At 38.3% G+C, this 60,948-nt stretch overlaps 4 protein-coding genes and 1 pseudogene across 5 annotated transcripts; 2 read left to right on the top strand and 3 right to left on the bottom strand.

The window, feature by feature from the left end:
• The first annotated feature begins 2,601 nt into the window (after positions 1-2,601).
• LOC126782686 (probable flavin-containing monooxygenase 1) lies at positions 2,602-16,763 on the top strand (annotated as a pseudogene).
• A 1,461-nt stretch (positions 16,764-18,224) lies between these two features.
• LOC126782675 (protein DETOXIFICATION 45, chloroplastic) lies at positions 18,225-24,318 on the bottom strand. Of its 2 annotated transcripts, none has more exons than XM_050507973.1 (15): positions 24,211-24,318; positions 23,270-23,652; positions 22,528-22,670; positions 22,269-22,412; positions 22,008-22,174; positions 21,593-21,728; positions 21,012-21,108; positions 20,824-20,924; positions 19,996-20,159; positions 19,608-19,679; positions 19,382-19,498; positions 19,183-19,278; positions 18,958-19,079; positions 18,690-18,747; positions 18,225-18,481 (listed from the first exon to the last, which is right to left on the bottom strand). In XM_050507973.1, exons 2-15 carry the CDS (start codon positions 23,635-23,637, stop codon positions 18,470-18,472), a joined length of 1,797 nt encoding a protein of 598 aa, XP_050363930.1. In that variant the 5' UTR covers positions 23,638-23,652; positions 24,211-24,318; the 3' UTR covers positions 18,225-18,469. The 2 variants fall into 2 exon arrangements, with proteins under 2 accessions (XP_050363930.1, XP_050363929.1); XM_050507972.1 differs by having other exon boundaries at positions 18,225-18,476; positions 22,008-22,171.
• A 1,310-nt stretch (positions 24,319-25,628) lies between these two features.
• On the bottom strand, positions 25,629-28,793 carry LOC126782697 (lysM domain-containing GPI-anchored protein 2). Its single transcript, XM_050507997.1, has 4 exons — positions 27,667-28,793; positions 26,801-26,921; positions 26,519-26,709; positions 25,629-25,967 (listed from the first exon to the last, which is right to left on the bottom strand). The coding sequence occupies exons 1-4, from the start codon at positions 28,322-28,324 to the stop codon at positions 25,870-25,872; spliced, it is 1,068 nt and encodes a 355-aa protein (XP_050363954.1). The 5' UTR covers positions 28,325-28,793; the 3' UTR covers positions 25,629-25,869.
• Positions 28,794-36,574: 7,781 nt separating this feature from the next.
• Positions 36,575-40,214, bottom strand: LOC126782694 (glycerol-3-phosphate acyltransferase 9). Its single transcript, XM_050507993.1, has 12 exons — positions 39,956-40,214; positions 39,808-39,865; positions 39,542-39,660; positions 39,239-39,338; positions 38,738-38,833; positions 38,561-38,657; positions 37,947-38,034; positions 37,756-37,852; positions 37,528-37,613; positions 37,067-37,186; positions 36,864-36,962; positions 36,575-36,742 (listed from the first exon to the last, which is right to left on the bottom strand). The coding sequence occupies exons 1-12, from the start codon at positions 40,075-40,077 to the stop codon at positions 36,694-36,696; spliced, it is 1,131 nt and encodes a 376-aa protein (XP_050363950.1). The 5' UTR covers positions 40,078-40,214; the 3' UTR covers positions 36,575-36,693.
• Positions 40,215-44,522: 4,308 nt separating this feature from the next.
• LOC126784039 (uncharacterized) lies at positions 44,523-45,218 on the top strand. Its single transcript, XM_050509544.1, has 3 exons — positions 44,523-44,866; positions 44,968-45,035; positions 45,082-45,218. Exons 1-3 carry the CDS (start codon positions 44,523-44,525, stop codon positions 45,216-45,218), a joined length of 549 nt encoding a protein of 182 aa, XP_050365501.1.
• The last annotated feature ends 15,730 nt before the right edge of the window (positions 45,219-60,948 follow it).

The following is a 60,948-nucleotide window of genomic DNA, read 5'->3' as shown; positions in this document are numbered from 1 at the left end:
CGTAGATCACAAGGTGGAGATCGTAACCATACCTTCAATTTGCTCCAAGTCGGCCGGAAACCGCCGAAATCGCCGCCGCAAGATCCCGGATCGGGGATTAAAGATCGGAGGTTACCCGGCTTGATTCGGGCTTCACCGCCGGTGTAATCATGCCTAGGAGGAGGAGCGAGGACTCGTCGTCGCAGCCTTGAGCTCCAACATCGCCGGCGATGTCAAGTTCGCCGGTGCCACAACTGCTCTCCCTCGGTGGCGGCTGACACACGTCGCAGGGTGGGTTGCTGTTACGACATATCGACATGGCTGTGCGGTCCCAACGACACCGGCGGTGTAGTGCACGGTGGCCGGAGGAGGGAGATCACCGGTAAAGAAGTCGGCGAAGGAAATAAGGGTCGGGGATGAGAGAGAGAGAAAGATGCGGGGAAATGTTCCTGTTTTGGAAAGTTTCCAAAATGTCGTTTTATAGCCTTCTAAAATCGGAACAACTTCCGTTGATAATAACTTTCACATACAACATCCGATTAAGGTGTACTACGTTTCCACGAACTCTTATCGATGAGCTCTACAACTTTCATGAATGAAGTTTTCATAGATGAGCAACGAAATAAAAGTCGACTCTCAAGCCACTGAAAACGTAATATTTTCCCACTTAAATTTCCGAAATCAGTTTTGTTTCGCAAGAAATCGACGAGAATGCGTAAAAAATGTGATTTTACTAAAATTACCAAGCTTGAATATTTACAAGAATTATACGATTTTAAACCCGAAAATTCGGGGTATTACAAAAACAAAAACCATACATCAAATGAATGTTTTTTAAAAAAACTCACTTTAAGGCTCACCTAAGATTTTAAAAAAGATTCTATTTACACATCTGTTTTTTACTAAGTATACCTCTTTTAATTTTTGAATAATTTTATTTCCCCTTTCGTCCTCTAATAAAAAAGCCATTAGAGGGGAAGAATCCTCTTTTCCATTTCTGACATTTTCATGTGGAATAACTCATCAGAGAGTAAGAACCTTTTAACAATGCTGATAATTCAATCTTTCTACCTTCGGCGTTCGAGTAAAAACCATGGTCTCGTATATTAATATTTTATCATGTTTTAATTCGATTGATACATTGGCACGACCATAGACTTCTTGCGTCTTCACTCTAGAATCACTTAATAATAGAGGTTTTGAATCATCATACTAGGTGTTAGAGAGATAATTTTTGGGATTCGGATGAGTTGATTACAACTACAGAGGGTGAGAAGGTGTATTGAGAGAGAGAGGGAAAAATAGGAAATCAGCTTTTACAAAAACTAGTGGACGTATAAACAGTAAAGTGGGAGGTCAAATAGAACCGGCCGGCTTAAAGCTTTAAGACTATTTATATAATGTTTCTGTTTTTTTGTCTTTAACATATATAGCCACGTTTCTGACACATTTTTGTGGCATACTGATACATGTGTGTCTCATCTCAAAAACTATTTTTTATTGTTGTTTTGGTGAATAATTTCATAAATATATAAAAACATTGTTTAATGAATATATATTTCATTATTTGAAAAACAAAATTATATTTTTTTGTTGGAATAATATACTACAACATTAAACTCGAATTAAACTTGTATTTTTTTAGTGTAAAAACTCATTAAATAGACAACAACACTACCGATATAAAACGTGACTTATTCCTGCCCACCGATGATGACTATTATCCGGAAATGCCCATCTATACACCAAGTGATCATGATTGTTAGTATTTTTTAACTATTTAATTATAATTTATGTAAATTAAATTAGTTAAATTTCATGTAATTTTCAATTTTATGGTTTAGGGTTTTCTAATTTGAATTTTTCATAATAAAATTATTAAATTTATCATTTATAAAGATAGTTGTCATTAAATGATAATATAAATAGAAATTAAAATGTACATAACACAATTAAAAATATATTAAAGAGATACATTGTATCACATTTGGGTTAAAGAGATACATAACACAAATAATATCGATTTAGTGTGTTACAATATAGGTGAGGGTTTACAAATGAGCTACAAATAGCCATTTGAGTTGTAGATGGATCAGAGAGGTCATCCGAACAAAGCACCGACTGGATCAGGTTAGTAGACCTGAGTTGTAAGATTTTGAAAGAGACCTTGTCGAATTGAACGTTACACTGTTCGAGTAAAATACAACACAATGTACGTGAAGTAGCATAAGTATATTAGCTTTGACTTACTGCTGTAATGAACCTGGACTAGCGAAAGACATACCGGAGGATCCATAACCGAAGACAGTCGAGGGCGGCCGGCCATGGTGCAATTCTTCCTCACTTATTTTTTAAATACTCGAAGTATATCAAAACGCTCTAATTAAGACTCCAAAAGAATCAAAAATTGCAAGGCCGGCCAAACAGATACAAAGAAAGAAAACCAAAACAAAGCAATCATTTTCTCCCTATTTATTTGTAGATTCTTATCCATACATGAAACATATAGCAACCTTGTCATTTCAGAAAAAAAAAATATATGGGTGTGTGTGTATAAAGCATTAGCACATGCAAGTATAGGCATACAGAGATTGATAATAGCAAAAACTTAGATAAGGGTTGATGGATAAGCAGGTAGCCATTGTGGGAGCTGGGATCAGTGGCCTTCTTGCGTGCAAATACACCCTCTCAAGGGCTTTCAGCCCATTGTTTTTGAATCAGCTAGCACCGTTGGAGGCGTATGGACCAAGACTGTGGAAACTACTAAGCTCCAATCTCCTAAAGCATCCTACCAATTCTCAGATTATCCCTGGCCTTCTTCAGTGACAGAGGACCATCCTAACCAGAATCAGGTACTAGAATATGTCCAATCGTATGCTCGTCATTTCGACTTGCTCAAGCACATCAAACTCAACAAGAAAGTGTGTGTGCAAATACAAGATAGAACAAGAACGCGTAATAGCAGCGGAATATATAGAAGAATTTAATTTTCTATTGAACAATCAATATTACAACGATTACTACTTAATCAATAATAATATTATTCTCAAAAGTAAAATACTTCTTAGTTGATAGTCACAATCAAGTATGAAATAACCTCACTAAGATCGTTGTAATCACACGTATTTCGACTTCACTAAGCTTGTCGATGTTGCCACTAAGGTCTTCAATGGAGTCACTAAGATCTTTGAGTACGATGTTCATTGCTCATGATTGGATCACTGCACACTTACCAAACCGTGAAGAATACAAGAGGAGTAATAAGAACGTAGGAGTAAACCCTATCTTGTGATGTAGATATAGAGATAAAAAAAGAAGCAACTTCCGTTTTCTCTATATATAGGAAAATACTCTATATGTTGCATATAATCAATTATCATGAAACCAAACCCTAGAATCATGTTAGCAAATAGTCACAGCAGGCAAAACTAGTACACGGCCACTAAAAAGATGAAACTAGAGATTATAATTCCTGCAAAGATGAATAAGAATTGAATATGACAATCGTAATTACCACAAACTCATACATGCGGCCAATCAACATTCACTCAAAAAGTACTTCCATGACAAGAGAATCGCACACCGTACATGATTTTCAAATAAACCTTTGTATACAGAACAAAGACAAGCTAGAACTAAATACCTATTACCACACCCAAATGTAACAAGAACTTATGCATAGTGAAAATATGAAGCTACAGAACATCAAGAAGCAGACCACTCTAAGGATATAAATTATTTTAAAACCTTATGCACAGTAATCTCACAACTCTACTTGGGGCATGACATAGACCACAATGTCACAGTAACAGAAAACAAGTCCGGACATAACATTCAACCATGACAAGAGTTACGACAATCACTGTATTATCCAGTTGATTATGACAATACACTTTGTCAACCTAAGCAAACATGTGTTCTCGAGCAATATACAAGGTTATTAGCCAAATGTAATAAGTGAGGTGCAATGATATATACTTCATAACAGGAATGAATAAGAGGAGTGATTAAATTTGCAAGCCAACTTAAACGACACTCCTCCTATCTCTCCATATAATCTCCTTATAACACCATAATTTGTATTTTTCTTATTTTGATAACATGAACTCAGTACATTGCTGAGACAATTTTTCAACCACCATGGAGACCAAGCCACTCCATTCCAACATGTTTCGAGTAGTTAGTCAATTCCTGGAGAGGAGAACTAGTCTGGCAAAAAAACATCAGATCCTCTGGGGAGACCAAACCAGTCCATTCCTCTAGGCGTCCAGTAGCTAGTCAACTCGTGGAGATGTAGAACTAGCCTAGCCTAGGACTGCATGCACAATATAATTTTTTTCTTTTTGTGTTGCATACAGTCAATATCTATAACACTTATTCAACTACACTGGCTCCTGATTAAGTCACTCAACTCAGATTTTTCCACCACTACGAAGTATGTGTATGTGAGAACCAAACATAATGTCTAATAACAATGAATGACATCAGAGAACACATGATATTTGGTCCAAAGCAACATGCCAAAAGAACCAAAGAACAAACAAGTAAAATGCAATAACTCATCCATAGTAAGATAAGATGAATGACAAAGTATAGTTACCGTAACATGAGTTCCCAACAAACTTTTTATTTTTCAATACTGAGAGCAAATGCCGATGGCCTTACGCAAGGTCATAAAACGATTTGTATCCAGTGGTTTGGTAAACAAGTCTGCCCATTGATAATCTGTAGAAACAAATTCTAATGCCAGAATATTCTTGTCAACAAGTTCACGAATGAAGTGATAATGAATATCAATATGTTTAGTCCTAGTATGTTGAACAAGTTTCTGGGAAATATTAATAACACTTGTATTATCACAAAATATAACAAGCTTTTCTTGCAGAATACCATAATCTTTAAGCATATTTTTCATCCAAAGCATTTGAATACAACAATTACCTACAACAACATATTCAGCTTCTGTTGTAAACAATGATGTGCAATTTTGTTTCTTACTATGTCATGCAACTAAATTCGTACCAATGAAGAAACAATCACCACTAGTACATTTTCAACCCTTGCAGATTACCTCCCCAATTTACATCAGAATAACCTGCAATTTCAGCGTTAGTTTCTTTAACTTTCTCTTTAATAAAACTTACTAGAGATTTGTTAATTTCCACATTTTCGGTGTCAGAGCTTTTTGTGTTTTCTCCTTTGTGTGACGCAATTTTCTTTGTCATTCCTCTAGTCCGAACGCATTCTCCAATGACATCTCTAGTTGAATGATCTTTCTAAACCTGTTTTTTTAATCCGTATGAAATTTTGTTGCAGGTTGTAAACTTTTATTAACTTCTCTTGATTCTCCATGTGACTGCACATTTGTATTTTTAGTTCTTAGTTACCCATCATCAGATAATTCAAACAAATCCACATAATGATCAACAATTAGATTTATAGAGTCAATTACAGTTCTAGTTTCTTTATCGTCAGATTTATATTCTATATCAATACAACACAAATTACAGTAACCTTCTATGTGACTCTGGTTTTCCTTTTTCCTCCAAACTGTCTTACCTAGATATTTCTGAGTCTTTTTCACATCCTGCTTAGTTTTTTTATAAGATTTAGATAAACCAACAAAGTGAGAAATATCAAGAAAAAACGGACTATGTTGTTCCAACTTACTTCGAATATCTTTAATATATTTCTCATATGTGTCATTCAACTTGACCACTTTGAATTGAAAGAGGTCTAAATATTCTCATATTTTTCATGTTCTCCAACATATGTTTCACTTGCTTTAGAACTTGTTTGTTCACAAACAAACTTAGTGAAAGTATTAGGATTTTTATTTGAGCTAGACTTACCAGTGTATCCAAGTCCGGTTCTATCATTGTAGCTCTTCCCTGAACTCAGAATGTCAGATAACGATTTTGAACTATCTTGAAATTTTCCAACCTTGTTATATGTTCCATCAAGCAACACTTGTAACTTACCGAGTTTTGAATTTAACAAATCAATAAGATTATCTTTTTCGATTACCTCATCCTGGAGCATTTGATTTTTTGCTAGAAGTCGTTTTCTTTCAAGCACATGATCACCATTTTCATTTTTCCTTCTCATGTTCAGTTTCTCCACTTCCCATTCCAATTTTTCACCTTCCAACTTCTCCATTTGTTGCTTTAATAGAACATTCTTTTCTAAAATTTTCTCAGCAACCTTTATAACTTTTGCTTGATATTCAAAAATCTCATTATCCTCATAGCTGTTATCTTCATCTTCTTCTTAATCCTCTTTATCCTCAGTTTCTGAACCTGCATAATCAATGTCCTCTTTTTGGGGAACTATCATCATCATCACTCTAAGAGGACTTGTAAGCCTTATTATTTGAATCAAATTTCTTATTTTCACAGTCAGTAGCAATGTGGCCAATGCCACCACAAGTATAACACTTCTTATTACTATTACTACTACTTCCATACTCATACTTCTTTTGTGAGGAATTATCATTACGTTTCTCAAAACGCCTATTATTTCCATTAAAATTCCTCATAGAATTCTGATTATTTTGTTAATTCTAAAATCAACAGTTCATTATTTACAGCCCCCTCAGAGCTTGATTTAGGATTTTTTGTAACACTTAAAGCAATATTTTAGAATTCTTACATTTCAGTCTTTCATCCTCTTCAAGCTTCATCTGCCAAGCCTTCAGATTTCCAATCAACAAGTCCACAGAGTATTCATTGAGATTATATTGCTCTTGGATTATTGTCTTTTTCATTCTGTATGACTTTGGAAGAGACCATAATATTTTTCTGACAATATCATATTCATGTAAGGTCTCCAAGGCTTTCACACAAACTAGAGAGATCAGTAAAATGACTATAAAATCATCAATAGTTTCATCATCTCTCATTTTCAAAGCATTGATTTCAGAATAATATTGTTGTAATCTTTGTTCTTTTACAGTATTATTACCTTCATTTAAAACACATAATTTATCTCAAACCTGTTTGGCCGTGACACAGTTCTGAACTCTTTTCTTTTCTTCTCTGCTCATTGAAGCATATAGAGCATTAAGGGTCTTGTGATTTCCTTCATTAGCATTAATCTCCTTTTCAGTCCACCCATCTTCATCTTTTAATTCACCAGTGGATGTCCCCTCAGTAGCTTTTGAATCAACATCTTTCATTGGAGGTTTCCATCGACGTTCAATTCTTCTCCATGCATGAAAATCAATACCATATATAAATGATCTCATTTGAAGCTTCCATTGAGCGAAAATACTGTAGAGCATGAGCGGTTGATTCAATCCTTGACGTTTCATCTTTAATCCCACAGATCTCACTAAGTACGTCTAGTGACCTGCTCTAGTACCAAATGAAAATACAAGATAGAACAAGAACGAGTAATAGCAGCGGAACATGTGGAAGAATTTCACTTTTTTTTAACAATCAATATTACAACGATTACTACTTAATCAATAATAATATTATTCTCAAAAGTAAAATACTTCTTACTTGATAGTCACAACCAAGTATGAAACAACTTTACTAAGATCGTTGCTTCAAATGTCGATACAACCTCACTAAGATCGTTGTAATCACATGTACTTTGACTTCACTAAGCTTGTCGATGTTTCCACTAAGGTCTTTAATGGAGTCACTAAGATCTCCTAGCACAAAGCTCTTCTTTGATGTGAATTTCTTCTCTCTTGTTTTCACCTTTTCTTCTTCTCCTATCTGTGTATGTGTGTGCGGAAAATAACCTACTGCCACTCTACCTCGTCAACACACAACAACACCCCTTTATACCTCACGGAAATTACATATTAACCCTAGCACTAATAGGAAACCCACTTAACCTCATTCCTAATACAACTTTATCTATATAAGGAAAAGCCCATATAAAGATATTTTAATATAAATGACTTATAACAATTTCTAATCACAGTTTAACTAAATATATATTCTCACATATATATTAATTAAACTACCCTTGCATAAACAAATTAAACCTCCCTCCAAGGTAAGAGATCATGACGTGGAGCTAACATCATCAATGCTCCTTTGCCGATCTGATTCCATCTTTTAATCCAATGACTTGGATCTTCATCAACATCATGGAGACCAATATACCTTCAATCTCTCTCTTAGTTTGTTCTTCACTCCTTTGGACCTTCATCAACATCATGGAGACCAAAATCATGTACCTTCAGTGTGGTATAGAGTATGAAGGGCCATCTGAGGATGAGCTAAAATCTTGGAGTTGGTGGGGTGACACTGGAGAACCCTTCAGCTCGGAAGGAAAATGGAAAGTTATAGTAGAAGACATGCAAAGCCTTTCCACTTAGGTATATGTGATTGTAGATTTTGATTTTCGTTTATGTTATGTGGTCGGACTGTTCGTAATATTGTGACACAGTGCCGGCCCTGGGGTAAGCCCAAGAGGCATGGGCCTAGAGCCTCAAATTTTTGAGGGCCCAATTTTTTTTTATAGTATATATAACGAAAAGAAAAACAAAAAGGATCTGGTTTGGTTTTCGGCTTTTTGCGTTTCATCTCCTCTCACCTTTTTGGCTTTTCATAGTTGTGTGCCCACTGCCCAGGCTCCATCAGTTGTCTTCATTGATGAGTTGGATACTGTTGGAAGGGAGCATGGTTTGATCAAGGGTTCTGGTGGACAAGATTCCAAGATCATGATGTTACTCTTAACTAGGTTGGTTATAAACGAATGATTGAACTTTTTACTCATTTTTTTATTTTATTTATATTTTGTAGCTAATAGCTTAAAATTGTTGAATGGTATCTTGATGCTCCAGCTCCTTGTTTGCTCGGATGGATTTGAAGGAATGGGGAAAGTCATCACTATTGCTTCCACAAATAGACCAGACATTTTAGATCCAGCCCTAGTCAGACCTGGACGTTTTGATCAGAAGATATTTATTTTCTTACAAGGTAAATACTTTCTCAATTATTTCTTGTTTTCAATACTTTAATTTCATAAGATTGGACATTACTTTAATTGAAATTGTGAATACAGTAAATCCTAACATAGTACTGTGTTTTCTAAAAGTTTGGAAATGTAAGAATGAATTGAATGCTTATTATGGTTTGTAATTTTACATAATTATTAGATATCTATTCTCTCTAATGATTTACTATTAATTTGCTATTTTTCGTTTAACAATGATGAATATCGTCTTATTAACTATTGATCATAACTCATAAGTTATAATTGGATGAGTAATATTAATCAATTGGAAAGTTATAATGTTAGATCAGTTAGTTTGTTTGGTTTGCATAAGTGTCATATATATTGAGTTATTTGAGTAGTCTTATTAAGTTATTATCTTTTTGTATTTTTGAATCAGATTGCTATATAATGGCTCCAAATAGAATTAAAAGTCAACTATCAGGGTCTCAAAAAAAAAGAGGAGGCAACAAAGAGCTGCATTAGATCAACGTGAAGCCGGATCTTTCAAGAGGTTTCTTGAGAGAAAAACTAAACAAGTACACACTGATACTAATGTGAATATATATGACAATGAGAATGAGCAGGAGAACAATGAGATTGAGCATGAGAACAATCAGAATGAGAATGTTGATGGTAGTGGTAACATGGACAAGCCAAATCTTTTAGAGAATGAGGAACAAATAGTTATAGCTGAAGATGATCAACAAGATGCATGTGATGATATTAATATGCAAGAGGAAGAAATAAATTATACTGAACATGTTCAACAAGATGCAAGAGGTAATAGTGATATGGAAGATGCAGGTGAAAATATTGATATGCAAGAGGAAGATGATCAACATGGTTCAAGTGCAACATTTGATTTCTCATTCGATATTGATGATCTAGGAAATTGGGAGAAGATGGAACAAAATTCCAAAGATTTTATAGTTGAAAGAGGTCTTAAAAGAGAAAGTAATTTCACCTATCCAGATGATTACAAGGGGAGACGTTTTAGTTCTAATCATTATTATCGTGTCTTACCTAATGGTGAAAAGAAGAACAGGAGGTGGTTGGTGTACTCGATTTCTTTGGACAAGGTATTTTGTTTTTGTTGCAAATTGTTCAGGAAAGATCATCACAAGACTTTGTTGGGCCAACTTGGTAATGAAGGACTGAATGATTGGAAAAATGTTAGGGCAAGACTTGCAAGCCATGAAAGAAATAAGCATCACCTCAGTTGCTTTACTAGCTGGATTGAATTGGAAATAAGATTGAAAAAGAATGCAACAATTGATCAGGGGTTGGAAGAACAAATCAAGAAGGATAGAGAGCATTGGAGACAAGTACTACTGAGGATCCTAGCAGTTGTGAAAAGTCTTGCCAAAAATAATTTGTCATTTCGTGGGAATAATGAGAAACTGTGTGAAGAGAACAATGAAGTTTTTTTACAAGTGATTGAGATGATCTCTGAGTTTGATCCATTGATGCATGAACATGTTAGACGTGTTTTGAAGAAAGAAACTCATTACCATTACTTGAGTCACAAGATCCAAAACGAAATGATTCAGCTCCTAGCAAATGAGGTGAAAGTTTCTATTCTTGCAACTATTAAAGAAGCAAAGTATTTTTCTGTTATACTTGATTGCACTTCAGATGCTAGTCATGAGGAGCAAATGTCTCTTATTGGCCGATGTGTAGATGTTACAGCAAGTCCTATTGTGGTGAGAGAATTCTTTTTGGGATTTTTGAAGGTGAATGATACAACATGACTTGGACTATTTAATGAGCTTACAAATGTACTTGACAGTCATACACTTAATATTGGTGATATACGAGGACAAGGATATGACAACGGATCTAACATGAGAGGAAAGCACAAGGGTGTTCAGAGTAGACTTCTAGAGGTAAATTCTAGAGCATTTTTTACACCTTGTGGTTGTCATAGCTTGAACCTTGCAATATGTGATATGGTTAACTGTAATCCTAAAGCTGATTATTTTTTCGGAGTGGTACAACGGATATATTCATTCCTCTCATCTTCGACAAAGCGATGGCATGTTTTTAGGGATTATGTGGATGGGCTCAGTCTTAAACCATTGTCTGAAACACGATGGGAGAGTCTTGTTGATAGTGTGAAAGCATTTAGATATCAAGCTCCTAAAATAAGAGATGCTTTAAAGTGCTTGGAAAAAGATGGTGATGATTCTAAAACAAGGTCTACTGCTCAATGCATGGCAACATATGAAATGAATTTTGAATTCTTGTTGGGGATGGTTATTTGGTATGATTTGTTGCATGCTATCAATATTGTGAGTAAATTTCTCCAAACTGAAGACATGCATATTGATGTTGCTATTGAAGAATTGGAGAAACTTATGTCATTTATCCAAAAGTACAGAGAAACTGGATTTGATGAGGCCTTAGTTATAACTAAAGAAATTGCAAGTGAGATGGAAATTGAAGTTGCATTTCGTGAAAAAAGAAATACTCGAAAAAAGGCATTTTGATGAAAGTAATAGTGAAGATGAGGTGACACCATCAGCGTTAGAATCATTCAAGGTCAGTTACTTTCTTTGTACAATTGATCAAGCATTTTCTTCACTTCAAAGTAGGTTTGAGCAATTTAAGAAATATGAAGAAGATTTTAGATTTTTATTCAAGTTGGAGAAATTGAAATATGTAGATAATAATAGTTTGAGTGACTATTATATGAATCTTGAAAAATTGTTAAAAGATGGTGATGTCTCTGATGTTAATGGAAGTGACTTATTCAATGAATTGAACTACTTAAGAAGAGCTATACCAAAAGAAGCAAAGAGGGCAGTTGATGTATTGAACTATTTGAAGCAAATGGATGAGTGTTACCCAAATGCTTGGGTTGCTTACAGAATTCTACTAACCATACCTGTTACTGTTGCCTCTACTGAGAGAAGTTTTTCAAATTTAAAGTTGATCAAATCCTATCTTCGGTCAACTATGTCACAGGAAAGATTGAACGGTCTAGCTTTGTTGTCAATTAAAAAAGATTTGGCTCACAAGCTTGATTATTCAAGCTTAATTGAAACTTTTGCAGCAAAAAATGCAAGAAGAGTCATTTTTCAATAATCAGGTACTGTTTTTTTTGTAATTGTAAGATTTTTATTTGAACTAAGATATTATCTTGTTAAGTCATAGTGATAATGGTTCTTTTTTTTCATTTTTTCTTTGTCATATGTTAGTTGAAGAAGATTGTTTTTTTATTTAAGGGGCCCAAAATTTTATGTCGCCTATAGCACTTAAAATGTCAGGGCCGGCCCTGTTGTGACACTAATTAAGTATGATAAACAGACTTATGTAGTAGACTTTGTAATCCTCTGCGTCGAACGATTCAGCGGTGTTCCAAACATTCCTGAATTCCCTCCAAATAAGGGACCTGAAGCATTTCAGGGTGATGTTATACACTCCATGGAATATGCCGACATGGATAACGAAAGCGCTGCTAAATTTGTGACCGGAAAGCAAGTAACAGTTGTTGGCTCTCGGAAATTCGCATTGGACATTGCAATGGAGTGTTCAAACGTAAATGGTATTAATAATGTGATAATTTACTCATAGCTTCTATTTGACTTTTCTTCTTGACTCTCAATTAATTGGTTAAATATGCAGGAATGGAAAATCCATGCACAGTGTTGTACAGGAAAGAACACCGGACTCTTCCAGACCTCCATCCTTGGGGTGTGCCTCTTGCAGTACTTCAATCGCTTCTCGGAGCTATTGGTTCATAAGCCTGGTGAAGGCTTCATGATCGGTCTCCTTGGAAAACTGCTTTCACCTCTGGTAAATGCGTTGAAGTTTGCATACTATTCAGTGATTTTTATCTGTGAAGAATAATGATGTATATTAGTTAATCAATCTGCATGACTGCATGTATTTTCAACAGAGATGGGCTTTTTCGAAACTTGTGGAAACATATGCAAATAAGAAGCTAGGATTATACAAGTACGGGATCGTACCTAAGCGTAGATTGCTTCAAGATATTAGTTCTTGTGTGATAGCAATAGTGCCTGAAAAATTTTATGACCGAGTCCAAGAGGGAAGCTTCATACTCAAGAAATCTCCAGGTCAATTCGGAAATTGCAAAGAAGGTATTTTGGTGGAAGGGGCAGTATCGCCTCTGAACACCGAGTTGGCCATATTGGCTACAGGATTTAGAGGTGCGAAGAAACTCAAAGACATCTTTGTTTCTCCCACCTTTCAAGACTACATGATGGTATCTCAAGAGGCCATACTACCTCTTTACAGGTTAACTAGCTACTTTCGAAACTTGTCGTGTCGTATAGATTATACAGTATACATAGACCAGCTACTCTCTCTGATAAATGTTTCTTGTTTATAGGTGGGTAGTGCGGCAGTGTCGGTGCGCCGCGCCGTTGCGGCCCACCGTCGCCGGAAGCAAATCCGTACCTTACGTAAGGTACATACCTCCGCACCTGATCAACATATATAATATATACACAAAGCCGTTCAGAGATGTACGCAAGGGACGTCTCTGTTTTTTGGATGATTCAAGCCGGTGATGGCGTTTTGGTTGCCAAAGAAACAGCATATTCATCTTGGAGATTAGGTATAGGGTTCTGGACAGGATAATGAAGGCCAAGGAGATCAAAATTCAAGGTTCTGGGCAGCAAGATTGCCTGAGAGTTCAAGTTTCGCAAGAGGAGATGAGAAACTAGTAGTGAGCGGCTCCACTGTCAAGAAGAAGGTCCAAGCAGAGGCATGGACACCGTCTAACGAGAGAAGCTTCATTGCCGACGTGTGATTATCAAAAAAGCTAAGAACATCCGCACGTTTGGAGAGTTGCAGATGTTTGTTCTTGATCGAGCCTCTATATATATATATATATATTGATTTTCTCAAGTCCGGAGGTTCGGACCATTCAGATTCGGTCATTCCGGCCACCGGTAATGCGAAACGATGGCGTGGATGGTGCCAGCCATGCTCCCTCTCCCCTCCCGGCAATCCCGTATGTGTCTGTCGGAACTCTATCGACGACCCACAACGGCCGGAATAGCGAAATCGTCGGAATCTACCCAGAAATGTATATATATATATATATATATATATTTAGGACATGCATCAATGGACGAATTCCACAAGAAACTCTTCTTCTAAGTCTACTTTTGATAATTCTCAAAACTAAAAAATGCCCGTTCTGTACTTGCCGTAGAGACAAGAAGAGTAAATACCTAGATTGCTCTAATCAAGTGGTAGTATTCTACTAATCTTGTTGGTATATGCAGACTTGCTCTCGCATTAGATGCAGACTTGCTCTTGCATTAGATGCAGCAGATGACACCCAAGAAACGACACCAACTCCAAGAATTGACAACCTTGCTTTAAACTGAGAACGACGCTCTTAGGCACAAACGACACAGTTCTGGCAGGAACTGCAGATCTGTGTGCAGTCTTGCCCTGTGTCACGGGCCGACTTATTACGCAGCGGAATATGACTCGTGCGGCGCCAAGGTTACTCTTAACCAAGACCAGCCTAACTCTTCATGCATTCATGATGCCAACTTTCTTTTCTTACTTGTGCGCCTCCCGTGTCATTTCAATCTTTCCAACACACATTCCTTTGCTTGTGAGGTTCCACCAACAAAAGCTACTCACACATGAGTCTCACACTTGTGACTTATCGATCACTTCCTTGTGTCAGGGTACTCCCATGCCACTCGCCCAACCGATAGGCTTCCATGTCATCCACATATCGATCGATTCCTTGTGTCATGGTACTCCCATGACACTCGCCCAACCGATAGGCTTCAATGTCAGCCCCTTACTGATCGCTTTCCTCGTGTCATGGTACTCCCATGACACTCGCCCAACCGATAGGCTTCCATGCCAACCCCTTACTAGCAAGTGTGTACCTTGCACCTTGTAAAAAACGGCATGACAGTAGGCTGAGACTTTGATGGTCCTCGCTTCCTTCTATCTGACCGTCCCTTGGAAGCATACGCACGTTACTTGCCTCCTGAGCATCCATCATCGTGCTCACTCGGCATATAGGCATCCTTTGTCAACCCCTCCCCCATGGGGATAATCCTGTGGGCAACTCTGCCCTTGGGTGTTAACTTCTTGGGCGAGGCTCACCTCCACGGCTCACCTCCCACATATCATCCGGCATCATATCCATCTTGCCAGCATACTCTGATTAGGCCACTTGCCCGCATCTGCCCACTATATGCTTCCTTCCTTCTAGCATGGTGTCGCCCTTCCGTGCTTGCTCGCAACTCTTTCCTTTGGGCAAGGTCGAACCCATAACCTATGCCCACATCGCTTTACTCTGTGGCCATTGCGCACCACAGGGTTCTGACACATCTTCCTTAAGCCCATGTATTCGCCCATGCCGCTGGCATAAGGATCGCCCACGTACGAACCTCGCCACCTGCATGGACCCGCAATATTGGCCTACCGGCCAATACTGTCCATGAGACTTCCTGACTCATGGAAACGCATGCCACCACTCTTTGGTGACATCCGCCCAGTTCCTAGGTTTCCCAAAGTCCCCCAGGAGTGACTCGCTTAGTGCCCCATAAGGCCGGCACCGAGGGTGGTGGAGAGTCAGACACCAGGTACCCCCCCCTTATAGAGCATATTGGAGAAAACTAGACTTTGCAGGATGAAACATCAAATATCCGAGGAGGGTCAACTTCCATAATTAATTCATACAAGATCATAAAAATATGCCGTCAAGTGCATTGAACTCTTTTCGACGTCCCGAACATTTTCCGTGTTCAGACGTTTCACAAATTCCGAGCCTAAGTGCCTCGAACCTAGAAGTTCGTTTTAATTACGAAACTGCCACCTGGACATGTCACTGAACACCCAATCAGCCCGCAATCAGCTTGCATGCTTGCCGCTTGACACCCTCTCTTCGGCATAGCCCCTTGGAAGTGTCACGATGGCACAACCATTTGTGCAGCTCGTGACACCCTCCCCCACTTACAATGTCAATGCCCTTCATTGACATACACGTCTGCACTAACCTTGAGTGCAGTGCGTGACACCCTGCAAGCTCTGCAGTCTGCACATCTGCATATACCCCTGCACTTCAGTAACTAGGAACCTGGAGTTAGCCAAGTACGGGATGGTGCCCAAGCACAGTTTCCTTAGGGAAATCAACTCTTGCCTTATAGCTACAGTTCCTTAAAATTTCTTAAAGACGGAAGCATCATACTGAAAACTCTCCGGCTGTTTCAAATTTTGTCAAGGTGGTATATATTTTAGTTGGAAAGGAAGTGACCCCTCTGAAGACAAATTGGCAACATGGTTTAGAGGTGAAAAGAAGCTCAAAGACATCTTTGTGTCTGCCACCTTTCAGGACTACATAGTTGGATCTCAAGATGCATGCCATCTTACCCCTCTACAGGTTAACTAGCTCCCTTCAAAAGTTGCTCCATAAAATCTTTATGAAGTAGTGCTCTCTTATCCGATACCAAATGCTGTTAGAAGAGAAGATTTTCACATATATAATCCAGTAATGTCTGCTTATGTTAATCAGGGTATGCATGCATGGAAAGAATTCCACAACTACATTCGGAAGCGCTGAGTATCTCAAATTTTTACACCTCTGAGATGAGATGCAGATGGCTACATTGCAGGCACGTCTAAGGTACCAATCATCAACGAGATGGAGAAAAATGAGAAGCAATGGGACGAATACGCAAAGCAGTATGCCGGAGAGTACCACCGGAGATCTTGCATTGGAGCCCTTCATCTATGGTACAACGACCAACCGTGCAAGGACATGAGATTGAACCACAAAAGAAAGAAGGGAATGTTTGGTGCTATTTGAGCCATAGAGTCCATTGGACTATGCTTCCTCTCCAAACATGCAAAATGACAAAATGCGACATAAGAACGAAGTTTTCCCTTGTAATGTTTAGATATAAAGAAATTGAAGCTTCTTATAAGAAAATAAAAAAATAAACTTAATGTATGAGTCACCAAGCTCACGAACTTGAAGGAATCAAGGGATGGCTATTTCGCAATGCTAAAAGTTAAAGGGTGTTTTTGTGTCACCCCAGTTTCCTAGGAACTGAGATACAAGTATAGCTTAACCTTCATCCTCTATACATAATTGCAGACATACATGTGCAGAGGCTGAAGGCGAAACCTAAAGTCGGAATGGAGAAGCAGGTGGCCCATCTAATGGCCGGGTTGAGCAGTCTCCTTGCCTGCAAGTACACCCCCTCAAAGGGCTTGCGACCTTTGTGTTCAAATCTGCAAGCACTTTTGGAGGTGTATGGATCAAAATTATTGAGACTTACTCCAACAGAAATCTACCAATGCTCAGATTCTCCGAGGCCAGCAAGAAAAAAGACTTTCCCTAACCAGGATAAGTTTCAACTTGATCAAGCACATCAAATTCCATACCGAAGAACTCAAATTGAGCATCTTTCAACTAAAGTAAGAACTAAAAATCAACTATCGTTAAGTTGTTCCGACTGTCAACTCTTTAATTCCACTGAAAGATTATGAACAACAGATTTACCTAGTACGCTATGTCATCCTCCATATATTCCCATATTTGAAGCCATTCATAATATGTTTTTATTTTTTGAAAGGCAGTCATTAGAAGGTTATATGCTCCAGATTATATTACACTACAGTGGTATAAATTGTGCTACCCAATTAGCTTCTCAAGAGGAGGAGAACTACTTTCCGTTACCGTTTGCACCAATGAAAACAACCCTGGGCTTAATTAGTCCATATACAGACGTACAGCACCACAAGCCAGATGCCCTAATTTGTTTGAATTATAGGGAAAACTTTACTGAACTGCAATTAAACGAATATACCCACTAAAATATATATATATATATATATATATATAGTCTCTATCCAGAGTGAATATATATATACAGTCTCTATCCAGAGTGAAGGTTCACTCTGAAGTTTCAGAGTGAAGTTCCAATTTTGGCACACTTTTCGGTCAAATTGTTTCACCATAAGTGATTCAATATTTAGATATGCTATTCAAGATCATCTCTATAAAATTTCATCCAATTTGACAATGATTTGAGCTTTTAAAATTGAGATTTACACGAACGGTTCACGTTGAACAGTTTTAATTCATTCATTGATTTAATCTAATTTCAATACCTTAACGATGTCCGAATTAGATGAAATTTTGTAGAGATGATTTTGAATAGCATACCTAAATATTGAATCGCTTATACTGAAACAATTTGACCGAAAAGTGTGCCAAAATTGGAACTTCACTCTGAAACTTTAGAGTGAACCTTCACTCTGGATAGGGACTGTATATATATATGTATGTATGTATATAATATATACAATGCTGAAAAGAATAATAAGTTTGTTCTGTTTTTATCCTACACGATGTGATGTTGCGTATGAATAAAAAATATGTTTAATCAGCTAATGAGACTAGGATAGCCAAAGCTCAACACAGCTGCAAGCCTGCAACCTCTGTCCAGGTTATGAAAGATGCTCAACCTAGGATGTCATTCAACTAAATCCATATTTTGCCAATATCAACTGCTTACAAGCTAACCTAAAAAAAAAAGAAAAGTAAGCAGTTTAAAATCTGCAACCAATTCCATTATAAGCCCCCATCCGTAAAATTTAGGCTTGCAACAAGAATTCCATGAAAAATAATAATAAGGAAACTGCAATAGTTTCATACACAAATTATGCCAAAATTCATATTTGAGACATGCGTACATTTGTGATTATAAGACTCATTATAAATGTTGACTGACCTGAGATGTGTTAGTGTCCCTGTGCAGGAACCACCATGGACCTGATTTGGAAAGTAATCTGAAAGGAGAGAATATATATGTAAAAGAACGTGAAAATTAAGCAATGTATCAATGAGAAATGCAGAATATGTATGTGTCAAGGTTGACTCTGCCATAGACATACAGTTACTCAGCAGGTAATGTATTCCCATAATAAACTTAATAGGTAGGAATAGGATTGGAATCTAGAAGTGTGTAACAGCAAAAAATTGATAGCACTACAAGTCACCTGACAAATCCAGCCACAGAACGCAAGCCCATGAAGAGAGTCAAACCCAACCAAACCCCAGAAAGACCCATAACAGACGGGGCATATAGCAGAAATGCAGATGAAATTGTACCCACAACCATCTATTATTAAACAGAAAAAAATTGTCAAAAAATAATAAAAAGAAACACATACAGCTATCATTTGTGTCACTGAGTACTTTTAAATCAATTTGACGCAGCTTACCATGGCACGAGCCGCATATGCAAAATCCGAAACACCATAATGGAGACCATCGAAAACATAAGCTAGAGAAGTCAAAGGTTGACTAGCACTGACAAACTGTGGCAAGTTAGACAATATCAGCATTTTTATGAAAGACTAACTGAGACATTTGTGTAAAGCGATACACATATAATCACTTAACATAAATTTGCATACATACCAATACCCCAGATTTAAGGATCTTGAGCACTGCGGCATCTTTGGTGAACAAGGTCGCTATAGAACCAAAAGATGTTCCCAAGATTACAGCCAATGAAACACCTATAAACAATCCTATCTGGAAAAGCATCACAATAAGCAACATCAATAAACAATTAAACAAGATCAGTGAAATCTGGGAGCATTAATCAACTAAATAGGCTATACATCATACGATAAAATTGTACCTTCAGCATGAAATCAGTAACCTCTTTAACAACTTTGTATTCACCTTTTGATGAATAACTTGCAATCAGGGCCTACAGACAAAAATTCAGAACTAAGTTCAAAGTGATATGCACCAAAGGCACACACTACAAAAAACTCATGACACATATTCAGAAAGTCTAGAACAAAGATTCTCAGTTCCTCAACCTAGGACCTATCTAAAAAAACGAGAGTGTTCAGACAATTTAGTATACAGAGTTCCATAAGCTCATTGATTTCCAGATAGTTCCTCCAAAAAGGGAAACAAAGAAAACCTTTGTTGAGGTAAAAGCTAATAGTTACAATTCACATATTGATTGTACTACATAAAATGGGTGTGAATGATGATGACACAAACAAAGCTAATACCTGACCAGATGTCGCGAGCGCATCGGTTAAAAGGGATACAGCCAACCACACTTGTATACATATCTGATGAGCAGCCATAGCTACTGGGCCTTGGCGAGCAGCCATCGATGTTCCTAATGTCATGGTGGTGAGTACAGCAAGAGTTCTTCCCAGAAGGAAACCACCTATATCATCCCAGAGTTGCAGATAAGAATATTTGGTAAGGAGATTTGGAAAAATAAAATAAAATAAAGGAGCCGAAAATATTATTTCTAAACATAAGAAAGAGATTTACATGTTCTTCAAGCACAGTACAAAGAGAAGTGAACATCAAAACACAACATCTGCATTACTAAATCTACAATCGAATTCAACTGCTTTTCTACAAGCATATTGTTAAAATCATCTACATTCTATTGTGGTAAAATGACTGTTGTGATCATATTAAAGTAATATATTCCCTTCTTTGCTACAAGCATTTTGTTAAAATCATCTACATTCTACTGTGGTAAAATGACTGTTGTGATCATATTAAAGTTGCAGATGGTTGTGTGCAACTCTAAAAAACCAAAAGTTTAAAAAACACTTCCAGAGCACCTAATGAAAACCCATAACTTGCCCCTCAGAAGACTGAATTCCATAGATTATAATCAGCTTACTTCCTTTATTTCTGTATTATTTAAATAACATCGCACCCAACCTTAATGGGGCTTGAACACACGATCCCCCGAATAGGAAGCCACTGTCTAAACTGCACCAAACACACACCCAACAGCCGGCTCACCTACCACAGAGTTTCATGTCTAAACTTCAAGGGAAGGCTTTATCAGCATGAGAGACAGAACTTACCAGATTTTATGTATCCACCAAATTGCAGTGATCCCATCTTTGGAGGCAGTAGAATTGCTTTCTTATTTAAAAACCAGATCATCAAAAATGTAACAGTGTATCTGAAAACAAAAATGTAAGACTGCTCAGTTGCCAAGTAAGGCCAAAATAAAGTAGAATAAATGAGAAAACTATCAATAATTACTTACTGAGATATAACAGTAGACATGGCTGCACCAGTTACACCCAAACCAAAGTAATATATAAGGATTGGTAACAAGAACGCAGCTAGAAGATTACCAATACCTGCAAACGGAACAAACAAATGTCAATTAACAGGAAACATGATTTAAAGTTCGTAGATATGAGAGAAAGCTAAACTTCCCAGACCAAAAGCTGTACACTTTTGCTTTTACTAAATCAAAGGTGACAGCCAATTGGCTTATCACATGTATACAAGTATTCAGTGTTACTCAATACCCCTTCCCGAAACATAAATAATAATATGTGAGAGAGCTCAAGATGCTGGTGATCATAGTGACGTTTACGAACTTCATCATTAGCACGATAACATCACTATGAGGAAGATATTGTTCCTCCAATGAAACAAAAGAGATTATGACAAGCCAAAACAATAGAAGTATACAAACTTGAAAGCTATGAAGGTCAAAGAAATAAGTTTTAAGTATTTAATCGCAGTCAAGTGATCTATGCATAATGCTATCTACAAAGAATTGTAACTTAGACGTGCACAGTAACACACACGTACTTATACATTATAAACCCTTACCTAGACATAATACTGGAGTTTTTGTATCCTTAAAACCACGGAAAACTCCTTGAAGAGCCAAAGATGCAACAACTGCAGGAGCACCAAATGCTCTTATTGTAAGAAACCTCTTTGCCGGAATGTGCATAGGAGAGCTCTGCGATATTAGAAAAAAGAACGTTTACCCAGAATATAACACTCATGTGCTCAGAAGTATATAAAAACTACACCACTCATGAATTCCCATCAAAAAACAAACTAATACACTTCCCCCATATAATACTATCAGATTTTACTTACACTGCATAAATTAAAACTTTCATATGTAATCGTAGTAACACAATAGACATTTTGGTATTATAATTAAACAGTAGAAAGAGAAAAGAATTGCAGATTATTCATCATGATAGATGTAACTTTGAAGCAGATAACCTACAGATGATATCCCCATCATATTCAGAAACAATACAGATCCCAAGGACAAGGCTACCGCCTCAAACATGCCAATGCCAAGTGCTAAAAGTAGGGCTGTTGACACTGAAGATAATTGCTTTCTCTCAGCAGGTACAGATTTTCCATTAGTAACATCCTCATAAGCACCTTCTGTACACAGTAAGCCTAAATCAGATACCGACTGTCAACCAAATTTATAAATCACAAAAAATGACCACAGAGTCAACCAAATGTTCGACTTCACCTATAGTGGAAGCTTCACTTGCAGACTTTGCAATGTCTTCAGCCACAAAAGATGTAGTAACACTGAGGAGAGGAATATTAAATAGCTTTGATATGTAATTAAAGATGTTCATTGATACACCAGCTGAAGCCAACTCCACAGAGCCTACGAGGAAAACATCATATTACACACAACAAGTAATAAAAAATAAAAAAATAAAAAAATTAAAGCTGCAAATTAATATAAGTCTAATCATTCAGGTTGTGTAATTGAAGCATACCCAGTCTACCAATATAAGCAGTCTCCATCAGCATTGCTACGGGATCAATGGCCTGACCCACAATTGCAGGTAACGAAAGCATCAGCAGCTCCCGTTTCACATTTGGAGGATTCACTTCAGTAATACGAATGTCATTCAACGCACTGTGATTGAGAAGGATGAAGAAAAGGGAGAGACATACAAAAGAATCAGAAACCCAATATAAGCAATCAAGGATGTCATAAGAAGGCAGTAAATACCACGTACACTACTTCAGAATTTCAGAACCTAGCTGAAGTACACAGGTCCCTAAGATATTTTTCTGGTTATGGTATTTAGATCACCTACATATATCAAGATGGAGAAAAGATGAACAAAACTAGCTTCCATGAGCAGATAATTAACAGAAGAAGTGAGGAGGCTTCCATTAAGTTAACCAAAAAAAAAAAAAGTTTTCAAAATCTATAAAATTATAAGATCTATCAAGTTCATATTTACAATTTCCCTACGACAAAATCAATGACTTTACATACGTATCTAGTAAAAAAAATTAAATAAATATAAGAGTTTCTTTTTCTGGGAAACTATAGTTCAGTTGTAAATGTATTGCAAACTTACATACAAACTGTGCATAGCACCAAGAAAATAGAAAAGGAGAGGTAAACAAGCTGAAAGGATTATATAAGAATAAAAAATAAAAATAAAAGAGGCAAAATGATAATAGAAAACAAATAATTACACATAAAAGAACTAAGATTCTTACGGTTGTTCCTCACGATCAACAGTTATGGGAGCAATCACTTCCTCAACAATCACCTTTTCCTCAACCTCCGAGCAACTCACACTGAAATCCGAACTCAATTCACTGGCCACCACTGGAAAACGAGTCCTTCTGCGATGAGTACCTTGCTGCAAGTACAGTGACCTATGCAAAGATGACAGAATCAAGCCTCCCACTGCATTGGCATTGATCAGATCCTTTCTATTACCCAGTGCCACAAACTTACGAGCTTCGGTTTGGCGCAATGAATTTGACACCCTATCTCTCTTAGTAACTGAACTGTAATCATTGGTTCTAGTCCTAAATCCAGTTGAAGGTGCACCACCTATAAGGGTAGCCATCATTTTCATCAATTCTTCAAATTCCTTCAAATCCAAAATAACATGTCAGAATTTCCCAATATCAAAACTTCAACAATCATAACACATAACACCATATCCAATTCCACACATTCAAGCGCTATTTCCACAAAAACAAGGAAATGAAAGAACTTTACCACACTAAAATGATCATAAACAGTAAACACTACACACAATTCATATCTATCAAAACCCAAATCCCTATACCACAAAAACAATAATAGAAACAAACTTTACACACTAATTGATCATAAACACCAAATTCCTTCCCCTATCAAATCCAAAATAACATGTCCGAATTTCCCAATATCAAGACTTTATCAATCATAATTTAGAACACCACACCCTCCGCACATTCAAACATCTTTAAACACTAAAATGATCACAAATCCCAAAACGGAAACACATTACAAAACAGAGCATAACCGCAAAACCTTCAGAGCAATGCTTAAGTACAACGCGAAAATGATAAAGTGGCAACCAGAAATGATACCATACAGTCTGTTTTTTATTCCCATGACAACATATTCACAAAAACACGAAAGGATAAGATAAAGTTTTAACCTTTTTGCAGAGAGAGAGAGAGAGAGAGAGAGGCTGAGAGGGAAAGAGGGGTAGAGAGTGTTGGGGTTGCAGTGAGAGAGAGAGAGATGAAGAGGGGAAGAGGGTTGGGAATTGAGAATTCTCAGCCTCTGATTCTCTGACTGCAGAAAGGTGGCGACGGTTTCAGTGAAACTAAAACTTGAGAGAGAAGAAGAAGAGCCCAAGTCTTTTGGGTACTTTGTGTTGCAGTTTACAGTGTTATTTATACTGCAAAAAAACAAAGAGGCGAGGACTTGCAGTTGCAAACTTACAGTTTCTCATGTCGGTTTTTACTTGGGTCCGAAATTTGACCCGAGAGGTTTAACCCGGGTCATATCTTCACTTGGTGGCAATTTTTTGTGGAGCACTAAATAATTGTATGGCAAAATGTCTAAAAAATACTGTACCCAGTAAATATCTTAATAGACCTAATAAAATAAAATGACATTTTTATCCTTATGCAAAATGACAGGGCAATGATGAATTATGATAATAAATAAAGAAAACCATCAATTTTAAGACCACCGTCTCCAACAACCACGAGGGATATCCCAGAAAAAACCCAGCAATCAAAATGATCCGAACCACGAGTCCACGACAACAACAAGATAAAAAGAAGAGGGTTGTGTCGTTCAAATGGTTCAATATATAGGTAGAAGTAGAACACTTGGAAACCAATATCATCGGCTATGTTAGCCATCCCAGCAAGTTACTCAATATATATTGACCAGGCAAGTTTAAAATGGCTATAGAGCAAACGGAACAGTAAAGAATGTGATCAAATTGCAAATTGGTAGTGTTTTGGATTTCCATTTTGTATATATATCATTTTGGTCTAACAAAGCTTTCTCTTTTGAAGGATACTTGTTTGATATCCATGAGACCAGGAGGAGGAATAAGGATAGAGGAGTGTTTATTGCTCTATTTCTCTCTACTGGGCAAACACAGTTTCAAGTAATTAGGTTACGATTAGCATCTTCTGCATATCAAACTTATCGAATATTATAAATCTAAGCAATTTGAATTCAGAATTAAACAAACTACTCTGATCTCCAGCCTCCCACAATTACAGAACGGATCATTGAGGATCGTAAGTACGAGTCTTGCTGGATTTAATTAAAGAAGGGTATTATTGGGATGTGGGTGGGTGTGGTTAGAAATTATATGGGTGTAAAAAGTTTACTAAGTCTAGTAAGATATTTGCTGGGTATATTTAACAGCGCCATGTCCAAAATCCTTCAACTAGTTCCCGGATTCGAATGTGATTCCGAACAAAGCATATTGAGGAAGTAATTTTGTTTTCTGAAGCATTGAAGTCATCTGATGCCTTGATTTGTATTTATTTGCATAAATAGAGCAATTAGACCTAAATTTTGCCTATACGAAGTGTGTCCCGTACAGAACAGAATATATGATAACATTTGAAAATGGCATTGCTACAAGATGAGTCCAACGCATGTTTGAAACAAGGTTGTATTTTGATTCCCAACAAAAGAAAATCTACTCTTGGAAAGGCATGATCATGCAAGCTTCCACAAATATATATACTTGTACAGTAGGATGTACAGAAGAATTGTACCACATATCAGTTTGCTTCCTCATCCTCCTAACACAATCATACAAACTTACAAAGACATTTCATCAAAGAAGATGAAAACAGAGAAGCGCCAAGTGAACTGCGGTGAAAAGAAAGTTCCAACTGATGCCGTGTAATCCCATTTTAGAAGCAATGCTAGGAGCTGTTGGGGATTAAAATACACATATATCAGTTTGAATTGCACATAACTACAGTTATTACCGCTGTTCAACAATCCAACTATATTGAAGGCTAGCTGAACATAAGTGTAGGATGAAAAGGTAATAACAAATACAAATATGTTTAAATGAGAAGGGACATCGACCAGCTGGCCCTGATAAGGATTTCATGAATTGTTTTACAGTGACTATGCCATGGGTAAGAGAATGGCCCAGGATAGGCATTTATAGGGATGACAAAAATACCCAACGGGCAGGGTACCCACGGGTATTCGACCCTAATGGGAAAGTGTTTCGAGTATAATCGGGTAATGGGTACGGAGAACCCCGCAATCCGGTGACCTTACCCTCCCCATTGCCATCACTAGGCATTTATGTTCAGGACTACTATCCAAACTGATGATTTTCCCAAAAACACATGACTTTGTCTAACAAATTTATGAAGAGAATGGCCCATGAACTGGTTAACAGTTAAGAACATAGATATCTATACTGCAACAGCAATTCTTGTTATAAGGAAAACAATTAAACTTACTTGAACAGGTAGATTCAGCAATCAGACTTGTAAGAATGGTTTTGGTATTGTAACCGTCATAGGCACAAGTTGTTTGATTGCAGGCGGAGGGAGATGTGGTGTTGCCCATGTTTAAAGTTGAATCTTGGCATTGCATCGAAGGGCATGTTGTCCAGAGAGTTGAATTAAGATTTGATGGTTCGCATTGTAACCTGGCCATAAATGAAAACCACAGAGATTTGAAACTTGATGAGAATGCCTCAAATGAAAACAAACATACAAACTGGTCGAAAATGCACTCACGTCCAATTGTTCGCAGAACTACATTGACACTGCACGCAACTGTAAGCAGTGAAGACGTAGGTGTTATTTGGAACAAGTAATGGGGAATCTAACGACTCATTTGATACTGACGACGCACAAGCTGCCAAATTCACATTTGAAACATCAGTCATTTTATAGGTAAAACTAGCGATACTGCAAATATGTGATGCACAAATGCAGACCATAAACACAACCTGATCAATTTGTTCAGCCAATCCATGAAACTAGCAATAAAGTTCACACATTTACTTGTACGATACATGTCCCTAGCAATAAAAAGCTATTTGATTTAACTGTCTACATATGTAGCTGTTGGAGTCCCCCACAAACCAATTATAGACATGATCACATGAATAATATGCTAAGCTAACTTTATACAGAATTTTTCTGACTGTACCTCCCCTTCATCTTTTCCCTTAACCAAACAATACTGGTAAAAAATAAAATAAAAAATTCCACTCTACAAATTTATATCCCAAGTTGCTAACAAAATAGTGAAAGCCAGTACTGCCATTGTGAAAGTCACTTCTATGTCTACATTTTTCTATCCGCAGTTGTATGAAAGTTGAATTTATCATTTATCAAAAAGAAGAAGAAAAAAGTTGCATTTATCAGATCTACACGCAGCAATTTTATGGTGTAATTTCTGTTAAATTTTATAAAGCTAACAATACTATGCCAAACTAGCCCTAGTCACTATGACAGCGATGTAACAACATCTTAATCATAAACAAAATTACAAGTAAATTAATGGGTTTTATCTGATTAGTCCAACACTCTGACATAAGAATAATAACTGATTTTGCAAAAAGTAGAAAATGAGAGGTGAAAAGGGGTTTTTTTACCTTTGAGAGGAACATCAATGACCTGACCAACCTGAAGTTTAGCGGCATCGGCAATCCCATTAATCCTGAGGAGCGTCTCTTGGGTAGTCCCATACTCATCGGCGATCACCTGCACCGAGCTCCCCGCCTCCACCACGTGTCCGTAATGCACGACTTCCGCGCCGTTCACCTGGTCGCAGCTACAGGGCAGGGGGATCCACAGGATCTGCCCGACCTCGATCTGGTCCGGGTCGGGTATGCCATTGGCCCGGGCGATCTCCTGGAACGTGACGAGGCGGGAGAACAAGCTGGCTATGTAGTCGAGGCCGTCGCCGGCCTTGACGGTGTAGACGGGGCGGCGGTTGGAGACGCCGGAGCCGTTGAGGCACAGGCAGGAGAAGGGGACGAGGAGCTTGCTGGCGGCGGGGATGGAGTAGTTGGATCGGGTCGAGAGGGGGAGGTTGTTGGCTCCGAGTAGGGTGCGGAGGTGGGTGATGTTGAAGAGGGTCTTGACGGCGTTGAGGGTGGTGGCGTTTGTGGGGACGAAGTCGATGAGCGCTTGGCAGCTGGTGGTGGCGGGGGAAGAGGCGGTGCAGTTGAAGGTGGCGGCGGAGGAAGGGGCGGCGAGAATGGAGATGAGGGTGAGGAAGAGGAGGAGGGTGAGGCTAGAGAAACCCATGTTGAGTTTTGGGGGTTTAAGGATTGAGTTGGGGAGTTGGGGTGGGGTTTAATAATGAGAAGAACTGAAGAACATAGAGAGAAGCTGAAGGTGTGGAAAGAAGAAGAAGACAGAAGTGGGAGGTTTGAGTGGCGGATGGTGCGGGTCGGAAATGAGTGAGAGAGGAGAGAAGACCTTGACTGCAGCTTCAAAGTAGGACAGGGGAGACCTAGGGGTGGTAGTAATGCGAAAATGTGGGTTTAGTTTATTTCACAGAAATGGTGGTGGACAACTGTAACTTGTCTTTCTGTTCTGGAGTGTGGAGACCATGTTAAAAGACGAATTAGGATGATAGTCATGATAGAGGTCAAGAACTAATACCACACGGATGTTAGGAACAACAAATTTATGTGTTTCAGGCTTCAGAACCTGTTCTGTTCCGGTAAAAGAGATTTCCACCGTTGGCGGTGGTCTTTCTCGCTAGTGTTTCCGTCAGCCTTGGCCGCTTCCTATATCTGAAGGAAATTCCGATTTCATCTTGCATTCGCCCTCTAACAAATTAGAGAGAATTATTATTCTACATTTTCTGTGTGTAGTGTATTTAGGTGTTCTTTCGGAGTAGATTATGTTTTAATGTAATAGATATGAATCTTTTAATTTTCGAGATATTTCGTATGTAATGTCTATATATAGGCTTTATTATCAATCAATAAAGAGTTCGGTTATATTCTATTACGTTGTTATTATTCTCATATTCAACATACTCGATCACGTTATCAACACTTTGCTCTAAAGTGTCTGACGAGACCACCACCAGAAAATTAACTCTACCCCTGAATACTCTACCCCTGAATTCTTTTCCCCAACAGCCACCTTTTCTTTGCATCATTAGAAAAAAAAACTTTAGGGACCCCAACAATAAGTTGTTGGCAAAGAGTAGAGGAACACGTTTTCTCCTATGGACTCTCAGAAATTTGCTATGGGAACCCAAGCTTCATCATCTCCAACCTGCCATGATCGGGTTTTCTCCCCCGACACGCTCGACCTCGTAGCTTATCCAACCTCTGCGCGCTGCTGCTTCCGCACCAAAGCTGAAACCTCCGCCTTGCAGCCTGGAGCTCTGACGTCTCCCCAACCCAGTGCCGATATCCAGGAGCTCGTCGCAAGAGGACCTCGTCGACACAACCTTCCACCGCTCCGACGACCCAGCTCACCCATCTACTTAGATCCAAAATCGCCGACATCTTGAGCCTCTAATCTCTTCTGTTTGCTCTGACGAACGATTTGGACACGCGAAGTAAGCAGACATGTGTCTGCTTGACCCGATTTCGCAGTAGAGCTCGACCCGGATTTTTTTGTCCAACTTGACCCGGGCAGAAGAATCAGCCGTGCCTTGATTTTTGGACAACCCTTTTCAACTCTATTTCCTTTTATTTTCCTATTGATTTATTAAATCGTTTATTTGCACGTTTAGTTTCTAATTATAATGCACGTGCTCGTATAGGAAAAAGCGTCAATCGTCGTACTATAATGATGACATGTTTACCAGAGATGGACGTTCCTCGAGAGCTTTTTTTGTCATCTGTAATCGCGACTGTTATTGGAATTTTTGAGTTTCTTAAACTCATGTCTATGGACGATAATCTCAAGGTCTTTGTACTCATTTATTTAAGTTGAAATTCATACTACTTTGAAGCAGCACTATTTGCTGACAAAATATCTCAAAATTCTATGGGACACACTTAACAGTGATTCAATACACGTCTATGACGTTGTTTTACCAGAATTAACCTTGATGCATGCTCCACATCCAAGGAACATAAGCCATTTTTAGCACTTGTATTTATATATATTGAGGAAACATTTGAGATGGAAATGTAACATTCTTCCAAACTCCAGATAGCATATTAGAGTCTCAGGCTACGGCTCTGCCCCATTCAATACGCAACTTTAGTTGCTATAGATTTTGATTAGTCATTCTTTGTTAACTATGTTTTTCTCCTTAGTATATTTCAAGTGTGATGTTGGCATTGTCATATTCTCAATCGACTTTGTTTCTAGTCGTGTGTTTCTAGTCGTTTAGTGGAATTAGAAGTTTGTTTATGACGTATTTAAGATTGGCATTTAATAAAAATTTTCATATTCCTTGTTTACAAGTTGATCTCTTGAGAATTTTATTTACCTTAAACTTAGCATGAATGGTCAACGTTTGCAACTCATTGTTGTTTTTAAATTGGACCTTTTTTTGTTACATTGGACCCCAATAACATTACATTATGAATTTGGCACTAAAAATTGGAAAACAAAACTCGAAACGTCAAAATTTGACGTCGTTACGCCTTTGTCTTATTCGGCAACAATTTCCGGCGTTTCCGGAAACTTCTAGGTATTTTTCGGTCGTCCTCCGACACCCTAGCTCCAGCCTCCTGCTGGCGTTCCTTGCTGAAACTAGGGTGCAAACTGGACATTTCCGGCTGCCACTGACCGGTTTTCTGGTCACCGTTACCCAATAAAACGGTGATTTTCGTTGTTTTCTCATTATTTTTCCGGCATATTTCCAACATTCTTTATTGAAGCGTTTTTCCGCTAAAGTTTCATTCAGTTTTGAACATATTTTGACATAGTTTTGTGGTTATCATTTTCGGTTTTTTCCATGTTGTTATTTCAAGCTCAACCGATTATATTATTGGTAACCACCCGCACCATTTGGATGATTTCTTTCTAACATATGTTATCAACTCTTTAGTTGAAGAATGTAGTCTTATTGGCATGTGAAACACTCGATAGGATTTCACTTTATTCTTATCCCCATTCTTACAATATTCTACGATGTATTGTCTAGAAATGTTCACCATGTCACTAACTCTCATAATTTATTTTAATGATGTCCCGCGGTGAAGTCGAGTGTCTTGCTGATTGTGCAACCACCCACACTGTTCTACGGGACAGGTAGTTGTTTTACGGATCTCGTGCGGATATTGTGTATTATATATATTCGCACCTTGCTAAATTTTACAAGGTCATACATGTCAATAATTTTTCATCTTGATACTTATATTGAGAATGAAGAGAATATCTTTGTTAGAAATTCAAAAATTGGTTGTACGCAGCCATGGGGGCCTGCCGGCCCTGTAGCCCCACAACTGCCCCGCAACTGCCCTGCACGGCCAGCTGCCCCCTGCATGGCCCCTGCACAGCCCTCATGCACGGCCTCATGACAAACCTTGCTTAATTGATGACTCTTATTATCCACCTTCTCATGTGAAGGCTCCAAATGAGCATATTTCATTCTTACAACGTATTTAATGTGACATTGTGGACCTATTCAACCAAGAATGCGGACCTTCTAAGTATTTTATGGTATTGGTTGATGCAACAACGCGTTGGTCACACGTCGCCTTGCTATCCAAAGGAATGCATTTTTTGCTAATGTTTTTAGCTAAGATCATCAAACTAAGGGCTCACCACCCTTCTATCCTATCAAATCTATTCGATTAGATAAACGTTTGAGAGTTCACCTCCAAGACTTTTGATCATTATTGCATGTCTACTGGGATCGTCGTTAAACATCTTATTTCTCATGTTCATTCACATAACGGTCTGGCAGAGGCTCGGGTTTGGTTATAGGTAATAATATGCCGGTCTTTGCATGGGGATATGCAATGATGTTGCATGCAGCAACACTTATTTTTTTCAAACCCACAATTAACTAAGCGTTTAGTGCGTACCAGATGATTACTAGATACGATCTCAATGTTCTTTTCACTAACACATGTTTGGTTAACTTGTTTATGTGCCTTTATTTTAATATCTCAAATGGGTCTACATGAGACGATTAACTATTTTCATTAGTTATTAATCACCAAAACTTGTCCGCTATTTCCGATCTACAACCGTAGATCTCTCTCTTGCGATATCAACAGACTGTCACTTTGATGAGACATATTTCCCATCGTTAGGGGGAGATATTGAATGCTCCAATTCTGGTTTTAACACCAGGAATTGGCGTGGTATAACACTATATGTCATTAAGATCTCACACTACTCTAAGCTAGTAAGAAATACAACGCATTATTGACCTCTAGAAAGTCAAAGATTCGAAGCTCAATGACTTTACCGATATTTTAAAAGTGACGAGATTGAATATAAATGCTAATGTGCCAGTAAGATTAGAACTCCCAAATTATGGGAGAATTTCATATGACTTGGTCCTAGCACCTTTGGCACCGACCCTGACCGTGGGATGGAAGCCAGCAATGGTACCATTGTACGTTATGGTGTTATCAGCGCCCGTGGTATTACACCACGAAAAAAAGGCGGCAAACACAAAGATTGATTAGTAAGGGTCATAGGTTCGGTTTTGGCTCCTACCCGGATAAGGGGAAAACCATAAAATTCTATGGAATCAAAAACCAGAAAGAAGCGAAGTGCGAAGGCACAAATATTATGCTCATCATAAAGAGATATTCTCTTAACATGCCTATCAACTAAATTTATGTGGAACGCTACAGACTCCTTTTGTTGATATTAGAGAACAAAAGAAATTTCTCAATTAATCGTATAAGTGCGCGTGTGTGTTAATGGATTGATTTCCCATGATTGATGATGTAAAAAATCAACGATGAGAAACTTGGCCTAAGTGGAAAGAATCAATACAGGTTGAACTAGACTTGTTATGTTAGTCATTGTTCGTAACTGTACTGAGAATGATGAAGTCATGCGATATATGCAAGACATATGCCACACAGATTGTCTCATTATCCTAGTATTGACTACGATGAGTTATATTATCTCGTTATGGACATAATTGTTTTCCCCTACTTGATCAGTAGTAGTGTCCAACTGTCCATGAAAACTGATTTGCAGCATATGATAGTGGTTATAACATATATGTAAAGGGATCTTGACACATATATGAAAGTGTTTGAGGGACATCAATTAAATGTCTCCAAACCACAGAGAGCTTATGCAGTCAGATTGTGACGTTCGAGATAACGTAGTACAATCTGTTGCAAGAAGTTATACCCATACGTGTTCATATGAAAGCTAATTTTGAATTCGCTATTCCATCTACGTAAAGATGATGAAGAGATTCAATGAGCTATAGATTCATATATGTAAGTGTTGTTGGGACACTATAGCTTTCATTATAATGTGATTAACTATGCATGTTGCATCGTCATTGGACTTGAATTTTTCCATTGACATGAGTCTAGTTCTACATTTAGCGAATCAATACATTTCTCCCCATACCAACGCCGCCAGCAGCTCATACACACTAGTGTACACGTTGATGTTGTTGTTGACACTAGTAGCATAAATGATACGTATGATTTTGTATTGGACCAAAATCAGTCTTTCATTGGTCTATTCCTCCATTCCATTATGAAAGACACATTGAATGTGGAAAATCAGAACATATTCAGTTTCGTATGTCAACTTCAACAAGACCTACCAGACAGCTCACGTGTTGAAAATGGTGAATTTGATACCAATTGAAAGGTACATATGTCTAGTTTTCAGGAACACCAATCATTTGATTTTATATATCATATGGAGTGAGTTATGGCCATTTTGGCAAAGTATGATTGTTCTGTCCGGAAATTTGTAAGTCAGTCAACTTCGACAGAGCATTGTGAACATATTCGGTCAAATTAGGTTGTGAGCTTTATGTCACTAGAAAGCTACAGGTGTCTACTTTCCAGAACATTTTACGGTTCACTCATATCTATTATAACGAAGATGTTATGGCCGTCTAACTGCGTGAAGGTCATCCCACGAGGGAATCTAATTTTTGTTGCAAACACTTGTTTGTAGTTGTTATGCAATCTTGTTTCCTAAGATCTAAGGATAACATGTATGATCTAAGAAAGTGTGGCGAGATTAATGATTAATCATTAGCCCAAACTAGTTTTGAGAAACATGTAATGAACATTGTCTACGTTGTTATTTATATTCTATGATTGTGACACTAATCAGGGAGGAGTTGTTTCGTAGACATTAGGGGAGTCTACCTCACATAATGCTATGTAGATGGTGTGTTGTGCTCTTTTTCTCCTTCGATCAAGTTTTTTTTTCATCTAAGAGATTTTATTTTGCTTGACAAGGTTTTTACCAATGCAACGTTATGTGCACCTTGCAACCTAGGCATGCGACACAAGAGGGTGTTCTGGGAGAATTATTATTCTACCATTGTGTATGTCTTAGCCTATTTAGGTTTTTTATTAGAATATATTATGCTTTAATGTAATAAATATAAATCTCTGATTCTTCGGAATATTTCGTATGTAATATATGTAGACCACATTATGAATTAATAAAGAGTTCAATTATGTTCCATTACATTATTATTATTCTCATATTTATCATACTCTGATCAATTTATTTATATAAGTAAGCTTGTTGAGTATAAACACCAAAAGAACATCTAAATGATTAGATATTATTGAATTTGACAATCACTTTTATTGTTAAATCTACATGATAACAATGTCTCTGATGATGAGATCATATATAGCATGGTGGACTTGGTCACTTAGAAAACTTTATTAATTATATCATTTTATTGTCGAATCAAATTATAGTCACCATCTCGTGGTCGTTATTATAAGAGATGGCAATACGAAAACATAAAAAGCATGCCTAACCGCGACCAATTGAATACTATGATGGATAAGTAATGAACGCTCTGCGATCATGGTATGAAATGGAGAAGTCAATCACTGCTGTCTGTGTCATAGTTGTGATTCAAATATGAAAAGGAGCTCTTAATTTATTTCTAGTTTTTGAATAATCAGCAAGAAATTTCGTTATGTTGAATTGTCTCTTTCTTGTGCATATACTGATGAAATGGGATAATCTCGAGTCCCCGTTAGTAAGTCAAGGTTCTCCTTCTAATTAAACCTACTTTAATGAGATGGAATAATAACAAATTACTAAAAAGTATCCGACAATAATTTAGTTTACAAATAAATCACTACTTAATTTGATAAAACAAATAAGGACTAAATGATAATAAATTACTACATGTCATAAAATATTTTACTTTTGTACCCCTCCTTGACACATATTGTTTGCTTATATCAATGGAGAGATTATCTGTTACTGTCGATTATAAAAACTAACTGCTACTGTCGAGTTAAAAACTAGCTGCTACTGTCGAGTTAAAAACTAACTGCTACTGTCGACTATGAATCTAACTGTTACTGTCGACTATAAATTTAGCTGCTACTGTCGACTGAGAAACTAACTGCTACTGTGATTTTTGGTAAGCAAAATTCAAAATTTCAAAATTTCTCAAAACAAATGCAATATGGTACTTAAATAAAAGTCCATGACATAAGGAACAACTTTATATATTGACTCACCTCCAAATTGCCGGTGGTTTGGCCGGAAAACTTAATTTGCCAAAAAAAAACTAAAAAATGAAAATAGAGAAATTTGTTAGATCTAGGAGTGATATTTGGTAATTTTTACGAAAATAAGGGTATTTTGAATATTTTTACATTAATTAATTAATCAATTTTATTTTACTTATTCTTTGAGCTTGAGCTTATGTCCTAATTTATATAAGAAATTCATAAAGTGAGTTTTTAGTTAATTCAAATGTAGTCTAGTACTACTAAATAATTTTCTAATGGGATAAAAAGTTAGCTACCAGACCATTTTCAGAAAACAAATAAAAAATTTAATTTTAGTTTACTCTCCTAAATTTTACAGTAAAATTAGTTATCTCCTAAATTTTACAGTAAAATAAATTCACCATTTAAACTTTTATTTTAATTAGTTTCATTCTTATACTTTTAAAAGACATTAAAAATGACAAAATTTAGATTTTTATATAAATTATATCGACAATTATGCTACGATATGTAATTTTAAAACTTCAGTGTTGTAAAATTATTGGGAATTTTGTTTTAATCTTTGCATATATAATTTGATCTCTTCTTATAATATTTTTTGATCGGATTTTAACCTAGAATATCCTAATTTTTTCATTCTTTAATGTCTTTTAAAAGTATAAGGGGAAAACTAATAAAAATAAAAATTTAAGGGGTGAACTAATTTTAGGTGTAAAATTTAGGGGGGTAAACTGAAATTAATTCTTAAAAAAATGATCAAGCAGAAAAAAACTTATGAAAATTCAGTTAAAGTACTTCCTAGATTCAATTATTCGAAAAAAAAAAAGAGGGTACCTCCTCCAGGACTTTGAGCAAACCCACTGAAGCTGTATGCACATTGAACATTCAAGAAAGTGAAGAAACACTACTGTGCAGGGGAGATAATTATATATCATCATTTAAGTGTTTTTTCATAGACCAGTTACCCAAATGAAGAGTATGGAGTGTAGTACATGCAACAAGTCTAAAACGACTAAGACTAGAAACATATTATTTTTCCTCCAGGCGTCGGAGCATAGATTCTGCAAAGCTTTGTTGCCTGCAACAGAAGATCGCTAATGAGCCCCATGATTACGTGGGGCATATGTATATAAAATGTAAGTTGGTATTGCAAATGAAACTAGTTGCTCCAGGAATTTTCTTTTCATTCATTTACTTACTTTCGTTCTCTGTGCTTTGGGCTAGGGTGGGAGTACTTCAGATACCCATCCCATGGGACCATCTTAAGTCCTGCTCTAATAGAAATGATCTCCCTAACCCTGCAAGTATAATATTCAAATTGGTGAAGATAAAACACGATCAGACTAACCTGGGAGGAAGCACTATATTAATAATTACAAGCCTAAATAAAAAAAATAGTTACCTCTCTGCAAATTCGATAGCAGTCTCCCCAGGCCTGATATTTTCGGGCTCCATATACCACACATCACAGACAACAGCCCATGATGTCATAAGCTGTAAGAGATGCATTGTGAAGGACTGCCTGCAATATTAAAATCTTACATAAACCCTTGCATACCATGGACAACACAAACAACAGCCCAAGCATTGCTAAATTCTTCCTAATCATGTATCTAAAGCACAAAAATGTAAAAACAGAGCACCTTAATTGGCCAGGTCATAAGGATTGGGCTTTTACAGTCATATTTACTTGCATTGTAACCCTTCATGCTATCTAAAATTCTAGATACTTGTTTACAACATGGCAGTAGACAAACCTTCTTCGTCATAATAAGAAAGATTAGAAACAAGCCCAAACTCCAAATAAATAATCAAGTCTAACTGTTTAGCACTGTATGTTAGTGTGGCAGAATTTGGGCTTACTTTCTGCTGTTCCAGAAGGCATCAACGAAAATCTTATTGTACTTGATTGCGACTGGGCAAACTGAGCAGTCAAGCTCAAATGCTCCCTAAAAGTTTAAACAGGCAAATGAGAAGGTTAGACGAAGCAAAGATGACCCTGAACTTCTTAATAGAAACAACTACATATGTCCTCCAGACAATAGATTAACACATTGAAAAATTTAACGAAATAAAAACTCAGATACAGACCTTCTTAAACATAACAGTGTAGTGATTGTTTACACAGGTTCCTTCGGGAAAGATAAGAAGAGGGTTATTGTCAGGCCCTACAACATGATCCCTTAATCTGAAAAAGAGGCATAACTGCACAAGTTCATATACCAACGACACAGACAACAATAAAATCCAAAAATCGGCAAGCTCTTTCTGTTTGAACTTACTTCTTTGCTACAATTTCTCGATCCTTCGCCTCTGAACGATTGAACCAAATACATCCAACACTCTCCAAAATAGTTTTTTGCAACAATCCTATACATGAGGCGTCGAAAGGAAAAAAAATCAGTTTGATTCCATCTTTGTCCAAGAAAATGAAAACCATAAGGACTCTAATTATTATGTGAAGATGCAAACTTCATCTTTTGCGATTTAGCAACTGTACAATTTTTGTAGTAAGCGAAAATAAAAGATATGCAAAAGGCAAAACCTGGCTCTTCAGTAGGCAACTTTTATAAAAGAAACATTGACATATCAAAAATATGGTAACGAAACCAAATTCATTTCTTGACCCAGGAAAATAAAATAAAATTATGCAAAGCCAGAAAACTTCACTTCCATCAAAGGCCTAAGGAACTACATGTAAGATGAATATTTGTAGTGAAGACACTACATAGCTAGGGCAAAGCTTACATTTCTCTTGATACACATACAGACATGATAAGTACATAACTTCATGGATGAAAATGATTAAATTTTCCATTAACATTTCGCAGAAACACTTTTTAAAATACAACTGCAATAAATAACTAAGAAAAAGAAAATCAGCAATAACACTTACCAACCCATCCAGGATGCTTTTGCATAATTACAGCAAATGCTGTCATTTGTTCTAGGATGATGAAATCAATCATGGAAGTATGATTGGCCACAAAAACCTGCTCAAACCATGAAGAGGAGATAAGGACAGGAGTACATGAAAAGGATTATTTACAAGAGATATTATAGTCAAAAGCACCTGCTTTGGCCGCATACTAGGCCGTGGCCCATGGTACTTCACAACCCCAGTCCAAGATGCAACAAAGAAGCTACAAATTAACTCCACCAAACACCTCTGAAGAAAGAAGAAGAAGAAGAACAGAGCCCAATAAGTACAGGATGTTTATGATAGAAAGCAGGACCAGATGATGGAACATTTCGAATTAGGAACACGAAAGTATCACTTCCTGTGCAAGAATAGAGTAGAAGTACATACCCTGAGGATTATGAACATGTGACACTTGCTAGACAAAGACGAGGGAAAAGGTAAAATACTTTACTTAGAGAACAATGACAAAATACAATTGAAATATTTTCTAGGATGCGAACCGATTATACATGTGTAACCCAAACTCTATTTCTCATGCGCATAAGAAGCAATCATGAAAATCTAACCTTATTCTAAGACTAAAGGAAACATGTGCTACTGATTAATCAAAGAACATAATAAGTACAAAAATGTAACAAATCGAATCTGCACCTCTAAATTTTTCCTCAACTTGTCGTGGCCCTTGAGTAGTGAGTGCACAGGAATGAACGCTGAAAGGAAAATTATCCATCCAATTGTCAAGACCAGTACCCTGCACAATAAGTCAATACCCTCATTAGTCATTAGCTAAACACACAGCAAACACAAAAACTTATGACACTGGCAAGCACCATCAACTAAATATCGATAAGTATACGTCTTGGTGAATACAATAACTTCAAACCACCACATTTCGCTGCTCGCTGGCATAAATGCATGAAACTTTGAATATGTGCAGAAGATAGAGGCTCTCACCTAGCCGGAAACAAAACAAAGTAGCGAATCACCACTCCGAAACACCACAATGGGAACAAATACACATTCCAATTCCACGGCTCCGGCGGATTCGACTTGAAGCACCGCGTAAACGAGTCCTGTTGCATCCCACATTTCACAATCAACCACCAAAATTTTAATCAAAAACTTCATCCTCTAAAGCAATAGTTACACTCAGCTAGCAAAGCTTCAAGCCAATTACTAAGCTTTAAACAGAACGATGATAAACGAAGCAAAGCACTCACATCGATAATGGCACCGGCGGCCTCGGAGAGGGCGGGGGAGATATCAAGCAAATCACGCCTGAGATTTAACACAGTGAGAAGAGCTGAGGAAATTGAAATCGCAGAGATGAAGAAGAAGAAGAAGAAAGGGAGGGTTTGGGGGGTTTACAGGTGAAGCTTGCCGTCGGGTTCTTGCTGGATGGAGGCGCCGGAATGGAGGTAGTCCTCGAGGTTGGGCCGATCGAGGTCCAATTCGGAGCTTGAGGAATTGAGCTTTCCGGGGACGTTCATGCTCTCAGATTTACTGCGGTTCTCTCTTTTCTTACAATAAGATCAAATTAAAAACTGGTTTGATCTGATCTTCTGTATCGATCTAACCTCTCTCGTACTTGTTTCAGTTGATCAAATAAATAAAAAAGATCAAATTAAAAAGCATGGAGAGAAACTGAGAAATTGAGCTCCCGCAATCCAAAGCAGGGGTCACGACTGGCCACATCGATGCTCGTTCTTATTTTAGGCTTCCTAGCATACACGTGTGACCAGCCATAACTTAATAACTAGTAACATTAAAAAACAAATTACTATAGTTGAACATAAATCTGTTGGCCGACGTGTGAAAATTACTCTCGTGAATAACCTTCAACACTGACGTCGCTGCCCTTCAGCCACCTTGAACATCACTTGCAACAGATCCGTCGCACCACTATCTCACATAGTCGCATTGCTACGCTACTTTCATAGGTAGGAACAGACTAGATCATAGATCGTGTTGCCCTTTACTAAATCGATGTAACGCAGCCGGCAAAAATGAGCATGGGAAGTATCCTCAACCAACTTCGAAAGAAAGCAGCAACCTCCCCAATCTAAGATCCAACCATCAAGCCACACTCTTAATGACACCAAAACTGGGAGGAGAGCCCGGGAGGCACACGAAAAAATACATGGAATGATAGATCTCGTCAAAACAGTGACAAATAGGAGGTGCAACAATCAATTGATTGAACTAAATGCGCAAGAAAACTCGTCAAGTATGGACGAGAGACATCAATGTCACTGGCCAAGAAGTAAGGACGACAAAATATAGAGGCCAGCCACCGCACAGTAGAGAGAGAGCAGGGGATCATGTTTGACCGCTTCTTCCCCCTGATCACCAAAATAGATTGAGATATTTCAACTTCAATCATCATTAGTAGGTTTTTAACCTAAATATGAATGTTCACACCAGGGCTCTTACTAAGTTTATCACTTTTTGTTGTAGATTAGTGAAAAAATTTGTGTTGGCCAACTCGACGCATGTACAATGTCTTGCACTCATGCGTGTGCCAAAAAGAAAGTTAACGGTGTGTCATTGTATATACACAATACACTTGTAATGGAAGACGCAATAACAGTTTAGCACATTAGGCATTGTGATATGAAATTACGATGTTAAATAATGTGATTGCTCTATATGTGTAATGAGTGTGGGCATAGAAGAATCACATTCAATCATGAACTCCCAACCAGAAAGCATATCGCCATATTGTGTTCAAATCTAAATAATCGATTGAATGGTATATGTAGGTGAGTGGACGTGGAAATCCTTTAAATGATCATGACCAACAAGAACGATGGCGATGAGTGCGAAGACAAAAAATGTTGTACGAAAAAAAGATGGTGAAGGGTAATGTAACTATTGTAAATTTGTAAGCATAATCTTACGATAGAAAGATGATGAAGAGTAATGTAACTATTGTAAGCATTCAACATTTCAACCTTACGAAACCTTGATTATTCAACTTTTACGAAATCTTGAAACGATCGACCCATGGTGGGATTTGAAACATGAAAAACATAGTGCGGATTTACCATTTCTCACTCTAAGTATTCATATTATTACGAGTGAGTAACTTACCTACAAGTCATATTTTATTCACCATACAGCAGGTAATTTCCCAGAACTCTCCATCAGCCCTCTCTTTCTGAAATTTTGAGATGGAACTATGTTGATAGTTGAGTCGGTTTCACGCCAATTAGTGTGTCCAAATTCAAAATCCCTCCAGTGATATGGGCCTAAACTCATTGCATTATTAGATCTTAAAACCCAATCCAAATTTCTTGTTATTTCCATCATTTCGGTCCCATCACGTGCTGGTGCAGTCTGTGTAATCATATCAAACGGGGTTCGGGCTTTCAATCAGAATTGCCCTTTTGAGGGAGGATAAAGTCATAAAACCAATCGAGTGTGACAAAATTAGAGATATAACGCATACGTGCAATTCAATCTTTGATCTTAAAGATTGCAATTAGTATAGCACTTCATCGGCAATAGCAGGAGAATGAGATTGAAAGTGATAATGCAATGGTGTCTGCAGCTTTGGCCAAGGAGGGTGAAGATTTGTCGGACATTGGGATGATCCTAGCAGATTGTAAGCATTATATGCAATTTTTTAGCTTCATTTCGTTACGATATTGTTTGGGCCTAAAATAATACTCCGGTATTATCTAGACTATTTAGGCTTGTGTACCGGTTATTTGGGGAAAATATATCACAGAGCAAGATTACCTGCCGTATTGGAATAAATTTAGGGGACTATCGCTGTATAGAATCCGAGTTGATTAAGGAATGTGAATCTAAATCAACTAGGAGGTTCTCAAGACTTGATTCGCAAGAAAGAACAAGTTGTGTTCTCTATATAAAGGGGTCGAATGCGCATAATAACACACGCAACGTCAAACAAACTATCGCGCAACCGCATAGTCAAAATCTCCCCACAGAGTAAAAGTCTGATTCGCTTCGGCAACCAAGTCTCCCATCAGAGCGGAGCTACCCAGATGTACGCCTCGCGCTGCATGTAGCAAACAAGTCCGATTAACCTCGGCAATTAGAGTCAAGTCCATCAAGTCGCTAGCCTAGCTTCTAGCAAACACAAAGTCTGCACTAACCAGCAAATCTTATTCGCGAGAGAGTTCTGCTATTAACGACACAATATAAGCTCTGCTTTTCCCCAAGCGGTCTAAAGTAAGATCGGCCATCTACTTGAGGTGGAGTGAAAGGTACCTAGCAACTCCGGTTGTGTATAGGTCATTCGAACTTCAGCGGTTTATCAGCAACTGCAGAGCAATCGTTTGAGAAGAAGACAGTACGTGGAGTGCAATCATCATCAAACAAAGCAACAGTTGTACCTAACTCAAAGGTACTGGCACACCAGCAACAATAGAGAACGAAGGGTCGAACCGTCTAGGGTTCGACACCGGGGCTTGCTAATTGTTCTCTGAGGAGGATCCGTTTTCCCAGCTCGAACATTTGGAAAGGCCACACTCAGACAACACTTAGATGAGGAACTGAGACAATTTTTGATAGAGTTGTTGCAAGAGTTCCGCGATTGTTTTGCTGAGAAATTTGAGGTCATGTTAGGCTTGTCGCCAGATTTGGTTTGCCATCGTTTGTCCATAATGGAAGGGTACAAGCCTGTACAACAAAGCCCACGGCGAATGAGTGCAGACACAGCAGCAGCAGTCAAGAAAGAGATTCAAAACATGTTCCAAGCCGGTATTATCCGACTAGCTAAATACTCTCAATGGTTGTCAAACATAGTACGAGTGCGAAAGAAAAATGGTAAAATTCGAGTGTGTGTGGATTACAGGAATCTGAATGCGACGACACCAAAAGATGTATATCCTATGCCTGTGGCGGCTATGTTGTTCGATGCGGTCGCAGGACATGAACTACTATCTTTTATGGACGGCACAGCTGGTTATCACCAGATTCCTGTTTATGAACCGGATAGACACAAAACAGCGTTTAGATGTCCAGGGTTCACTTGAGTGTTTGAATATAACAATATGCCATTTGGTCTGACCAATGCAGGGGCTACGTATCAGCGAGCAATGAACCTGATTTTCCACGATGTACTGGGGGGCATTCTCGAAGTATACATCGATGACGTGGTGGTCCAGTCTAAGAAGAAAGAAGATCACATCGAGAATTTGAGGACAATGTTCACCAGGATGAGAAAGCACAAGCTCAGGATGAACCCAGCTAAATGCATTTTTGGGGTTCGAGCAGGAGACTTCTTAGGTTTCATAGTGCATGAAAGAGGTATTGAAGTCACGGAGGACAAGACAAAAGCGGTTCTAGACACGCATGCACCTAGGAACAAGAAGGAACTTCAGAGTTTGCTTGGGAAAATAAACTTCCTTCGTCGCTTCATTTCTAACTCCGCTAGCAAAACCGCAGTCTTTTCGCCCTTGCTGAAGCTTAAAGCGGATCAAGAGTTTCAGTGGGGACCTGCGCAACAAGCAGCTTTTGATAAAATCAAGGAATACCTTACTCATCTACCTATTCTTAGACCCCCACGGCCTGGAGTACCGTTGAAGCTATACATCTCAACATCCCCTTACTCAATTGCAGGACTCTTAACACAAGATGGTGATGGAGAGGGGGCAAGAAGATTGAGCATGCGGTTTATTACTTGAGCCGAACCTTAGTAGATGCTGAAACTAGATACTCGCCAATTGAGAGGTTGTGCTTAGCTTTGTACTTTGCTGGTACTAAGCTCCGCCATTACATGTTGTCCTTCACTACATTGGTGGTGGCACAAATAGATTTAGTGAAGTATATGCTTACTAGACCTATGCTTAGGGGTCGGATTGGCAAGTGGATCTTGGCGTTATCAGAGTTTTCTTTATAGTATACACCTTTAAAGGCTCTCACAGGACAGGCAGTGTCTGACTTTTTGTTGCACCATCCTATTATGGAGGACGTCGAAGACCAGAACGTGGTTGTTTCCTTTGTTCACACTCAGCCTTGGGTTCTGTATTTTGATGGTAGCAACACTGATCTTTTATCAGGAGCGGGTGTCGCATTGGTTAATCCTTCCGGAGTAAGACATTGTTACTCTTTTCAGCTAGAATGGAAGTGCACTAACAATCAGGCAGAATATGAGGCCATCATCATTGGCCTGGAGCTGTTGCTTGATCTGGAGGTCACCGAGGTAGAGGTATTAGGTGATTCACTCCTAGTTATTAACCAGCTCAAGGGTGTCTACAAGTGCAACAATTTTACATTACTCCCTTTTTGGGAGCGAGCATCGGAATTGTTAGATCAATTTGCCGACGTGGTGCTTGACTATATTCCTCGAGAACAAAATTTCGCTGCCAATGAATTAGTATAGTTGGCTACGGGCATTCGGTTGGCAGATGGCATTCACGAAAGGATTTTGGAGGTTCAGAGACGCACATTACCTTCCTTTATGGCAAGGAAATAGGTTAACGATGAATGGTTGGTAGATGTTATTGACATTATTGATGTAGATTGGCGGCAACCGATTATCCAGTACCTCAATGATCCTTCTGCACCGGTGGACAAGAGGGTTAGATATTTTACTACTAACTACGTTTTTCGAGGCGGTGAGGTATTCCGCAGGGCAGAAGATGGCTTGTACCTGTGATGCATCTATGGAGCTGAGGCTAAGAGGTGCTTACGAGAGGTTCATTGTGGCAATTGTGGTTCTCACCAAGCTGGTCCCAAGATGCGGTGGCTCATTCGTCGATATGGTTTCTATTCGCCTACCATGCTCAAGGATTGCATCAGCTTCGCGCAGGGTTTCATCGAATGTCAAATGCATGGGCCAGTCCAGCATGTGCCCGACGTTCCCCTGCAACCAATCATTAAACCTTGGCCGGGTCGCGGCTGGGCTTTAGACTTTATTGGGGAGATTCATCCCAATTTTTCCTTACAGCACAAGCACATTCTACTGGATACAGATTTCTTCACCAAGTGGGTCGAGGCTATACCAGTTAGGACGACATCTTTAGAGGTGATCACGGACTTCATCTTCAAATATATTATCACCAGGTATGGCATTCCAGAGTGTTTGGTTGTAGACAGGGGGGCAGGTTTCATGGCTGAAAAGACTCAGAAGTTCTTAGCTGGCTATGGGATAAAATTTATGCATTCCAGTCCTTATTATGCTCAAGCGAATGGCCAGGCAAAAGCTAGCAACCGCGTTATTATGTCTATACTTAAACGAATGTTGGAGGCAAATCCGCGATCTTGGCACACAGAGTTGGATCACACATTATGGGCTTATAGAACTTCCAAACGCACTCCAACTGGTACTACACCTTATGCCTTGATGTATGGACATGATGCAGTACTTCCTATTGAAATTAATGTTCAGTCGCTGAGGGTTCGCGAGCAACACCAGTTGATTGGTGAAGACTATGTTCAAGCGATGTATCAAGAGCATGAGGACTTGGACTCTCGACGGATGGAAGCTCTCGACAGCCTTATTGCAGAAAAGAAAAAGATAGCACGGCTATATGACAAACGCACGAGAGGGCGCAGCTTTGGAGTTGGGGACTTAGTTTGGAAAGCTTGTTTGCCTTATGGTGAGCGAGTTGATGGTCGTGGTTAATGGTCTGCTAAATGGGAAGGTCCTTTTGTGATTGATCGATTAATGGGCAAAGGCGCTTACTACCTTCGCGACACTGATGGGAATGTCCACAGAAATCCCATGAATGTCGCCATCTTAAGAAGTACTTTCCTAGTGTTTGGGAGTATGAAGATCCACCGGCAGCGGTGCAAGCAACATAGCTGGTGTTCGACTTAGTATTTCCTTGGTTTCCATTCTTTCAATCAAGTAAACAGGGGGGCAACACCATGGATACTCAGTACTTAGCGATCGCGGACCCAGAAAATTTTGCGGTTTGCGAAAGTTTCTAACGGTCGCGAACGTTACTGTCGATCGCGAGCGGAGACCAGAATTTTTTTTTCGAAACTATCGAGTTTCTGAAACTTTATGAGTTTCGTAATCGTGCTCGGCATTTTTTGTAACACATTGGACCAATACTTGTGGTCCAGAATTGGTTGTAACTTTTGTTACGCAGCAATAAAACGGTACAAGTATTTTTATGAAATAAATTGTGTTTTATTAATATGGTTTTGCGGCCAGAAACTTCATACAAGACCTATACTATTACAGGTGAGCTTTAACAAGCTCTGATACCATCTATGTTAGGTGGAAAGGTCTTCGCGATTCCTCCTTTTCATCCCACCACCGCGAGAAACTTGAGATTAAGCTGCACCAGTTGAAGGCCAAACATAGGTTCTAATTGGAAAACTGGTGGTAGCATGAGGGATCCAGTGATAGATCGTTTTGTTAGAACGTATATAAAATACCCTGTAAAATATCATCGTTAGTATAGAATAAGCAGGCATCGTTCAGTCCGGAGAATCAAAAGGGCCTCAACACTTATCATGTTATTGGAGGATTTGATTTGGATTCTAAAACTACAACTTAAAATAAATCCTAAATTACTTATATACAATTGATCAACCATTCATCACATAACCAAAACACGAATTATACTCAAGAAATATGTATAACACGTATAGAACAACATATAGACAGCGACTTATTTCGATTATATCTAAGTCCATTTCAATTCCAATTCTAATTAGAGTCCGAAGCGGTTCATCTAATCGTTAAGACTTCTTAATTATTTAGAATCAACGAAGCGTTCAATCCTAAACATATGCTAAAAAGAGTTCAACATAACGAAGCGTTCTAGTTAAACAACAAAGTAGCACATAAGCACATTAAGTCGAATTGGAGACATGTAAGCAAGCATGGCGTCACTCATCTTGATTAAGCATGCAAATTCCTAGAACTATCACAGCCCTATATAAGTATCCATAATTGAAACACGAAGCGCATATTCAATCAATGAACACTTTGGTGAATTAAATCGCAACCCTAGGAGAACAATGGCCTTAGCTTCCTCAAGCATTGATTTAGATGTACAAGTTCAAGGAATAAATCCAAATAAAACCTAAAAACAATTCGGGAATCTACTGCCCTAAGTCATTATACACGCACGGCAAACATACAAATCTCATGAGTTCATACAATCAAAACATAAAACTTAAAAAGTCTGAAATTATATTCTATGGATATGAAACCGAAAATCAAATCCAATAAATCATTCAATGAATTCGAAAATTTCAGAAAACCAAAAGATAAATTACAAGCCATGGATGAATCACACTTTAGAAACCTTCTAGGATTCGGCAAGAATGAATTCGATTTGGAAGAGGAGGAAGATGAGCACGGTTTTGTGGTGATGGATGAAGGTTTTTGGCTTGAATTTCCTGGATGGATTTTGGCAGAATTTCGGCTGTGTTTATGAGAGAATGGTGATGCCAAATATGAAGGGAGGCCGTGCCTTATATAGAGGAATGAGGAAGAGAGGGGCTGCTAGGGTTTTTGATGGGCTGATCCTCTATTTCTTTTTTTTTTCTTTTGTTTCCTTCTTTTCTTCTTCTTTCCTTTTAATTGCCTGATGAACCTTCGCTCCTTTGAGGCTGCATACTTCTTCATTTTCATCCCATTCAGAAACTAAATTACTTCTTTCCTTTTTCTCCTTTTGTTTCCTTCTTCTCCTCTTTCTTTCCTTAATTTCCAAGCCATTATCTCTCATTTAATTCTGAAATAAAGAAAGAAAATAATAAATTTAAAACACAAATGTTACATAAATGTCGAATAATAAAAATCCTAACCCAACTAGGTTTCCTAGTTTGATAAGGAATATTACTCTATAGTACTCTCGACAATTTCTGCATTTTACACCCGTTTTAACACCAAAAGGCAACCAACGCCACCAAAGACTCCTAACTCGACTCAATGACTCAATACTACAATAATAAGGACTAAGCAAAATACAAATGTAGCTAAAAACATGTTAAGAACGTCACACAAAGTGCTCCTATCAACTACCCCACACTTGGCTTTTGCTAGACCCTTAGCAAAATAAAACAAAACTACACAAAACTCTATTGCCCCTAAATGATTGCCTCAGAATCTCAAAACACATAGCTTTCAAGTTTAAGCATTTGAATGTAAGCACATAAATTCCAAGTTTCATAAACATGTTTCATAGTATGAATAAGTAAGAAATGAGTCAATAGGCACATAACATGTTTAGTTAATCCAATCCTCCTCACAAGGCATACTCTCTTATTTTCACTCAGATTCATGGTTATGATTCACACACAAGTATATGTAAGAGAAACGATAATAAAGCATCAAATAGCTTGCATATTTCATCAAATGAAGGCACTTTGTGAATAACAAAAGGAAAACCTCATTTAACAACTAAGTGCACAAATGGACCAAAACCATATGCTCAACTCTTGTGATCATCTCCATAAACCAAGTTTTGCTCATTTTAAGAATCATTAGGATCATTAGATAAGGGTGAATGTTTAGGCTTAGCGAAAGGCATGGAATATCAAGGAATCACAAAAGTAATCCTATTGACTTAGCAGAATAATCACCATCCTTATAATACCACACACCATCAAGGGCAAAATATAACAAGTTGGACCCAATCATCATTTCTACCACAAAGTGAACATGGACAAAGGTCAAATACACATTTTTAGACCTTCAATTACAACTCAACTCCAAATCACAAATGGAAGACAACATCTCTTATTTCCTTTTTCTTGTATTGCCGAATTTATCTTTTTTTTTATCTTTATTTTTTATCTCTTTTTTTTGGCATGCTTAAAAGCTTGTTCATATTTTTTCTCATGTTTTCCACCCCACACTTATTTCATACATCATCACAACATCATCTCAACAAAAGTTATGCCAAGTCTATAGGACAAGGTAGAGGTACTATACTAAGCATGGAGATAACATAGATGATGAAGAAAAGCTCAATGTAGGCTCAAATGGGGTTCAACTAAGGGGTCCCAAACATGGCACATATAGGGATACATGGTTGTTTGGCTAAAGTGGTGGTATTCCTAGAAATGATTCATAAATCCCTTTCAAAATCAGAGCATTTTATGACTTAAAAGTTTCAACAATCACAAAAGATGAGTTCTAGTAAATTATAGAGTCCATTAAAAGCTATGACACATAGTCATTGAATTTGTAAAGAATAATGAGGTTCACAAAACAACCACGAAATTTCATATTATCACTCAAGAAGAAAGCATATATAGGCTCAAAAACTCACAGGTTGTTATGGACTTAAACTAACCAAACATGTATGTCATATTACATTCAATCAACTCTCACATGTTCATACCAAATCCACATTATCAATGAAACTTACAATTCAATTCTTATGAAATGCAAAACCATCATCTATGCATTTTAGAGATATAATCATCCTAGACTTTAGGGGCATCCTAAGACTCAAAAAACACATTTTTTTTTTCAATTTTTCAAACAATTTTTCGATTTTTTTTCGTTTATATCATGAAATAAAAGCAAAAATCAGCAAACACTGATCATGCAACTCTACTCCACACTTAGAAAATTACATTGTCCTCAATGTAATCTCAATAATCAGAATGTAATTCGTAAGTATAGACCAAGATCACACATCAACACATATACAATTCAACCATAAGAGTGAAGGGATAAGAAAATGCAAACTCCCGTAGACGACTCCTCCACAGGTACGGTTGAAATGAGTTGCCTCCCATGCAGCGCTTAACTTTTATATTCCTTTAGCCTACACTCTGCACTTCTTTTTAAGTTGTAGGCGGCGCCACTTGGAGTTGTACACCTCCAAATTTGTGCCTCTTTGACTATCAAAACTCAATCATATTCACTCCACTCTTAAACTGTATTGCATCAAGAAAAAGAACGTTAGAAGAGTGAAGATGGGAACTCAAAGAATAAGTTAGTGATTAAGTTAAAGTTAGTATGAGTTAGATTAATTACAAATCATCAATCAAAAGTTAAAGTGTGGTGGAACTCCGCTTCTTGCAACACTTGTCGTCCTTCCCAAGTCATTGAGAGCTTCAATCAACTGTTAACAATAGAATTCTCCAACTCTTTCTTAAAATCCCTATCTGGCAACTGAGGTATACAAAGACACACAAAATGTTAGCGATTAAGTATAAAATGAAATAAAAGAAATGTTAGCAATTGAATACAAATATAATTAAACTTAAAGACAATTTTTTTCTTTTTATTTTTTATTCGAAATCTACAAATGTAAGAGTATTACTAAGTCTAATTGATTTTATTCACACACAATCCTAACTTTTAAGGTACGTGGAGTAGAGGAGCTAACTGTGCAATGGACTGAAACAGCCCAAGGTAAGGGTCTTGCTTTATCTGATATACCTTAAAAATTAGAATATTATTTTCTTTTGAAACTATATACATCTATTTATACAAAGTTATTTTCTAAGTTATAAAGCGAGGTGGACGTGCGGCCTAAGTATGTCGTCTAGACACAAACTCATTCCTTTGTTTCAGAAGGCTAGATAGCTAGAATCAGAGATAGTCACAAGGCAGGACTCATTTGTTGGACACCACGGGGGCCACAACCTCGAAAGGATGCTTTCCCAATCGACTCCATCACCGAGATGTATGTCAGTCTATGGGCCTCTGAGATCCAATTTTGTAAACCTTGAACCAGGGTAATGAAAATAGCAAGCCCCTTACTCAGCTCGGAATAACTTTGTGTGTTAGACTGCTCGCAAAGTGTTAATAAAAGCCGCCCTCAACCCCAAGTGACCTTTGCAAGGTACAAATGGAGGGTTAACACTAATATTAACAAAATGGACTTTACCTATTATGTTTACCTTATAACTTACAATAAACTAAGCATAAATAAACATTTAGCTTCCTTAAAAATAAAAATAAAAAAAATAAAAAATTTAACTATGTGTAACAAGTTTCCTATAGGCATACTACTACAACAATATAACAACTAACAACTTAATTTACACAATAAAATTTTTCGTTCTATCCAATTTTTTTTTCTTTCAGAGTTACTGTTCATATAAGAACTATTTACGATTACTATTCACAGAAACAAAATACAATTATACAATTCACAATATAACACAATAGTAACACTTCAAAGCATTGAGAATTAATCGATTCCCCGGCAACGGCGCCAAAATGATAGATCGTTTTGTTAGAACGTCTATAAAATACCCTGTAAAATATCATCGTTAGTATAGAATAAGCAAGGATCGTTCAGTCCGGGGAATCAAAAGGGCCTCAACACTTATCATGTTATTGGGGAATTTGATTTGGATTCTAAAACTACAACTTAAAATAAATCCTAAATTACTTATATACAATTGATCAACCATTCATCACATAACCAAAACACGAATTCTACTCAAGAAATATGTATAACACGTATAGAACAACATATAGGCAACGACTTATTTCGATTATATCTAAGTCCATTTCAATTCCAATTCTAATTAGAGTCCGAAGCGGTTCATCTAATCGTTAAGACTTCTTAATTATTTAGAATCAACGAAGCATCTTAAACATATGCTAAAAAGAGTTCAACATAACGAAGCGTTCTAGTTAAACAACAAAGTAGCACATAAGCACATTAAGTCGAATTGGAGACATGTAAGCAAGCATGGCGTCACTCATCTTGATTAAGCATGCAAATTCCTAGAACTATCACAGCCCTATATAAGTATCCATAATTGAAACACGAAGCGCATATTCAATCAATGAACACTTTGGTGAATTAAATCGCAACCCTAGGAGAACAATGGCCTTGGCTTCCTCAAGCATTGATTTAGATGTACAAGTTCAAGGAATAAATCCAAATAAAACCTAAAAACAATTTGGAAACCTACTTCCCTAAGTCATTATACACGGCAAACATACAAATCTCATGAGTTCATACAATCAAAACAAAAAACTTAAGAAGTCTGAAATTATATTCTATGTATATGAAACCGAAAATCAAATCCAATAAATCATTCAATGAATTCGAAAATTTCAGAAAACCAAAAGATAAATTACAAGCCATGGATGAATCACACTTTAGAAACCTTCTAGGATTCGGCAAGAATGAATTCGATTTGGAAGAGGAGGAAGATGAGCACGGTTTTGTGGTGATGGATGAAGGTTTTTGGCTTGAATTTCCTGGATGGATTTTGGCAGAATTTCGGCTGTGTTTATGAGAGAATGGTGATGCCAAATATGAAGGGAGGTTGTGCCTTATATAGAGGAATGAGGAAGAGAGGGGCTGCTAGGGTTTTTGATGGGCTGATCCTCTATTTCTTTTTTTTTCTTTTTTTTCCTTCTTTTCTTCTTCTTTCCTTTTAATTGCCTGATGAACCTTCGCTCCTTTGAGGCTGCATACTTCTTCATTTTCATCCCATTCAGAAATTAAATTACTTCTTTCCTTTTTCTCCTTTTGTTTCCTTCTTCTCCCTTTCTTTCCTTAATTTCCAAGCCATTATCTCTCATTTAATTCTGAAATAAAGAAAGAAAATAATAAATTTAAATCACAAATGTTACATAAATGTCGAATAATAAAAATCCTAACCCAACTAGGTTTCCTAGTTTGATAAGGAATATTACTCTATAGTACTCTCGACAATTTCTGCATTTTACACCCATTTTAACACCAAAAGGCAACCAACGCCACTAAAGACTCCTAACTCGACTCAATGACTCAATATTACAATAATAAGGGCTACGCAAAGTACAATGTAGCTAAAAATATGTTAAGAACATCGCACAAAGTGCTCATATCATCCAGAGCCTTGATTTGTACACTTCTCCTGATGTTCCTTCAAAGAAGGGAGATTGGAGGATATTACACATAGGAGGTACAACAGCTCGTATCGCGTATCAAAAGAGGTACGTGACGACCATGAAGTACCTATTGGCTCTGGTCCTGAATTTGGCAGCCTGCTTCCCGATGCTCGGCGACTAAACAATGATGAATATGCCACCGGAAGGGCTGCCATTTTCTCTCACTTGTAATCCTTCGCTAGGAATAACTCTTAATGCAGGGCAGATCCCTAGTGCTGAACTACAAAGAGGGGAGGATGTGATGGTGGAATAAGACTCCCACCTCACGTTTGAGGGTAGAATAAAACTCTCAGAGGATTGCTACTGAGTTTGCAAGGCTGGGGGATGAAACTTAAGAAACCTAAGGGGTTTCGAAGGAAGAAATGGAACAGACATGGTTGGAGGCTGCGGAAGCGAGTGTTGTGTGTTCTTTCCTTAGGGTTTCGTTTTATAGCAGAAGAAACTTGGATTCAAGGGCTGAGATTGGAGATACAGATTTGGAGATCGCGCCCGGGATTTATTGCAGTAATAGTGGTCAAACTGAAACGGTTTGTGCGTTTCCCAGTATTGATTGCTCCGGTTTTCGAGAGTTTGCATGCAAACTTAGACGGTGGTGAATTAAGTTGGGCCGGGGCCGTGGGCCTGTATGTGGTTTTTTGACGGGTCAAGGAGATTCAAGTAACGTGAGCAGACAAAGATAAATTGCAATTATTTCTATTAAAATACTTTGATGTTCAAAATTACATTTTATGTCCAACGAGGCGGATATCTAGGAGAAGTTTGCCAGTATCATTGGCTTTGTCGCATATCAGGTTGTTGATCCTCCTTTCTTCAACCTCAGAGGCCGCCAGTTGCCTTTTGCGCTCCTGTATCTGGGGTACGGTACTTCTTATCTCTTCCTCTACAGCCTTGAGCTCCCTAGATTGCTCAGCCTCAAGCTCCATTATTCGTTGCCACAATGCACTGATTTGTTGCGAACGGCTGGTCTTGGCATGATGAAGCTTGGTCTTAAGTTGGGCAGGGCTTTGCGTAATAAAGTGTCTGGCATCAGCGTTGTGTTGTGACAAACTCTGATATTGGTTCCTCAAGGTTTAGCATTATGCCAAGAGGCATAGAATGGTGCTCAGTGCCTGTTCAACATTCGCGACTAGGCTGGGATCAGGTGAGTGTAGCTTGAGGTAGCGAAGGGCGTCTTTCACCTAAGCCAGGCGAGCTGGATCAGTTAGATCTTCAGAGGATAGTTCCACAAGTTGTGCCTGGGTCTGGACAAGTTCTTGAGACTCTAGGGATATTATGGGGCGTTCCGGACCCAGCATATCATCTAGAAGATCTTCCAGAGATGGACTAGGATGATTCTCTGATGGATCAACATCTGGTGTGGATCCAGAGGCTCCAACAGTTAACACAATTGGCAGGCTGGAAGTAGTCGCGATTGCCACAAACTACAGAGAGTAAAGAACAATTAATAAGATAGTTAAGTGTTTACAAAGGGAAACAGAAACATATAAACCAGGAAGTGGTTAAGGGTTTTACCCCATCATATTGAGAAGAAGGAGCATTATTTCCTGAAAGGGGTTGTGGTGCAATATCAGGGCTCACTGAAGCCGCATTTGCGAGGGGATGCTCCACACTTGCATCTTCTTGGTGAGAGCTGGTCACACCTTCTTCATCTCTTACCTCATCCCCCAGAATTTGAGTTGAGGAGGAGTAGGAGAGTACTGTCGTTGGGTGGATTAATGTTTGTGGCTCCAAGGTCCGAGTGCTCACCACCGTGATAGGAGGAGTAGCTTGAATGGGTTCTCTGTACTCGACCACGGCCTGTTGGACAACAGTCGCGACTTCTGTGGTAGGCGACTGAGCGTCAACATGAACCTGTGTTAGAGACCATGAAGGATATCATTGATTCACAAACGATCAACATAAGGTGAAGAAACTACATCTTAGCAAACAACAAAGTGTTGCTTTGGGGGGCAACAACGTGTTTGGCTACTTACAACAACGTCTTCCATCGCGATGGCTGCAGCTTGAGGGGTAGATAAAGGTGGTGAAGTTGGGTTCTCGCGAACCTACAAATCAGATAAGAATCAGTCAAAGTGGTTCATGAATGTATCGCCAGTTTGAACAAATAGGGTGTTCTTTTTACCTCAATTGCTGTCTCTGGGTTGCTGGTCCCAGTCACTGGCTCAGGGCTGAACTGGTTAGTTACTGCCCGCGGTGTTGCAGCAATCACAAGCGGGGCAGAGGTGCTTGAGGCAGCTATTCTTCTCCTCTGAATCAGATGAGGGTCACATATATAGGTTAGTGGCGAACATTTAACGCCTTTTAAGAACATCAAATATGGGTGAGGACTTACAGGATTGAAGTCTATGGCGTCAGGATCATCTTCGTCGTTATCAGGGCTAGGGGTTGTTCTCCCTCGTTTACGGCCTTGGGAGGAGGAAGCACCAGCTGTATTCTCAAACACCTACAACATGAACCAGTTAGTGGTTTTTAATCAGTGTTGGAATAAGAACTGTAGGAGTTCGAAGAGGCGTTAGGATTTTACCCTTGAATGAACGATTCTGACAGCATTTGGAATAACTGTTTGCAACAAATCTTCATCACCAGGAACCTCAGGATCTTCCTGCAAGTATCTTCTGAGCCCCGTCTGGAAGATGTATTGAAAGATGACTCGTGATCGTTGTTCCCACTGGCCAGAGTTGATCTTTTCCCACCATTGGGGATGAGCTTTGTCGACGCGAAAGCAGCGAAAGATACTCCCACTTGCTATCACATGAAGGGGAGTAGGTTGCAACTGAGATGGGGGCTGGTGCCCAGGATTAGTGTCAGTGACGGGAACCATGGGGCGTCGCCATGAGGAAAACAGGTTCAGACTCTCAATGGGAGGGAATAGAACCATTTGAGCCATGTCTAACTGCCTCGCGAATAGATGGGGGGCATAGAGTTCTACTCCATTGCAGGGATGTCGGGGTAAGTCCGCCATTGATACAGCATGTTCAAACAGATGCCGACTCTCCCCGTCATAGCCTCTGAGGGTTAAAAAGCCGCCACGGATGGCATCAGGGTGAGTACGGTCTAGGAGCAGCCGTGCGGAGTTAAGAACTGAGGCATCCAAGGTGTAGAAGTACTCAAAGCATGCTGCGTAGCGAAGAGTAAAGTTGGGCTCCAAACCAACAAATGCTTCTCCCAACACTTCTGTTAGACGGAAGTCCCTTGCGTTTTCATTTCGCAATTGCACAAAGTAAACCTAGATCCAGAGGTCTAGAATCCACATAGGCCCTGAAAGCTTATGATAATTGAGGGGTTCCATAGTAAGCACGCGCAGCATACAGTAGAGTTCTGCTAGAACTATTTGCGCTGGACCCACAGTGTGGCCATTGTAGAAAAGGGTCGCGAGCTGCAGGTGGTGCCCAGTCATCTTCTTAGAGTTGGAGCAGAACATGAACTTGGATAGCCAAAATTCCAAGAAGGTGATTCTAGCATTGGCAGTATGGTTGCGATTAAAACTGGAAAGCCAGGAGCCATACGATTGATAGATACCAATGTTACGGGTGGCGGTGACCGGGCACTCAGCATCAAAATAGTCCTGATCTCTATAGGGCCTAGTACCAACCAGCAGACCTACGATAGCATACATGTCTAGCAAAGATATACCCATTTGACCAAATTGAAAGTCGAAGGTATTACTTGCGGAATTCCAGAAGCAAGCAGCAGTCATGATGGCACATCTGTTGCCTCCATCTTGAGTCAGGTTGAAGGAGAGGTCGATGCATTCTAAGATTCCTACCGCTTTCCAGATGTCGCGATCGATCAAGCGGCGACCTTCATACCATAGTCGCATGGCTTCGGAAACAATGGGCCATGCTCCGACAGGGGTCCCATAGTGACTGTGCACTTGCCATCCCCTGAAGGTGGCTGGGGTGTTCCTAAAGGCAAGCGGAGGAGTTCGCGAGCGGTGGTGGTAGTCGGTGTTGATGCACTCTGGGATTCCGGCAAGAGAAGGGCCCAAGAACACAGTGCTGTCGTCAATCACTCCGATGGTGGTGCGATTGGTGGGTTCATTGTTTGGATAATGATGAAGAAGTCTTGCACCTGCCTGGGCATCACGTTGGTTGGGTTTTGGTGCCATTGTTGTCAGAGATTCAGAATTTTAAAAGAGGGCTTTCTGGGTTTTCTGATGATAGAGCAATCGGGTTGGATGAGTTGGTTGGGTTCGAGAGCGCGATTTATATAGGAACTGAAGGGGTTTCTGAAATCGAAACTGACGGGTTCGGGGAAGAGTCGCGTTTGCTCGATTGGAACTGGTTTGAGTTTCTGAAACAGTAAGTGTTTCTCGCGTACTCCAGCTCGAAAGGTTGTAGTGGTTTTAGGTGAAGTCGCGCGTCAGTTGGTAACGGGGGAACGTAAAGCGTTTCAGATTATTTTTAAAAAGATAACCGTGTGGGGTTTTCTTCTAGCCCTTTTCAATTTCGCGGGGTCTTTAATTTCAAGGCATGTGGGGCAATGTTTGGGCCTAAAATAATATTCTGGTATTATCTAGACTACTTAGGCTCGTGGACCGGTTATTTAGGGAAAATATATCACAGAGCAAGATTACCTGCCGTATTGGAATAGATTTAGGGGACTATCGCTGTATATAATCCGAGTTGATTAAGGAAGGTGAATCTAAATCAACTAGGAGGTTCTCAAGACTTGATTCGCAAAAAAGAACAAGTTGTGTTCTCTATATAAAAGGGTCGAATGCGCAGAATAACACACGCAACGTCAAACAAACTATCGCGCAACCGCATAGTCAAAATCTCCCCACGGAGTAAAATTCCGATTCGCTTCGACAACCAAGTCTCCCATCGGAGCGGAGCTACCCAGATGTACGCCTCGCGCTGCATGTAGCAAACAAGTCTGATTAACCTCGGCAATTAGAGTCAAGTCCATCGAGTCGCTAGCCTAGCTTCTAGCAAACACAAAGTCTTCACTAGCCAGCAAATCCCATTCGCGAGAGAGTTCTGCTATTAACGACACAATATAAGCTCTGCTTTTCCCCAAGCGGTCTAAAGTAAGATCGGCCATCTACTTGAGGTGGAGTGAAATGTACTTAGCAACTCCGGTTGTGTATAGGTCATTCGAACTTCAACGGTTTATCAGCAACTGCGGAGCAATCGTTTGAGAAGAAGACAGTACGTGGAGCGCAATCATCATCAAACAAAGCAACAGTTGTACCTAACTCAAAGGTACTGGCACGCCAACAACAACAGAGAACGAAGGGTCGAACCGTCTAGGGTTCGACACCGGGGCTTGTTGACTGTTCTCTGAGGAGGATCCGTTTTTCCAGCTCGAACATATATGTTTACCGAGAAGCAAATCGAATAGTAGATAGATTAGCTACTTTTGCTAATAGTAGTAATATTGATGATTATTGGATTGATGATACACCTGATGTTATTCTAGATGTTATATTTGAAGATAGTTGTACGACATTACGAGATTTAAGTAATATATCTTAAAGAATGAATATTAATAATAATATGATTGAGAGAGATCCTCTCACCTAACGGGGCTTCCTGTTTAAAAAAACAAATTTGCTATTTGAAGTTTTGAACACAAGTTCAACTAAACTATATAACAAAACAGAATGAAGAATCAATGTGGGAGACTGTTCTTCCCACAGTGGACATGGTCTAAATGCGATTACTATTTCAGCCCAAGTATTTTATATCAACTAGCTACTAATATAGTATTTAGGGGACATTGTTCCCGCCACGTTTGGTTGATCTAGAGTCAAAGTTTGAGATCGATTTATTTATACATGGTCTTAGCTAGGTACTAATGTTATAAATGTATTTTGGAGAGATTAAATGTAGATATTGTCAATGTTCTTATCGTGTGTAGGTGTGTGTGTGTAAAGAGGTCAACGATAACTAGCAGTTGTAATCTAACTTCTTGTAACACCCAAAACTTATTAGTTAAAGTCACTTTTGAATTTTGAAGCGTATGTGTTGCTACGAATACCATACGTTTTCCTAGAGGATTTGTGTAGAACCAACAACTTTTCTCCTTGATATCTAAAGCTTTCGTATGTTTGGCGAATTTTCTGAAATCACTAATTGATTACTATTTCTATTGATTGGTACAAAGAAAGTGTTTCCAAGTTAACATTACATGCACGAAACAACTTAAGTGAAAAAACAAGCACAATGTGCAGTGTCCTTATAATTGCCCCATATTCTGGAAGTAGTTTGCTGAAATGCTCTTGTTGCACTTGTTTGCCTTACCAATTTGAATTATGCTTTCCCTGGGGATTGTTTTGCTTGCACGTTAGAAAAGAGTGAAAGACTATAGACAACAACACCATGGTAGGAACAGATGGTGATGTGTTCTATTATTCAAGCATTATAGCCATGAAAATAGTATTAATGTATCCACCTTAATTGCAAAGGAATGTCGATTGACGCTTTCATCTCTAATTGGCAAACTTTTAAAAATGTCGAACGACATGTGTAAAGTAAATGTTCAAGTGTTGAGAATAACATCAACTAATCGATCTTATCTCTTGTTTCTTGACAATTTCTCATTCTTGTTATATTTAGACATTCTTTTTCTTCCTATAATGACTTTGATTTAGCCAAGGGTTAGGTGCACTGGTGTATCTAAACTATAAACAAATTTGAGAAAATTAAATTAAATTTTTTGTCACACTCGCAATTAATTTGGTTACCAGTCACCATGGAAGTCTTTATATATGAATAATATGATAATATATATAAACAAACCAGTTAGTAGTTTTCACCTCATTTCTCCTCTACTTTTGTAAGAGGGTGTTTTTTTATCCGCCTTCTACGGCAGTGAAATTACCGTAGTCAAGCATATGATCTCATTCTTTTTATCTAAGTAAGAACTAGGCCCAACAAATCCCGAAGAATGGAAATTCAAGAGAGTTTACTATTGTGTCCGTCCCGACAGTAATTTCCATATTCACAACAGTGAATCTTAGACAAAAAAGGAGAGACTTATGTAAGGTTGTGGTGAGGGAGCTAAATGCATGGAAGTTCAATGAGAGAGGAATGCTTGGCATGAGATAGTGTTTTGGCTAAGGTAAGTGAAGGCTGGAGCAAGGAATCTAGTTTGATATATGAAAATTAGTTTATCTAGTTTGGTTGATTAACAGATTGCTTATGTTCCTTTTATTCTGCTCCATTTCACAACAACTATCCCCCTTATATTTATAGTGGTACAATTGGTTGTTTGAGTTATTGCCTATATTTTTCCTTAAATCCAAGAATCTTGCTGTTGTGATTCCTAGGAATTTTGCTGTTGTATTTCCAAGGAATATATTCCTCCAAGCTGAGATATGCTACTAGGAATAACTTCATTTATTGTTGGAAAATGGAGGTTATTGATTTATCTTTGCCAGTGGTAGGAAATTAATATTATATTAGTTTAAAGGGTGGATTTGAACTTGTTTTGCATGTGATATTCATCTTTCTCATTAGCTTATATTAGAACTTAACGCATGAGGCTTGAACCTTGGCCCCAAGTCCAAGATTATTTATGGGCATTCGTTTTCAATAATGAGCATTCCATGATT

The sequence above is a fragment of the Argentina anserina genome, chromosome 2 (assembly GCF_933775445.1).
Source record: "Argentina anserina chromosome 2, drPotAnse1.1, whole genome shotgun sequence".
Lineage (NCBI taxonomy): Eukaryota > Viridiplantae > Streptophyta > Magnoliopsida > Rosales > Rosaceae > Argentina > Argentina anserina.
Note: the sequence above shows the minus strand (reverse complement) of the source record. Positions and strands in the feature narration are given on the sequence as shown.

Bases quoted from the DNA above. Each gene is read 5' to 3' on its own strand.
- LOC126782675 (XM_050507973.1), bottom strand. From the start codon at position 23,637: ATGAAAATGATGGCTACCCTTATAGGTGGTGCACCTTCAACTGGATTT. The intron at 20,160-20,823 runs GTAAGTTCTGTC...GGGATGATATAG, and splicing joins TGGTGGATACATAAAATCTG to GTGGTTTCCTTCTGGGAAGA. The intron at 19,279-19,381 runs GTATGTATGCAA...AACTTGCCACAG, and splicing joins TCCTTAAATCTGGGGTATTG to TTTGTCAGTGCTAGTCAACC.
- LOC126782694 (XM_050507993.1), bottom strand. From the start codon at position 40,077: ATGAACGTCCCCGGAAAGCTCAATTCCTCAAGCTCCGAATTGGACCTC. The intron at 37,853-37,946 runs GTAAGTTCAAAC...CCTCTTTTTCAG, and splicing joins CGAGAAATTGTAGCAAAGAA to ATTAAGGGATCATGTTGTAG. The intron at 36,963-37,066 runs GTAACTATTTTT...TTATACTTGCAG, and splicing joins GCTATCGAATTTGCAGAGAG to GGTTAGGGAGATCATTTCTA.
- LOC126784039 (XM_050509544.1), top strand. From the start codon at position 44,523: ATGGAGGACGTCGAAGACCAGAACGTGGTTGTTTCCTTTGTTCACACT. The intron at 44,867-44,967 runs GTTAGATCAATT...TTCGGTTGGCAG, and splicing joins TGGGAGCGAGCATCGGAATT to ATGGCATTCACGAAAGGATT. The intron at 45,036-45,081 runs GTTAACGATGAA...TTATTGATGTAG, and splicing joins CCTTTATGGCAAGGAAATAG to ATTGGCGGCAACCGATTATC.
- LOC126782697 (XM_050507997.1), bottom strand. From the start codon at position 28,324: ATGGGTTTCTCTAGCCTCACCCTCCTCCTCTTCCTCACCCTCATCTCC. The intron at 26,922-27,666 runs GTAAAAAAACCC...TGAATTTGGCAG, and splicing joins CATTGATGTTCCTCTCAAAG to CTTGTGCGTCGTCAGTATCA. The intron at 26,710-26,800 runs GTGAGTGCATTT...ATTTATGGCCAG, and splicing joins AGTTCTGCGAACAATTGGAC to GTTACAATGCGAACCATCAA.